At 40.0% G+C, this 51,957-nt stretch overlaps 1 protein-coding gene across 1 annotated transcript; it reads right to left on the reverse strand.

The window, feature by feature from the left end:
- Window positions 1–237: 237 nt before the first annotated feature.
- LOC121422280 (leucine-rich repeat-containing protein 45-like) lies at window positions 238–50,538 on the reverse strand. Its single transcript, XM_041617212.1, has 12 exons — window positions 50,436–50,538; window positions 44,846–45,160; window positions 44,461–44,593; window positions 43,705–43,883; window positions 42,780–42,908; window positions 42,257–42,506; window positions 41,647–41,782; window positions 40,886–41,075; window positions 16,838–17,094; window positions 15,284–15,457; window positions 12,007–12,154; window positions 238–1,588 (listed from the first exon to the last, which is right to left on the reverse strand). Exons 2-12 carry the CDS (start codon window positions 45,117–45,119, stop codon window positions 1,392–1,394), a joined length of 2,067 nt encoding a protein of 688 aa, XP_041473146.1. The 5' UTR covers window positions 45,120–45,160; window positions 50,436–50,538; the 3' UTR covers window positions 238–1,391.
- Between the last annotated feature and the right edge of the window lie 1,419 nt (window positions 50,539–51,957).

Consider the following 51,957-nt stretch of genomic DNA (forward strand, 5'->3'; position numbering starts at 1 on the left):
ATCTAACAGTGCAACATGCAGTGAAGATGCAACGGAACGTATTGCTGAAAATATCTGAAAATCTAATAAGAGAAGTAAACTGTATGCATAGGCGGCAGAAGCTGGGGGGACGGGTAGGGGACAGGTGGGGGGGGGCAACCCCCCCCTAAATTTCTTGATGTTAATTTTCTTTTTTTTTGCTTGTCAAATAAATTTTGGTGGTCCCCCTCTAAATTTTGTGGCTTCTGCCGTCAATGACTGTATGTAGCTTATAACAGCAGCTTTTCAAAATCATCAGGAGACATAGGTCCACTTGGATGTGGTCACCATGGTAACTAATAAAGTATTGTTGATACATAGGCTCTTATTCTTGTACATGTTGTGTTGTCATGGCGCACACGCTTCTCCCAAGTGTCTACTTTGAAACCATCTAGAGTTGATTGTACACATATTGATGAATTGACATTGAAATTGTTCCATCTGTGCATTATCCATCATTGGTATGAAGAGGATGAGTAAATTGGGAATCAATCCCCATCCTCTACAACAATGAACAATTACATTTTGAGTTTGAAATGTCATACAAAATCCAAGGTTATCTTTACAGCTACAATAAATAATACTTAAATAACTTGATAAAAACTTATTCTTACAAATATATTTAACTGCTTTGCCATCCCACTTGTGCCATCTTCTTGTAGCAACTGAAGTGGGTTGGGTGGAATGAATATGCAGCAAAAACACAGCGACCTGGATGGAAGGTTTGCTAACAATACTGTTCAAACATTGGTTTCATACTTTGCGATGAACGAATACCACCAACACTAAAAAGTGCAGTCTCATTTATGCACTTTCTTGATGGATACTGCCAAAAATAACAAGGCAAAAGCGATTCTGTGTCTCGCCCACTTATGAAAGGGAGCTGCCAGAATTGGAGTCATGAAGAGGTACGAATTCTACTTCTCATTCGAAGCGACAAAGAAATTGACAGGCAGATGAATGGGAAATGTAGCGATACACCTGCCCTGGAGAAGATCTCTTGTCCACTGAATGAGCATGGGCACAACAGAAGTGCCAGCTCCCGCGCCCAGGAAACACAACCCCGTCGGAGGGGCGTGTGCAGTTGCCATGACGATTATGGCAACTTTGGTTCAAAAGAGACTTTCGCTTGTGGAGTTATGTGTCATTAGGTTTGTGACAGACGGACGACGGACGACATTTGGATCCCTAAGTCTCGCCTTCACCTCTGGTGGGCAAGATAATAAACAGGGAATATCCGTCAATAGGCAGCTATCCACAGACTGCTAGTACTCAATATCTTCCAACTTAGGAGAAAAAAACATGTAAAAAAATATCTCATATAACATAATCTATGGACCTCACTGACAATCTTCGTTGTAGTCCCATCTATGCTATCTCCTGGGGGTGACTGCCGGTGAGCGGGGTGCATTGAGATAGCTTGAGATAGCAGACTGGAGTGCGCTAGCCCGATGGTTCTCCTCCTCTTGGTAGCGTGCGATGTCCATGTCTCGGACTCTCAGCTGCTCCTGTAAGGAATCTACCTCCTCCTGTTTGCTCCCTAACTCTGATCTATGCCTCCTGCTTTGATCTGTAAAGAAATGAAAAAAAAATACCTTACATTGCTACAGGGTAGGAATTAATTTTTTTTTTTAGGGGCTACTTTTTTTTTTCATTGGGGCTACCACTGAATATCTTTGGGCTATTTTCAAATTCATGGGGCTACTTTTTTATCGCATATCAGCAATTACCTTTTGACATTACAAGACTCACTGTGACGCCTAACAGCTCAGAACATTTTTTTTTTGCTCCCGGTGGTGGGGGAAAGCCCTACAGGCCTTACAATAATCAACAGTGATCCCACAGTCGCCTTCAGCTTCACACACTTCAGATTTGAGCCAATCGAGGCCCCAAGACTTTATAAGCTTATTCAAACATTTAAGAAATCAGATTTAAATGTTTGAGTGTGTTTTGACACCCTCACTCCACATCCCATTTACAACCACACACACATATGGGCTTATTTATTTTTCATCTTTAAGAACCATGAACAATGAACCCCCCCAAAAAAAAATCTAAATAAAATCAATGAATAAAACAAACCTAAAGAAGAGAGGGAGAGATGGAGAAAGAGAGAATTCAGATCAAACATGAAAATACTTACCTGATTTTCTTATTTACGAGATAACTCATACATCTACTTGATTTGCTAGTTCAGCCTTCTGGACTGCCATACCCGAATAGAACTCCCAAGGATTTAAAAAGCGCGCGCGCGCCCTCTCCCGTTCAGGCTTACTACCCATGAACACCGCGCAATTAGCGTCCATCTTCCTCAACTTTTGCAAGCCCATACGTTGAAACATGTTGCTACGCAAGGCGGAGGGTCGGTGGGAGGGTATCAAGTAGATGTATGAGTTATCTCGTAAATAAGAAAATCAGGTAAGTATTTTCATGATTTACTTCAATAACTCCATACATCTACTTGATTTGCTAGACCAGCACGGACTCAACCCGTAGGGAGGCATGTTTTCAAATGTAAGCCCGAAAAATTAAACACCAAAGGAAACACGAAAATTAGGGAGAGGGGGAAAAAGCCGCAGCTGCTTTAAGCGCCGAAGCAGCAAATCTCGCCTCACTGGACGGAATGTCCTTCAAGTAGAACGAAGTGAAGGAGTTAGATGAGCGCCAAAAGGCGGCTCTCGAGATGTCCTCGAGGGGAATGCCCTGGAAAAGGGCCCATGACGAACTAATGCCCCTAGTGTCATGGGCCTTAGGTCTGGTTGTATCCGATAACAAAGCACCCGCGCCCGCTGAGTTGATGGCCTCAACAATCCATCTAGAGATGGTGTCGCGGGATGCCGCTGAGAAGGGTTCACGTGAAATTACGAATAATTGATCTGAACTCCTAGACGATTTGGTGCGATCCAAGTACCACTTCAACGCCCTCACGGGACACCACAATCTATCCTCTGAAATAGATGAAAAACTAGACAGAGGGGCCAGGAAGATTTCAACTGAACCAGACGACATAGTTTGATTCTTTGCGATGAACGAGGGGGTCGGAATTAACCTAACACCCCGTCTCTCCCAGCGAATGTGTCCCGGGGAAACACACAGGGCATGGAGAGAACTTCGCCTTTGGCCCGAAGCGATAGCCATTAAAAACGCTGTTTTGATGGCTAAGTTATGGAGAGAAGCCTCCGCTAGGGGCTCAAAGGGCGGTTTTGCAAGGGCCCTAAGGACTGCAGGCAAACTCCACGACGGGGCTAAAGATTTGACTGGTGGCCGCTTCACAAAAAAGGATTTTAATAAATCCGTAATGACTGACGAGTTAGATACAGAAGAACCATCCGCGAAACCGCGGTGCGTCGCTGCAATCGCGGACCGATAGCCCCTGATAGTTGCGATCGCTTTGCCTTTATCAAAAAGGTCAACCAGAAAATCTGCGATCGACGCAATCGAAGCAGAGCGAGGATCGAGTGAGCGTTGATTGCACCACTCTGAAAAGATGCCAAGTCTGGAGTTGTATAAGCCCAACGTGGAAGCACGCCTGCTTTCCGAGACAAACTTGGCTGCCCGAGCCGACAGACCTAGGGCCCGGGCATCCTCCCCGAGAGCGGCCATGCAGTCAAGTGTAGTGACTCCGGCCGCGGATGCCTGATTCCCGAGAGGGGCTGGGAAACTAGCTGACTTGTCGGAGGTAGAGTGAGAGGATCCCCCACTAATAATTCCAGTAGTTGGGGGAACCACGCCCTTCCCGGCCAGTTGGGTGCTATGAGAAGTACCCACGCCCTGTCCGCCTTCACCTTCCGGAGGACCTGCGGGATCAGGGAGAAAGGCGGGAAGGCATAGCACCTCTGACGTCCCCAGTTCATTGAGAAAGCATCGAGATGTGACGCTTCCATCTCGTTTACTCGAGAGCCGAAGACTGGGAGCTTCCGATTCAGCGCTGTTGCGAACAGGTCGATGTCCAGCGGTCCCCAGCGGTGGAGAATCGACCTGAAGATCTCTGGGTTTAGTGCCCACTCGGAGGGGAGGCACCGCCCCCGAGAGAGGAAGTCGGCTATGAGATTGTCCCTGCCCGGTATGTACGAGGCGATCGGGACAATCTCCGTTGCACGACACCACTTCCAGAGACCCGCAGCCAACGCGTCGAGAGAATTCGACCGTGTGCCCCCTTGTCTGTTTATGTAGGCTGCCACAGACCTGTTGTCCGTGCGGACCAGCACTGTCCGCCCGATTAGCTTGTGCTGAAAGTGGCGAAGAGCGTTGGACACCGCTTGCATTTCCAACACATTGATGTGAGGGAGGGCGCCTGGATAAGCCCAATCTCCGGACACCATCTCCCCCTCGCAGTGGCCTCCCCAACCGGAGAGCGAGGCGTCGGTGGTCAATGAGGCTGACGGGAGGGGAGTCTGTAGTGGCTTTCCCTGAGCCACGAACGCTGGGCGAGTCCAGGGCGCTAAACTGCGACGGATAGCCAGTGGTAAGGGAATCCGAGAATGCAGTGAGTCTACTCCGGGGCTGTAGTAGCGGAGAAGGTGTCTTTGGAAGGGCCTCATATAGAGACGACAATCTTGCATTATGTCTACTAAGCTGGCCATATAGCCTAGTAACTGAAGCCAGACGCGGGCTCTCACGTGACTGCGCCCCCTTAGGGAGCGGGCGAGAGACGTGATCGACCGCACCCTCTCTGGGCTGGGCCGTGCGAGCTGGTTTGGTATATCTATCCTCGCGCCCAAATACGTGGGGACGCGGGAAGGAGTGAGCTCCGATTTCTCCCAGTTGATTATGAACCCGAGGTTCTGAGTCACCCGTAGTAGCAAGGAGAGGTGAGCTTGTAACTTTACCTCTGAGTCTGCGACAAGAAGCCAGTCGTCTAGATAGACGAAGAGTCGCAGGCCTTGGTTTCTCAAATAGGCTGCCACGGTGGTGACTATGCGTGTAAACACTCGGGGCGCCGGTCTTAGCCCGAAAGGGAGGGCCCGGAATCGGTAAGTCACGCCGTCGAATTGAAAACCCAGCAGGTCTCGTGAGGCTGGGTGGATGGGAATGTGGAAGTACGCGTCGCGTAAATCCAGGGACACTGCCAAGTCCGCCGCCTCCAGTGAGGGGAGGATCGTGGCTAACGTTTCCATCCGGAAATGTTCGGTCGGAATGAATGTATTGATTCTCTTCATGTTGAGAATCATTCTTAATTTGCCCGAGCGCTTGGGGATGACGAAGATCGGGGATAGACAAAGATTGGGGTTGTCTGTCACCCTCTCTATTGCGTCCTTCTCCACCAGTGCGGCGATTTCGGCCGCAATGTACTGATGGTGGAGGGTGGAGGAAGGCGGTGAGGCGATGCGAATCGCGCCGTGCGGGAAGGCTTCTGTTTCTATAAAGAAGCCGTCTCGCACGACGGATAAGATATATGCGTCTTCCGTGATTTCCTCCCAAGCCGGGAGGAAATGGCGGAGACGCCCGCCTACCTTGCCCAGCGCTCGGGGCAGCATGTCAAACCGACTGCTTCGGTTTGGGCGGCGCCTTCGAATTGGGTCGCCCCCCTCTTCCCCTGCCCCTGCCTCTGGCTTCTCGCTGGTCTCGAGAGACTTGGAAGTTACGAGGCGGCGGTGCTGGAGCCCGGCGTCTCCGGGCAGCAGCAGAGCGGGGGTGGGCTTGCGCCCTCGGAGCTGGAGGCTTCCTTGTCGTGGGAGCCGCCGGGCGCTTGGGTCTGAGCTCTTTAATAAGCTCTGACGCCTGCTTGCGACCGTCGACCTCCTCCTTGAGGAGGGAGGCCGCTGCGCCCCCGAAGAGGAACTTGTTGCTTTGGGGGATGCCTGGGAGGAAGTTAGCGATTTCCTTGGGCGGGATGCCGAGTTTGCTGAGCGCCTTCTCCCGCCGAGCATTGGTTACGAGGGACGCAGAAAAGGATAATTGCATCCATAAGTCGCCAATCAGAGAAAGTAACGCTTCATCTAAGGCGACCGCGTCACCGTCCGACACTCCCAACTCAGGCGATTGGGCTCTGAGAGCCATTAGGGCCCCGAGGTACGCCGTCAGGCGAAGGGCCGAGCGGGTTTGACGCTCATATGCTACCTCCTGTTTTTCCGACGAGTTGTGCTGGTTGGCGGAAAAACGGGTCCCCAATCTCGCCCCGATACGATCGAGTTCTGGTGAGAATGATTTGGGCAAGAAAAATGCTTCTTGGTCCTCCTGGACAAAGGTAAACTGTCTTCCATAAGACTTCTGCCCTTTGTTCTTAACCAGTGGGGAGCTGGCTAGAGCGGCAGCATTCTCAAAGGCCGACTTGAAGTCCTTAGTTAATCTAATGCCTTTCGACGCCTGAAGCGGCGGGGCAAAAAATAAGGACTCCCCTTCTTCATCGATACCCCCGCTCGGAGGGTAGATGTGGGGCAGATACTTCTCCAGTAGCGCCTGGGCGCTTACTGCGGAGTCGGCCGTGGGAGGGTTATCCTCGCCTTCGAGAGACTCCTCGTAAGGGGAGTCTCGCTCGTTCTGATCGGGGAGGATGTCATGACAAGTTTCCTCCCCTGGAGGGGCTCCTAAAGCCGCGGGGGCCATATGGCCTCTCGGTCGGTTCTCCGGGAGGCAAGGGCGTCCCGTATGCGTCGGGGTAGTGGACTCGAGAGATTCAACCGAATCGCTCGAGGATTCCCCGGGTGTCTGGTGGTTATCTCTCACTTGTCTCGCATGATGCTCGGAGGCACCAGCGGAGTGAGTAGAGGTCGAGGGTGGGGCGAACCCGCACCGCTCGAAGGCAGAATACAGCAGCGTGAATAGCTGTGACATCTGACCACCGACACAAGGGTCTGAAGGAGGAATGCCCCTGGCAGCAGGGCTGGCCGACCTCTCCTTAGACCTCTTCTTCTTCTTCTTTCTTGCGGGCTCCGCCGGCGTGGCCGGAGCAGAAGAAGGCACAAGAGGCGCGGGTGATCTCTTACGATTTGCCGCCCCTGGCAGGGCGGCCGCCAACAACGAAAAATCACCCGAATCTGACGGGGTCAGATTGTGGTCACAGTCTGATGTGTGACGCCTCTCGCGGTCAGGGGCTGGGCGATCTCTCCCGATGCTGTCAACGGAGGACGACTTATACGGCAGAGATCCTGACCTGTGCCGGGGGGAGAGAACCGCACTCTCCCCCCGGACTTCTGGTGACCCGGTAGCCGGTGGGTCGCATAGCCCTTTGGGTGCTGCGGCGGCAGGACCTAGTTTAGGCTTGGAAGCCTTGGCTACCACTTTTTTCTTTGTCCGAGACCGTGGCGCCACAGTCTCGGCCTTCCTACTCTTAGCATCCGACCGCAAGTTCGGAATGCTGAACGACGCACCCTCATACTCACCGCCGCCGGTGGAGGCGGTCGAATTCTGAACACTTGCAAGCGGGGCGATCCCCGTGGGGGACACCGGGTCCTCTGGGGCTGTGTTAGTCCCGCTCATCGGTGCCTCTCTCTACCCTGAAAAAAGAAAAGAACAAGAGTTTTCTTTTTTTTTTTTTTTTTTTTACCAAGATCTCGCTTGTGAGACCGGAGTGGTCTTACTCTCCTCCTATAAGAAGTTTGTTTGGGTAAACAGAACAATTCAAAAGGGGAAGGGTAGGGAGGTAGAAGAACCTAATAATAGTTTAGATATCTACCTGTAAGGTTCTTAGAACACCTGTATAGAATCGGATAAAAGGGATTGAGAACTTTTACGATAATTTCCAAGAGAAAAAACGTAACCTCCTGTGGAAAGGTAAAGAAAACAGAACAGGAGGAAGGGGGGAACGTCTCTAATAACGATTTCAAGAGGAGGAACGACACAGAAAAGAACCTCAAAGAAGAATCGTAGAGCCCGCCTGTCGAAATAAAAACTATAAGACTAGGAGGGGAGAGGGAATTGAAGGAAGAAACAATTCCGGGAGAGGTCAGAAACAAAAAGAATTTCTAACAAGAAGAAGACCCCACCTGCAAAAAAAAATTTTTTTTTTTTTTTTTGGGGGGGGGGGGGGGTTGAGAAGTCAATCAACCCAGACGAAATCGCTTAAGTCTAATTAAAAACTCCCTGTAGTGGAAAAGAGGGGGTTTTAAGTTCCGTCTGTGAATAAAATCTTAATCAAGAGAAATTATTCAGAGAAGAAAGGAACAAGAAAAGAACTTGAGGATCCGGCTGTGAATAAAAAATCAATCAAGAAATTTATTCAGAACAGGAAGGAAAGAATTGAGTTTAAGATCCGTCTGTGAAAAAATTATCAAACAAGAAATTTAATCCAAACAGAAAGGAAAAAGGAATTGAGTTAAGATCCACCTGTGAATAAAATATCGATCAAGAAATTTATTCAGAACAGAAGGAAAAGGGAATTGAAGAATTAATCAATCAATAATCAATTGAAATTCTTAATAATCAATTCCGGAAGAAAGGGAAAAAAACAGAGTCGTAAATCTCAACCTGTAAAGGGAATAACAAGAACACTCACTGCAACAAGTGTAGAGGTTGTCTAGAAAATAATTCAAGAGAACGGCACTAAAAACTACCACACTATGAACATGAAGAACAAGACCGTGGCAGGAGAAGGTTTGCTGCCACGTAGGCAGATTAAACCCGGTGCCTCGCGAACGCGCTAGCGAAGCGGCGCGACGAGGGGGGGGGGGTACGAAGGACCCACCGCCGAGGAACGTGTTTCAGCGTGAAGAACCCAAACGTTAGGAAAACAAAATAAGTGTCACAAAAAAACACGCTAAAAAGTCGCGCCGGGTGTAAATCCTGAACACAATCTAACACACAAATGGGGAGATTGAAATAAAAAGGGAGAATGCACAAAGATAAGCAAAAAGAGTAAACCAAAAATCAAAAAAGATTTGAAATTTGGGAGACTTATCTGAGCACGTCTGATCCGTAGGCTTGCCGAAAGCAAAAGAGGAAGATGGACGCTAATTGCGCGGTGTTCATGGGTAGTAAGCCTGAACGGGAGAGGGCGCGCGCGCGCTTTTTAAATCCTTGGGAGTTCTATTCGGGTATGGCAGTCCAGAAGGCTGAACTAGCAAATCAAGTAGATGTATGGAGTTATTGAAGTAAATTAATAAATTTAGAAAAAAAATAAAGTTTTTTTTCATGGTTAGAATCATGGGTGTGGGTGAGTGTTTGTGTGTGATTGTGACTATGAGGTGCACTTGGATTGCATATAAATTATGTTAAAGAAATGAAATAAATATCTTACTCAGTCTATTCAAATTCCAACACATAGCCACAGGTTATATGTACAGGTATTGTAGGTTCATGTACCTTAAGTTTTTCACAAGTTATTTTGAAAACGCAGATCTCCACAGAAAATGCCTTTCATTCTGGGAGAGTCTAAATTCGGTGAAAATGTATTCATTAATAACTTAAATATTAATCACGATGAAGAAATCATAAAGTGTTTTGACAGTTTTCAAAAATTAACATGAAATCTAAACTCTATCTGAAACAGAAAATCACCATCACTTAGGCCATTACTGATAGAATTCTCACCCAGAGCTCTGGCAGAGAACGTGAGCTCTAACTGGCTAGCTAACAACAGCATGCAAGTACCACACTCAAGCGCACGGCGTCCTATTTTTTTTTAGATTGAGCCTTGTTTGATGATTTATTGTCTGATATTTACCCCTCTTCAAGAAAGAAATTAAAAAGTTATAATTCACAACTATAAGCGAAGTGATTTTGGATTAAAGCTCCGTTTTGACAAGACAGGAATCACCGTCGTTTACTACAATCCCCATTTACCGACGGCAATGTGTCAGTACGAGCCTTCATGTGTAATCTGGTCCGACAATTCGGCGGACGGGTTTTGTCCAGATTTGTTACTTCTTTTAGATTCTAAATGACATTATATTATCTTGGACGAAGGTCCACTATTTTCGTTAGACTCTAATCTTTCTATTGATATCATATACATTTTATAATATTTTGAAAATATACGTTACCGATGAGTTATTCCCCGGGTTATTCCTTATTTTTTGACTTTCTGCCGGAGAGGAAAATATGGCAGCCGTCAACGAGTTGTGCTTTTATCAAGGCTTTCCGATTAAATTTTCGATATCTTGGCCAATCAATGCGAGCGACAAGTTCCGAACGCACACGCACATCAATATGTCCAAGCGCAGCGCAAAGCAGCGGCACAAATCGCGATAGGTAGCGACTGGTAAATACGTCTGTAATGATGATGACGTCATCCAAGATGGCAACTTACCTTGACCAACGAAAGGATCGAAGATGACGATGTTTCGATCATCATTTCAAAAGAATTAGCGGTAACTGAGGTCTAAGGTACGATATTTCTGAATTTTAAGCATTTTTTCGTAAATATGGATGTGATTTCTTTTTCATAATATGAAATTTTATGTACAAAAAAACGATCGGAAAATCGGGTTCCCGCTGTTCGATCTAACGTTACTGCTAAAATACGTTGTCTGTACGTACGGGCCTCCAAGCTTTTCAGTCTATGTATTGGTGAGTGAGCCAACGCAGTTCAGCGGAACAACCAAAATACAGAGACTGAAGCTTTTGGTCTACGTTTTGACAAGCAAAGACAGCGACTGTGTCTGTGAGGATAAAAGACTCGCACATCGTATGTGCTGTGAACGGATTTATTTCCTGAGCAGTTAGAATTACTATATCACAGAATTGTGATACCCCAAATGGGAAATGTGTGCATTAGATATTGCACATGTTGAAGTATGGAAAAACCATGGTATTGAAAAAGGAACGCACTTGGCAATTTGAAACTGTGCTTATCGTAATGGCTTTGCTGCTTATCCATCTCGCACTCCGACTCGACGATGTCGATAAGCAGAGCTGTCACAATCACCAGCTGATCGCTTACACCGCCTAGTACACATAGTGTGTGTGTGTGTTTGAGTTTTGTCAGACGTGTATCAATCAAGTATGATTATTTATGTCTGGGACTGACCTTAAACGTCACCATCCGAAAGACGTGATCAGGGCTCGAACCTCGAACCTCTGCATCAATTTGTAACTTCCCCATAGCTTGGATTACAGGCGCACGCCACAACGCCCAGTACGATGAATGTGGTCTCGTTACCAGCTGTGCAGTCTAATCGTGCACGCGTACATATACATAAGCCATGCGGCAAGAGCGTCAACAATTCTAAAAAGCCTGTGCTAAAGACTATGCGTACTTCGCATCCCATATTGCATTGCACGTTTATTTACAATCGCGAAGCTTCCGGTGTTGCGGAAGGCTCGGATAATGCATCGACCGTTCAACTTGAAGCTGGCAAGGGCGATATAAAAGATGCGCTTGCTCCGCCGCCGGAGAACGTAATTGTGTGAAGTATTTTTAACATTGTCGATGGTATTTTATTGGGGAGATTCTAAAATAAATAGCCGCCCCAAAGCATTGGGTTTTGAGAATTTTTAGGGGCGATTTGGGCTGTCATGGGGGCGAAATTGCCCGTCGCCCCCTTGTAATTCCGACGCTGCATTGCTATTGCATGTTGACATAAGACATATTGGCCCTTATTCCGAAGTCGGGTTTAACTTAAACTCAGGTTTAAAGCTGTGGTTTAAGTATGGAAAGCCAATTGATACATAAAACAATAACAATAGAGATATCATACTTCAGCTAATTTGGCTCTCAAATCATTTATAATTGTCTAGGAAGTATAAAAAGATTATTGTCTTCACCATCAATGAATCAAAAAAGAGCATGGTAAACATAAGAAACATACAACTTAATAAAAACTTTTGATACTTTTGGCTTCCCATAACCCTTTAAACCCGAGTTTACGTTAAACTCAACTTCAGAATACGGGCCAATGCATTTGTGTTGTGGCTTATAATCATACAGCATGACCTGTGAGACTAGATTATGAAATGAAAATGCGGAAAAAATATGAACTCTGTAAAATTTAAATTTTTGATTTGGCAAAATAACATTTAATGCTGAATCCTAAAAATCAAGGAAAGAAAAATTCAAAATATAACGAGCCAGTTGTTGACTTTCCATAGAAATGAAAATATATATTTTACCTATGAGTTTTGCCTCTAGATCAGCTGCTTTCTCTTTGAATTCTTGTAACTGAGCGAGTTTAGACTCCATCCTCTGGACCTGTTTCTGATGTTGAATCTCTGCCTGGTGCACAGCAGATAGCTTCTCATTGTTTTTCCCTGCTAGCTCCTGATTAAGTGAAAACAAAATTTATCTTGTACTTCAGGAAATAGCTATGACTTAATGAAGAAATTCCAATATATGTTGATGAAAACAGTAGACTTGAGTCTGTCACGCAGGTTCAAATCAAAGTTAACTTTCAAACCATGTCACAAATTCGATATAAAAAAATAATAATAATTATTTACAATATTTATAAAGCGCTTTATACAAAAAATTTCAAAGCGCTACGAAAGAAGGGAAAAAACACAAGATATCTCAGTAAATTAAGAACAACAAATGAACTGAAAGTGAATATTTACCATTACGAAAAATAATTTACACAACTTAAATATAATGGGTCGATAATCATGTATGTAAATTTAAATAATCCTAATAACTAAGAACACAATCCGACTTAAAATATCTGAACAAAATATGATAATGCAAATTAACTGATGGGTATAATTTCATACAGAACATAATAGAAGCGAAGTATAGGAAAGTGAAGGAGGGACTTAAACAGTTCTAACGATGATGCCTCACGTACATTAATGGGGATATTATTCCAGAATTTTGAGGCAATAACTGAGCGAGACTTAAAAAAAAAAGATATAACGCATTGAAACATCACAGCGAGAAAAAAACAACTTGATGCTCAGTTTCTAATATGCTAACCATTCCATTGATGAAGGCTGTCATTATAAACCAAATTTGTCAACAATAAGCAAGTCCACTGTTTATGTAAATCAATTCACATTAACAGAAGACTCAATCCATGGCAACAAGCATAGAATAAGCACCCTGTGATAGAGTCAACATTTAATAATGGAACCTTCCTCTGTATGCTTAATTAGGCATGCATGATTAATGCATGAACATCTACATGGTTAACAATTTCAAAATCAACGTCATGAGTTCATGTCTTTGAGTCTGAGAATGCTAACATTAGTATGTTTATTTATACGGCAATTGTCCCATAAGGCCCAAAGCAGAAACAATGCATAAATTTTAGATGGGTATTTAAAGGGTTTTTAATATTAACCTGAGTCATTAAATAATGTTTTAACTTCGACCAACCTTAAACTTTTAAAGCCTGTGTATAGCTTTGGTAAAGGTTCAATAATGTGATTGATAATCGAATATCATCTAATATGACAGTCTTACTGAAGCGTAGAGACCGTTAGATATTTTTCCAACTGCACTTCTCTGAGAAAATTTCAAATATTCAAATCTTGGATATATAGCGCCCTCTCTCGGCGATGCTTGTTTTAAATTCAAAAAATGGGCATTCAAGCACTTAGAATTTAGTGATTAGATATCCAAAAGTTACAAAGAACATATCTTGAAAGTTTCAGCCCATTCCATGATTTGGAATAGGATTTAATTGAAAGACAAAAACGCACAGATATTTTAATTTGATCGGGTGACCCGATCAAGTTAAATTTCCATGTAAAATCGCAAAATTTATCCTGTAAAACACATTTTCATTTCATATCCTCCACATCATAACTGTTATAGGGCATATCCATTCATATTAGCTAGCAATGCATTGGAATAGTGATAGGTGCATTTTGGTGGATTTACCAAAACTATACACAAGCTTTAAAATTATTTGGGGCGAGCTTTCATCTACTCCTGTGGACTTTCTCGAGCCAATTAATTAGTCACACACAATGCAGCCTGCGGTCTGTACCCCCATGTCTCTTGATTACCGTAAGTAACGGTGTATTAACCGCACCTTTTTCTCGGCGGGGTAGAAGCAAAAGTCGGGGGTGCGGTTTATACACGGTGACAGGTCTGAGCCAGCCCGCCGTAACCCCTCCCGTACATGTACGATGTCTGCCAGTTCACAACACATCGAGTGGCCGGGCGTAGCCGCCCAGGCAATGTCGTTTAGAGGGGTATGAGCCGCGGGTAATGGGAAGCGATTATTGCAATATTAATTAAATGTTGTCCATAACAAACGCACCCACCTTCATGACACTAATTTTGACTTTATTCTCGATTCAAAGTAGTGAAGTTCCCTGACTAATTTAAAAGAGACGCCAAGCATACTCGGTAATATTTTGTCACCGCTGAGCGAGAGTTGAGTGAGCTTAGAGATTGCGTTGTAATGTGTTTACAGTGCGACTTAAGCTGGCGCTATTCAAAGTCCCGTTTCGCGCCAGCTTGTTTTTTTTCTTTCCTGTTTGCTTTTCATAAGATACCATGTAAACCACGCACGAGAGAGACGGCACGAAGCCGTAAAAAACAACTGGAAAAAATGCCAATTTCTTTGTTTCTTGAACCTTCCTATAATCCCGTATCCAAAATTCATGCTAAGACATCAAATTTCTGAAAGTGATTGTGAGATTGTAATGCAAGAAATGTGAATGTTTCTTCCTCCTACGCTGGGAAAGACACAGATCATAATTTGATAAGATGTACTGGCATGACTTGTACTGTATCGTAGTTTGCAATGTACTGGCAGTGCTGTGTGTATACACTGTGACTGTGAGGTGAGCGAGTGTGTAAGTTGCCAATATTGGCGGGACCGTTCTTTCTTTCTAACATTTGTAGATGAATTGATCAAGAACAGCATATTTCTGCATACCGGTAATCTCTTTGGATACTTTGAAATCTTAAAAGCTTAGATTTTGTTTCTCCATACCTCAAATATGCATGTAAATGTGAGATGATTTTTTTTTTTTTTTTTTTTTTTTTTTTTTTTTAGTCCAAAGTTGGGGGTGCGGTTAATACACGGATGCGGTTAATACACCGTTACTTACGATACTAGAATCACAGATTATTGACACTAGATATCCAGGGGTGATATTCTGGAACACTGTCATAACTTTTCTCATAAATTTGCTTTTTTTGTCGCGCTAAAGAGAAGAGATGAAATTTATGACAATTTTTGTGACAAAAGTTATGACAACCACCAGAATACCGAATTTGTCATATATCTGATAAAAGATAAAATATGGAGAAATGACAATGTTCAGAATACGGCCCCATATTCTCTATTCAGCATTGTGTGTGATTAATCCATTGGCTTAAAAAAGTCCACAAGAGTGGATGAAAGTTCGCCCCAAATAATTGTTAAGGGTCAAGGTTGAAGTTTGAAACATCATCGAATTTATCTTCCCCGATTGATGAAATATTTCTGTATTTCACCTGAGTCATTTCTTGAAGATGTCTCTTGAGGGATTCAACCTCCAGTGTCAGGTTATTGTTCCTAGCCTGTATTTCAGCTACCATCTGACTCTGGTTGCTTGCATGCTGATGGATGTCATCTTTGGCATTCTGCAGGACTCGGATCTTGTCTTCCAAAAGCTTGCTTCTTTGATGCTGTTAGCAGACGAATTAACAAAACTTGAAACAAGAGCTGTACAGTATTTGGATTGCCTAAAGTTGAAGATAATAATATTGCTCTTTAATCGGTTCACAGACTAGTCTTAACAAGTGGAATGCCTCTGGCCGTCTCACCTGCATCACGCGGTTCAATATAGCAGCAGTGCTGACTTTGAATACTACTCTAACTCACACAAGATGTTCAGTGATACATGGTTACTCTTATGTCCACTTTTTATGAACTAGACCAATAAACTTACAGAGATATGATGGTTATTCAACAAAAAACCCCAACATGGCCAAAGTTCATTGACCTTACATGACCTGTGACCTTGATCATGTGACCTGAAACTCGCACAGGATGTTCCGTGATACTTGATTACTCTTTTCATGAATCAGATCCATAAACTTTCAAAGTTATGATGGTAATTCAACAGATACACCCAGTTCGGCCAAAGTTCATTGACCTTTGACCTTGGTCATGTGACCTGAAACGCGCACAGGATGTTCAGAGATACTTGATTACTATAATATCCAAGTTTAATGAACTAGACCAATAAACTTTCAAAGTTATGATGGTAATCATGAGACCTGAAACTTGCACAAAATGTTCAGTGATGCTTGATTACTATTATGTCCAAGTTTCATGAATCAGATCCATTAACTTTCAAAGTTATGATGGGAATTCAACAGATATCCGCAATTCGGCCAAAGTTCATTGACCCTAAATGACCTTTGACCTTGGTCATGTGACGTGAAACTCGTGCAGGATGTTCAGTGATACTTGATTAACCTTATGTCCAAGTTTCATGAACTAGGTCCATATATTTTCTAAGTTATGATGACATTTCAAAAACTTAACCTCAGGTTAAGATTTAGATGTTGATCCCTCCAACATGGTCTAAGTTCATTGACCCTAAATGACCTTTGACCTTGGTCATGTGACATGAAACTCTAATAGGATGTTCAGTAATACTTGATTAACCTTATGGCCAAGTTTTATTAACTAGGTCCATATACTTTCTAAGTTATGACGTCATTTCAAAAACTTAACCTCAGGTTAAGATTTGATGTTGACGCCGCCGCCGTCGCAAAAGCGGCGCCTATAGTCTCACTCTGCTTCGCAGGTGAGACAAAAACTACACTGGGCTTTAAATTCTGTAAGAGGTAGACAAAGTCGCTATAAACCATCTGTTCCCTTTGTACCGGTGCACACAAGCCAATATAATAACCTTTGACAATCACATCCTCTTGGGTGGGGAGAGATAAACATAGATATGTGCCTTGTATAAGGACCTAAGCAACCAGGTGGGATTTGAACCATCGACCCTTGGTTGAAGAGTCAAGTGACTCAACCACGACAGCACCAACACTTACCTCTTCATCCCTAACTTGTTTCTTGGTAGCAAGGATCTGTTCCTCCAGCGAGAGTCTCTCTGTCAGCTGCTGAGCTTTGATCCTGCTCAACTCCTCCTCTATGCCTCTCCGATGGTCCTCCAGACGATCAATACGATCCTTATACGCCCTCTCGCTCTCCTCGAATCCTTGACGGAGGTGTTGGATCTCAGAGCGATGTCGTCGATCGATGTCCCCCACGTCGTCCCGGTGTTTGATGCGCTCAACCTGCAGCAGTTCTACGATATGAGAGCAACAATACAATCAATTAAATAATGAACTGATAAGAAGTAGGCCTGGGACGAATGTCATTTTTACTATTTGATTATTTCCTGAAAAAACAATTGAATATGATTTCACTTCTCGAAAAATTTCATCCCTTGCCCACACCATGTCCCACCCCCACTTGTGGCACTGCCCCCGATGCTACAATTGCACATGCATTTCAAGAAAATATTTTGCAAAATATTTTTCATTTGAAATGCCTTTCAAAATTACAAATTTTTATCATTTGAACCTCCTCCATGCATAACTGGGTCTATTTTTGGAGACTAGTCGATAAAGTACTGGTGGTGGAATGTTGATTTGATTGTGTGAGGGGGGGGGGGTATAAAAAGGGTTCCACTGTTTTGAAACATGAAAGGAATTCTCAGGCTCCCAGCCCCTATCTTTCTCTCTCTCTCTTTCCCTCTCTCACACACACAGATGGGGAGGGGTCAATTTATTTCTAAAGTCATGACCTTCTTGATAAGGGAAGCAGTTGCTTCTTCTTTGTTTCCCCAAAAGATTCATTGGCAATCTGAAGGTCCAATCAGCTCAAATGAGCTGGTTGTGTGTTTAGTTTCTGTTTCGAGAACGCAATGACTTTTATTGTGTATCGAGGGCAAGGCCTGGTGGGATTAACAGTTTTGGATCTCTTTCAATTGGTCAGTGTTTATCTGTGAATGTGATTCAATCATTGTTCAATTTAGACAAATAACCTCCATAACATCATTTTTAAACCTGTATCAAGTATTCAAAACTATTGTCATCATTGCTATCTTGTCATTTTGTTATTATTACTTGGGTATTCGAGTTATCCCAACATCATGCATAATCGAGATCTGCCGAACATTCAAACAATGCAAATTTTGCTAATACATGTAGGCGATCGGCGGCAAGCCATTCAAACCATTCGATTAATCGATGTTTACTCCCAAGCCAAATACATGTAAGAAGACTGTCACAATAATATTTTACAAAACATGTCACCCAATCATGTACTATTTTCATTTCAACAAACAGAAAAAGTATGCTCTTAATTTCACTCAATACCATTCTAAAGTCTAGAAATCAAAGAAAAATACTTCCATAAAAAAAATTGTAACATCAGGTGAAAAACACTGCTTTTTGAAGAAAAGACCTGTGCACTATGTCCTGATTCTGATATAAATACAATTTTTGCATCGCAATCGCAATGACTACAATAGGTACATATTTTGATCATCTCGGCATGTGAGCGAGATCATAAACTAGCATATAAAGCAAACAAAAATTGAAATTGAACATTAAATGAAGGAGAAAAAGCATTTTTGTGAGTTATTATGAATTTTGCATAAATTAACATAATTTTCTAGTCAAATTCTGTATGAAAATTTTGTGAGCCTCATATATACAGCTCTACCAGATGTATGAAAAAAATCTAAATTGGTCAACAGATACAGAAGAAGCATTTATTTGTGATGATGAATAAATTATCATAAGTAATTTTCTAGTCAACATTAATTTCAATATTCTGTGGACAGGTTTGTTGAACCTCATGCAGCTCTACCACATGGAAGAAAAAAATCAATCAAAAACAAATAGAGATGAAGAGGCATTTTCTGTGATTTATGAATAAATTTTGCATGAATTAGCATAACTAACTTTCTACTCAGAATTTAAAATTATGTGCAGAAGTTTGGTGAACCTCATGAAACTCTACCAGATGGAAGAAAAAAAAATCAAAATTGGTCAAAAAATAAAGCAGCAGCATTTTATGCGACAAACGATGGACGCCACACCATGGCATGGTCGGATGTTAAAAATGTGCTATCCCATAATAAACTCATCTCATGTTACTCATAATTCAGACACAATTATTGGATAAAAACAGAAATCTGAAATGGTTGTTCACTTGTTGTTTATCAGCATGATCATCACAGTCACACTTCACCAGTTCAGAGGTTCCAAACTTTGCAGCAACTGCCATGCCATGGCCAGTGCCACACTACTACACTAGAATTCGTTCCCATTATCATGATTATACATTGCGATGACACAAGAAATATATAATTGAAAATGAACCTTTTCAAGAAAGACAAAACAATTATACAAACCACTAAAACAATTCTGTACAACAACAATATCACATATCAATATTATCATGCATGTTATAATCAAGACAACAATCCAGAAGTAAAGTGCAATTTTCACAAAAAATGTCATATCAATATATCACTTAAAGATACTTTCCAATTTCCATTCCATATTTATCTTTCTCCTCGCCTTAGTTTCACTTGTCAATCCACAAGATCCAGTACTCCACCATCATGACCAGGCAGTCGATCCCTGCCTATCTTCAGGACCACAAGGTAAATGTTATCTTGTTCCATTCTAAATAATCAGTCATCAATATCAAATCCCATTCCCAGATCTGAAGCTAAGTACACATTCATTGATATTTTGGTAGAATCCAACTTATCAACTGACACAATCATAATGATGATATACTTGCCTATTTGTAAGGTTCTTTTCCACAATTAGAGCACAATATATGGATCATCATGACCACAGAAAAACAGGAGTCAAGACTGAGAAAACTGTATACGTTTCTCCCTATGTCAGCCACCAATCAAACTGAAAGCAAGGATCTACCACAACTAAGACCATGGGCCATGCTGGCACTAAAAGAAATGTATGAACCAATTAAATGCCTGCTCACAACATTCTTTTCTTCTAACCCTGCTATCCCATAATATCTTTTCTTTTATCCATCCCATCATGACAAGACCACCATCACAGATGATGTTGACCAGACCACAATTCTCAGGGGGCACAATGGAAGAATGTTAAAGCTCGTGGATAGTGTTGGTAAAGGATACAAAAAATCCGCTTGAATTGATCTTTTCCATTGAATAACAATTGCTGATAACAGTTCAATAAGAAATTGACAGAATTTCTTCTTGGAAATATTAAAATTTCAAATAAACACTGAGAAATGAAGTCATTTTCCTCGCTGAATTTAAACAGCATTTTGCTGAATTTACGAGCACTCACATAGCGCCCACTACCGCCCACGACTGATTCTTCGTCGATCGCTGGCCATTCCACTTATAACAACCCAAAATATCCCTGCGAGCGTAGTCTGCTAATTCAGTGTATACGCTCGTCAATCTTTGTTTATAGCAAGGCATCCGTCGAGTTTCTCCCCCCAGCGAGTTCGGCGAGGAGCAAAGTACAGGCAACGGAAACATTGTAAATAGATTGATTAGCATAGAGAATAAAACAAAAATATGTGGACCTTCTTACCCTTATGCTGTCCGTCCAACCTGTAGTTCACATGTTACCTAAGTTTGTTTTGACGTTCATGTAAACGTATGTTCATGAAAACGTATTGGAGATGTTTCTGTGAAAATTTTGGCTACAATTTTTCTCGTACGATAAGATGCAAGATTGGTTGAACCACGGGATACATCTACTCCATGCACTGCACTACACTGCGATCGACATTGGCCACGTTCGCTGAGCAAAACATTCACATACACATTTTTGCGTGTACGACATAATGGTGTACGATGATTGTGTTCATGTTTTTCACGTCATATTTCAACGCATGCATTGGGAAAGGGAAATGGGGAAAAGGGAGAAAAGAAAGAAAAGGGAGGTAAACAAAAGGAAGAAGAGAAGAAAACAAGAAAATGGACAAGAAAGGGAAAAGAAAGAACATGGAGAGAAGGAAGGTGGGAAGACAGGGAAGGAAAGAGGAAAATGAAGAGATGTAGGCTACTGTGAGAAAGAAAAATCTCGAAATACTAATCAATGATGGGGATTAAAAAAACATATATATATAAGAGATTGGAAAATGGAACGGGAATTTATCCCGTGAAGGGGAAGGAAATGAGGAATAAGGAAACAGGGAATTAGAATGGAACGAGCTAATATGATAGCAGGGACGTATCCAGCTTTCGCCAATATTGGGGGGGGGGGATTTTTCACCCATATTTTCCACGCCGATCGATCGCTATAAGCGGGAGGGGGGGCTTGGGAATCCCCCCCCCCCCAATTTTTTTTCCAAAACCGTGTACAAAAACGTAAAAATTAAAAATTACCATAGGATTACGATTTTTTGCGTGGTAATCCCCCTTTGAAAACCATTCCGTGGCCCCTGTAACAGTCAGCTTTATTCTTATAATACAACATAAATGTTTAATCCTATAATCCCCTATTCAATAGTGCGAGCGTAAAGCGATCGACAGCTAAATTTTTTTGGAAATGTCATATTTTTTTCCTGAAAAAAAAACGTTCTGAGTAGTGTTTTTGATCCTGAGCAAGATTGGTATATCTAACCAATAACTACTGCGAACATGAATCTGAAGCGCTCGCCTGATAGAAGGGGACCTGTTCTGATTGCAGTATAGACATGACGATACATACATGTAGGCCTATTTTCAACAATCGAGTAATGTGAGCCGAAGTGCGAGCCGATCATTTTTGACATTCAAACCAAGAAAATTTGCATTCTATGCATTTTCTGTAATCCTGAACTGGATAGGTATATAACTAAACAATACGAGCGCTAAGCGCGATGGGAAAAAATGAGATTTAGAGCTCAAAACGGGACACTATACTAGCATGACTAGTATTCGTATTTTGTAATTCGTGAAGATGGGTATAATTAGGTATCTTCCTACATCTATAATGCGAGCGCGAAGTGCGAGCAGAATATTTTTGATATTAGATATGAAAACGTCAATATAAGCACTAGTTTCAAACACTGACAATGACAATTGTAAATTGGAGTTAGATCGCACTTAAGATATTCGAGCGCGAAGCGCGAGCTGATATTCTAAGGACATTTTGTCATCATATGAAAATGGTAAATATCTTCCTATTAGTCTCCCTAATCGCGAAATGAAACTTGTCGACATTCTGAAAAAAGGACAATATAATTGTTAGAAATTTATGAAATTGTTATCTTATCTCATAAGCCCGGTGAGAGCGAGAAATTTGTTGATATCAAGTTCGGAAAACTGGATATTCTAAGCATTTGTGTATTAATGAATAGAAAGCACAATTCACGAACCAAATATTTTGATGAATTGTCATAAAAAGGGATTTTGAATAGTTTGTTTTAGAGTTAAATTTCTCACCAATCAAAATGCGAGCGTTCGGCGCTAGCTGATAGGTTTTGACAATTAGACCTGAATAGGAATATTTTGAGAATTTATGGAATATATGAGAACTATATTAGAGAATGGGTACTTGACAAATAATGCTAGCTAGCGCGTAGCGTACATGAGCTGCATCGATAATGATACCATAAAACGGATTACGGCTGCAATTAAAAAAATGTAAATCAAACAAAATAACAACAGCTCGATCGATGTCCGAGCTGAAATAGGTTTTGTATATCATATGTATATATATATATATATATGTATGCATATATAACGATGTTACATAAAGTTCCGCGTGTTGGACATAGATGATATTAATGAGGCAAAGTGGTAATGCATATTTAGTTCCAACAGTTTATTTTGTAGTCCAAAATTTCGACGTGAAACATACGTCTTCTCAAGTTAGGGATCCATACAAGAATGCTCACAATGACAAGAACTGAAATTATAACATTCATGATTGTAGTAGTGCATGTAATCGCGCACAAAACAGCATCACCATCATAATCATAATAAGAAAAGTATATATATATAAATATATACATATATATATATATATATATAAATATGCATACCATATCGGCCTATTGAGGAAGATTTGTATCTCGACATCAAACATGCAAGTGCGAGCAAAAAACTTATATAGTCATATTTTGCTCAGCCACTATTTGGGGACCAGGGTACTTCGCCCCCTGGATCGGCCTATGTGATAACGATGAAGCTGAATTTAAAATAAAGAGAAGGGATAAGGAGAAGTGGAATTAGGCCCATAAAAACACCTCCGGATTAAGATCGAGGATCATAAAAAAAGGACTGGAGGAAAAAAATTGATAACGTATGTGTCATGAAGTCTGGAATAGCTTGCTAATTTGTTATTGCTTAATTTCGGCGATGTATCGGATGTACCTGCACCCCAGCATTATATCCTAGTCGATGCTAAATCCTAGCCAAAGAATTTGGGGGCATACCCCCCCCCCCCATTTTCGCTTTCACCGCCATGTATGTATGGGTGTCCAGTGTCAGTTTTCATGGGATTGGATAACTGACACAATTAAGTTTGGTCCCTGACTCCCTGATGGGAGTATTTAATATTTTTTTGTTTACATTTAGGCCTATAAATTATTACTTTTTTTGGGGGGGGGGGGTCAGTTCCATAACCAGTCTAAAATGTGTACGGGGGCACGATTGCACAAAAGGATAGAATTATTACTATTGAAAAGCTACGAGCAAGCAATCTTTTTTTACCCTTTGAATTCAATAAATAAATGTAACTTTGTGTTATATTTTGACGTGATACTTTATAAACATGTCATGTTTCACCCTTCTCTATTACTATTCTTTTCTCTTCAATGGGGGGAGGGGGGTCAAATGCACCATGATGGGGGTAGACCAAGACCAAGTGCTATAAGGACTATATCAGCAATGCTAGCGCGAGTTTCGATGGTACCAGAATCATGATCATAATAATAATATGTACTCCCTCCTTATCATGATCATACTTGTCATTATAATTCATAAAAAATTATGACGGTCGAATTAAGGGAAGTTAATGTATTCCCTATCCCCCTGAATCGACACTCACCACCCCCCCCCCTCCCCGAACTCCGAGCAATTTCTGGAGGGTATAGTGAAGGAGCCAGACTCGTATTATTTTGGAGAGAAATGGGGAGAGGGGAGTGTGCATGCGCGTAAATGGATCTCAATTTATTTCAAAGGGGGAAGAGGTCATCGATATCAATCGATGGTATAGTGGGTTATTCATGTTTCGTTCTCGGTGTTTTTTGTACAGTATAGTGTAATTTTAGGGTATATCTTAATTTTGGGGATGTATATGGAAATTCATAAATATGGTATTATGAAAAATGATAGAGAAATGTTACTTCAGCTACCTTCAAGCACTATAGGAAAATTGTGAAGCCAATATTGAACGCAATTTGTGAACGCAAAGTTCGAGCTGATATTTTTGTAATATGAATTTAGAACCTTTCTTGTAATCATGAAGAGTATGTGTATTCCTAACTAAAAAAAGACAATATTCGAATCGTGAGCAGAATAATTTGTACTTATTGACTAGACTTGAAAATGAATATTTTAGGGCAGTTGATATCCTCTTGAACATGTTGAACAGATTGTTATGTCACTCAAGTCAATGTGAGTGCGAAGCGTGAGCAAATTTTTTGTTTATATTATGAACTATTTCTTTGTTTATTATCTATCCCTTCCCAAGTTTTATTATACTTTCTTCCTTCTTTTATCATTTTCTTTCCTAACTCATCTTTTCATTCCCTCTTTTTCTTTAGCTTCCCTTTTCGCCGCCAAAAGAGGGGGGGGGGGGGGCTAAGTGGCCGCTTCGCCCCCGCCCCGTGGATTTGTAAGCCTTGCCTATACATAATGATCCTGTCTTCATGACAGAATATTTAAACTTTAAACTTCCACATAGGCGGATCTAGGGGGCAAAGGGACCGTCCCCCTTTTTGGCAGAGCAAAAACAAAAAGAAAAAAGGGGGAAGAAACAAAAACGGAAAAGAAGGGGGAAAAGAAATAAGTGAAATAAAGAGGAGGAAGACGAATGAACAAAATAAAATGAGGGGATGACTTGGAAAATAAACAAATCGTTCATGTCACTTTATAAAATCTTCGCTCACTGTTCGTGCTCGCATAGCCTGCTAGGTGATTTACATATCATGCACAATATGGAGTTTGAAGTATCAAATTTTTAAAGTCAATATACAGAACATACTTCAGCTCAGTAATCGAACTTTCATTTCAAAAGTTGCACATTGATTTATAGCTCATCCGGCCCGAAGGGCAAGATGAGCTTACGCGTCGGCGTGGCGTCCGTCCGTATGTCCACAATATCAAAATGCTATACTTCTTCGCCATTTCAAGTCCGATTTCAGTAGTTTGCTTTATATGATAGCACTAGGTGGGGCATTCAAAACTTCTACACAGAATTTTGAAATTCGTTAAATATGCTGATTTATGCATATTTTTTAAAATTCACATCAATATGCTTCTTCTTTATTTGTTGACAGATTTTGATTTTTTTCTTCCATCTGGTAGTAAGAGCTGCATGAGGTTCACCAAACTTGTACACAAAATTTTGAAATTTTGTCTGGAAAATTATTTATTATAATTTATGCAAAATTTATTCAGAAATCACAGAAAATGCCTCTTCTTTCTTTATTTGTTGACATATTTTGATATTTTTTCTTCCATTCGGTAGAACTTCATGAGGTCCACCAAACTTCTACACAGAATTTTCAAAATTTTCAGTAGAACATTATGCTAATTTATGCGAAATGTATTCATAAATAACTTAAAATTCCTCTTCTTCCGTATTTGTTGACAGATTTTGTTTTTTTTCTTCTATCTGGTAGAGCTGCATGAGGTTCACCAAACTTGTACACAAAATTTTGAAATTTCGTCTGGAAAATTATTATTTTTAATTTATGCAAAATTTCTTCAGAAATCACAAAAATCTTTTTCTTCTTCATTTGTGGATCAATTTCAATTTTGTTTGCTTTATATGATAGCATCGCGATGGTGATACAAAATTTAAACATAGAATTTTGAAACTCATTGAATCTGCTATTTATCCATATATTTTAAAAACTCACAGAAATTACTTATTTGTTGATTTTGGTGATTTTTGTTCCATCTGAGAGCTACATTAGGTTCATCAAGGTTTTTAATTCATATGAAATTTATTCATAGATCACAAAAATGTTCCTATGTCATTTCTTCATCAATTTCAATTCTATATCCTCAATTTATGTCACCAATAATTATAATTCACTACAGTGTCAACTGGGCTGAAATTAAAATTGTGTTAAATTGTGTTGTGAGATGCCGGATGAGCTCCACATCATTGATGTGCTAGTTAGAAAGTGTTCTGTAAAAATGTCACTTTTATGGTCTGAATATTAGTATCTTCTACTCGCGCTGTGTAAAATTTGATTGGTTTATAAGTAGGCCTATATACCTATATTATTTTCTAAGCCTACCTATACGCCTACCTATTACGCTCGCGCTTCGCTCTCGTATCGTTGTTCAGTGATATACCTATCCTGTTCACGTTTACAAAAAAACTTAGAATTTCCCTCCTTTAGGTAAAAAAAAAAATTGTGCTCGCGCTATGTGATTGTTGAAACGCATTCATTGCTAACTGCAAGAAGTCCTTGACAAGGTCCCTTTTCGATCAGATCAAAACGTATATTACAAATTTCTACTCACTCTCCGCAGTAATTATTTAGTTGCATACACAATTTGTTCAGGACCACAAACATTGCCTAGAATGATCAAATTTTAGGACAAAACAAATAAAATTTGAAAAACAAAATTAGCTGGCGCTTCGCGCTCGATTCGTCGAACTATTTAGATAAAGCTTATGAGATTATCATATATTCATGCCGATTTTTAAGAATAAATGTACAGAGGTGCACTGTTAGGACTATACCCCTTCAAATAGTACACAAATCAAGCTTCGAGCTGCCGATCGGGGAAAATATGGCTGAAACAAAATCCGCCTCCTCACCCCCCATCAGCGGAGGCTGGTACCGTGTCTGTATCCGATATATTATTTGTAAAGATGCCTCTACAAAGGAGCTATGTTGTATTGTATTGTATTGTATTTATTTTCCGTCAATTAAAAATTACAACAAAATATACAGTTACAAAGAAACGATCATTAAAAAGACGGAGGGATTGCCCTACTCAGCGTTGATAACATATCAACGCTGTTTTACAGAGGGGTCCCTTACATAGATATTCATGTAAATATAACACAGGAAAAGAAAAACTAATCGATTTACGATAAAGACGTTTACAAAATGTGAAAAGGTATGTTCTTGAAAATGTTGTTCTTTACTAAATTGTATTTCTGCTCATACTCATTAGAAAGGTGCAAAGTTGAAACTGAGCATGTAACCATTGCCATTATTTTGACCAGGGTATAGGTGCATGAAAAAATTTTGTTTCTTAGCAATCATGGTACAAGAACGATTTATCAGTATAGTTTATCTAATGTTCAGTCAATATCAAATTGGAATGAATGTGTCAGGCAAGCTCGCCAACTATAGTAAAAAGGTTCTTATAAAATTTTACGTTGTGAAGAAAGTTTGAAATGGTCACTCGTTTCGTGTTAGATGTCAAGTAAGATTTGTTTATTTATTGGAACGGGTAAAATGAACATTGAGCATTGTCACATCACCCCCAGTAATAATAAAGATCATCCGCCCATGGCCAGGTCCATGATTATTTCAATGCACTATGAATTATGTTGCAATAATTTTGGCCGATAACGCAACATATTCATTTATAGCTTTTCTCTCATAAATACAGTCCGATCGTGGAGGTAGAAAGACTACCTCGATGGTCCGATTGACAATATCCGGATATTTATCCATCTAATACCCCTTTCATAAACCCAATTAAAATGAATTAGGCGGCTAATAGCAGCATAATTTGGTCGTAAAATTGGAGGACAAGAGTTATCCGCATTACTCTGATGCTGCTTTTATCCGCATAATAGCAGCATCGGGACAAGATTTTGAGTTTATGAACGCATTTCCAAATAATGCGGATAATTGCCATGGTGCGGTCACAAGGTCACCCTTTTCCAACACAACCGCATCGGAGGGGGCGTGTCCAGTTGTCATGGCGATTATCCGCCTTTTTCAGGACGGGCGCTCATAAAAGTAATGCGGCTTATTTTCGGAGTTTATGAACGCAATTTTTATTGAATTATCCGTATTACTCTTAGGCGGCTAATTGGAGGATAGGTTTATGAAATAATGAGGGATGTACCTGTATGTGCATGACTTGTTGTCAAGTTAGAAACGAAAAGTTGCAATAAGTTTTGAGGCCATCATTGTCAGAACAAATTCCCAACGACGCGATCTTAGCTCCCCTCCCTTTTCTTCAGAATTTCTTTCTTTATCTACTAATTTCTCTCTCATTTTCCTTCTCGTTCTCAGTTTCTTCTTCTTGTGCTTATGACTTGAAAATCAGTGCTTATCATTCAATCATTGTCCCTGCTATTATTTGCATCGCGCACATGGTTCTTCACGCGTCCACCCCAGAAAGTGTTCATTTGAATCAATTAATAGAAAAAAATCTAGCAAGCATAATTTTGAAAATTTCACCAAAACCCGGATGTAAAATGAATAAAATTAAATTGTTTGAATTATTGTCTTAGAGATTTGAAAATAAGAACCAACTTGACTGCAACCATCAAAATGTAATCCACAACGGTTATATATTCAGGAACAAATAACACTTTTCGTCACCTTTTCAATGAGGAGGAAATTAGATAGTCATATTTCATATACTAGAATACAAAAAGAAGTGTGTGCCGTCACGTGTCATTATTCATATACAGACCAGGATGTGCATATAAATTACTGTTCTGTGAAATTATAATAAAAACAATTTCATCCGAAGTTTTGATGAAATGTTCCGAGTGCTTGCATGGATTTTTCTTGTTATTCAAATAAACTTTTTGTTGCGATGGACTTCGTTCAATCGATCGCCATGCTTCTTCATGTGGATAGAGGACGGTTAGTAGCAAGTCAAGTGACCGTTTGCCATATTTTTCCACATAAAAAAAACACGTTATAAAAATCATTTATTCAGTCTAAAGTATAAAAAGGTAAAATCTGTGCACATCGATCACTGAATATATGCATAGAGATCTGAGAAGTGGGACAGATATTCATAACAGTAACATTCGATGATCCATAATATGGAGTCATGCAGTGCCCCCCCCCCCATTGCCAGTTATAAAGAGAAAGGGAAAAATTGAAATATGGAGAGAAGTATGACGATATCGACGTTACACCCGACCCACATTTCATTTTATGGCAGGCCTATATAGTGGTTTACCATGTGAAATGGCCTACATCCAATTATGGAAAATATACTTTCAAACTGAGTGTCATATTTACATAACTTTATCCAATAATTATTACAAACTTATTACTATATCCATAGGATTGCCGGTTTTCCAAAATTTGAAACTGACATGCTGAGTTTTAGTTAGAGCTCGATTATCTCTAACTCATTGAGTGCTTCGTGCACGTTACGTATCCTACTATAACATGCCACACTCGTGCTCACACGCCTACTTTTGATTGCTTTGTGCTTGCATTGTTTCCTACCCTCGCCTGCTTCGTGCATGACTGCGCACATTCGGAATAACAATCATTGTTACGCCGTTTTGCATTGTATTGTGCATCGCATGCACGCCGTAATTAGCACTATTGTGTGCAGTGTGAACTCTGCTTTCTGACAGATAAACTTACTCACGCGGTTTACATTCGACTTTTTCGAGTATTTCTACATTTTTTACAAGATATGGCTCCGCCTCTGAGAGAGAAGAGACCTAGGTTTTTGATCCATACAAAACACTCCACAAAATGGAACTACTTGATACAACTCATATTTTAGCGGTAAAGATAATAACCAATCCACATAATGAGGACATCATTATAAGCAGTAGGAAATTTCCTACAACTTTACTACATAATATTTTGTGGATAAACTAATCGTTATAGAGTTACAAGCAATTGTAATCATGACTATTGGAAGGAGTGAATACGACTCGCGATCCCAAAATCAATGTGGCACAGGGGGGTTTTGTGGCTGGCACAGGGGATTAGCATCGGATTAGCACTGTGACATTGGCTTAGTATTGTGCGTGGCATGTTAAGAGCTAGGCATGCAGCTAGGAGATAAAAGAGCATGCATGGACTTTATACATACACGACGTACCAGGGATATCCTGCACATATACAAACCAGTGGACTGTACTGTTCATGACCTTTTTCTACTGGTGTCCATGCAAGCGCATGGTGCAGGCAAACCTCCTTACGTAACCTGCAGTGATTCTTCAACACAAAAACACACATCCCGGTCTCTCTCTCACACACACGTATCATATAAGTGAATGAAATTCCAGGCCAGCCAACGTGCATACTGAAGCTAGTCTATAAATTCAAACACTGGTCACCCAAAGACGGTTTATATATAATTTTAGTGACAAATCGGTGCATTTCCAAAACATAAACAGGATGCATAATCTTGGAAATTCCTCTGTAAGGGTTTCTTTCTGTTGGTTTCATGTCCCTTTTTTCTCTTGATTCATCAGAATCACAGAATAAAACTTTTTTTTTCAATCGACTTGAAACAACATATGAGCAGAGACTAACACGCGGGAAGTCAGAACAGAGAAGAACCGAAGAGATTTTTTTTCTTCCAATTCTGTGCTAGTTGTATTCATTGTGAATGTAGTTTTATAAGTTGTTCCCGTGTTATATTGGCAGTCAGAGAGCTTATATTTATGTGCAACAGCGTATCACATCGTGGTTCCACTTCTTTTTTTTTAAATGGGGACAATCGGGAGCAAGCTGCAAGGAAGATAGGAAAACAGACTGGTGTTCGTGTTTTGCATGTGAGTAACGTATACAAATCGATATGCGATCGAGGCTTTTTAGATCTAAATTAAAGTCTGGCCTGCCGTGCCTGTGTGATGCAAGAAAAATTGATCAAATTATGTTATCAACGAGCTTTGTAAATTACTGAGTAACTCAATTGCGGTAGCGGACTACATTATCGTTCTCGCGTAGGCCGTAGCACCATCTGAAGAGATAAGTGCGTAGCACACGTACGCACGCTGCACGCACGGCAGCAGCGATGATCTTTGCGTTAAAAGTCGGGTTTCCCGACAGAGTTTAATTCACACATAAAAGAGCATAATTTATCATGAAAAACACCATTTCATTTCATATCATCTACATCATGTCTGTTTTAGGGCATACACATTCATATAACATACAAATCAATTAGAATGGTGACAGGCCGATTTCGAGGAATTTACCAAAACTATCCACCCTCTTTAATGGCACCATGGACCCTGATGGCACTTAGGAGGTGGTTTCAAACCGCCTTGATCACAAGAATCCCCGTTAAATTACGAGAACTTTTTTAGGCTGAAAAATACCCATTAATTATTCCTGCATTCAAACCGCCCTGAAACATACCCTTCGGGATAAGTTCCTGAAGTTACGAGCATGCGCAGTATGGTCTGATAAGCAGGCAAGGCGCGAGATTCAAAATCACTAGCCCAGCAGCCACCCACGGCACAGCACCCAACAACAAGCTGGGCTAAAAGTTCCCGTAATTTGCTTTCACATCGCCAAAATACCTGCGACCTTGGAAAAATCCCAGCGAAAGATCTCGTAATTTCACCAAGTACCTACTATTTAGCGAGTATTTTCTTTCGGGGAAATTACGTGTAGTTTGCTTTCACATTACCAAAATACCTGGTATTTTCTGATCGGGGTAAATTTCCCGATCAGAGAATACCTGGAACTGACGAACTTCGAGGCGGTCTGAAACCACCTAGGGAGGGATCCCTTTATATAGCTATTCTCCTGACCACTCCTGACTAAGACCCCGTTCTCATTACACTTTCTAAACCTAGCTTACAAGAAACCAGTTCAGGAAACTAGTTTGGAAGATCACTTTGCTTGCGTTCCCATTTGATCACCTAAATGTGGTTTTCAAAATTACTTCATATAAAGCGATCTTGTTGCTATAAGAACGCTCTCAGCGGGGTGACAACGCATCATCGAAGAACGATTGTCTCCTCACGTATGCTAAAACCAGTTTCACGAGGCAAAGTGATCTTGAACTACATCGCGAGGTGGTTTTATGAAGGAAGGTCACTTCCAAGATCGCTTCGACCGTTTTAGGAAGGTAGTGAGAACAGTGTCTTAGTCTTCAGGCACAGACCCTAATTAAAACTTTACTCAACAACTTGGTCATAAAACCAACCTACCTCCATGATAAAACACACCTAGCACAACACAACTTGTTATAATGGTGATAATTGCATTTTTGTATTAAAAAATGCAACATAACACATAGTTCAATTCAGCCCCGGGCCATGAAGGCTTGAAATTCAGACCAATTCAGTGTGTTTTGACAAACCAAGGACTTGTGCCTGTAGATATATGCTAGACTAAAGTCAATCCCCCTCCCGGGAGGGGGGGCAGTCAAATATATTGCTGTACACAAGCGTGAACAAAGAAACGCCTTTAAGGGGGTGTTTTTTTTTCAGTTTTGGACGTGGTCCGCGCGTGGACTCATTAAGGGTATCAAAAACACTGATTTTCAAGAAAAAGGGTGATTTTTAAAGACCGGTCAATGGTCCATCGCGGGGTCAAACATATTTAGGGCATGTATTTTTTCCCCCAAAGCTTTTTTAAGACTAGCCAAATGTGTTTAGGGTATGTTTTTTTCCCAAGCTTTATCCCCGAGGTCATATTTTGGATATCTTGTTTAGGGGCCAAAATGTGCAAATAAATCCAGCAGATAACTTGTTTAGGGGGTTATTTTGCACACAGAGAAAAACTCGTTTAAGGGGTGTTTGGAAATTTCTTTGTCATGCGTGTGTACAGCAATAAATTTGACTGCCCCCCCACCCTGCACAGACCCCCTTGTTTTAAAAAATAAAAGTAAAAAAAAGTGGGAGTTAATAATGACATCAAGTTGATTTTCATAACACTAAAAATATATTTTTTAATTTATGATTTTGTGAAAATTCACCTGAGGATATATTAAGAGAAAAACAATTTTTGGGGGGGTGGGGGGACTTTGCAACATCACATGCAATACAAGTGCCATTTTCTAAAAAAAATTAATAATGATTTTACTGTACATTCTCATTCTAAGACTTTTGAACTGAAGATTATTGCGTCGCCAAATCACAGTCCTTCGTTGCTCTCTTTAGCAATAAATTTGACTGCCCCCCCCCCCCCCTGCACAGACCCCCTTGTTTTAAAAAATACATGTAAAAGTTAAAAAAAAGTGGGAGTTAATAATGACATCAAATTGATTTTCATTACACTAAAAATATATTTTTTAATTTAGGATTTTGTGAAAATTCACCTGAGGATATATTAAGAGAAAAACAAATTTTTTTGGGGTGGGGGTGGGGGAACTTTGCAACATCACATGCAATACAAGTGCCATTTTCTAAAAAAATTAATAATGATTTTACTGTACATTCTTATTCTAAGGCTTTTGAACTGAAGATTATTGCTTCGCCAAATCACAGTCCTTCGTTGCTCTCTTTAACACTCAGCAAATCGAAGACACAGACGACAAACTTTGATTTAACTTTAATAACATGTTCTTCAGGAGTCCATTTGGTTACGAAGACAATGAAAGAAAAGAAAGAAGAAGAGGGGGTGGCAAATGCTCTGGGACGTGGATAAAATTTATGAAAGTGCAAGTGCAAAGAAGAAAGGGAAAAAAGGGGTTTTATACTGCATCCACACTCAGTCAAGCTACCTAGCTCACACCTCTGTTCCAGAAGATTCTTAATATTCGCTATTATTTTTCCATCCCATAATAATCTTTTGGTCACCTGATCTAACTCCACTGTCACTGTTTTTTGATGGACAGGGCAAAAACCTTTTCCATTGGTAAAAATATTTCAATTCAAATCTCAAACTTCTCATTTTAAATTCCAAGATCATTCTTACCTCCTAATTGGTCAATTGGGAGGACAGGGCTTACTCCATTCAGCGTGGGTACACTGGACTCTCTCTATCCCCTATTATCAAGAATCTACTGACAGCTTAATCTCTACGGAGTCAATTAACTAGTGACAGACCGACACCTGCCTTTATTCAAAATATCAACAAATACATAACTAAAAATTGACAAAAATAAATTCTCTGTCCAGGACAGTTCAATATTCTCGACCTCAATCTCTCCATTTCCTCTGCTATTCATTCTCCAAAACCATTTAAAACTGTGAAAAAATATTTGTTTGTCATTCCTATATCCCTTAGGACTCCTTTACTCTCAAATTGCCCTTTTTCTGGAACTCAAGTGCATTTTGGTATGTTCATGCTCTAATACCCTTTTTACACAGGCTAAAATTTCCTTAACCCCGTACTATAGGTGGGGTAAATTGCCATTTAGCCCCACCTATAGTACGGGGCTAAGCTTAGCCCACTTTCTTTTTACACAGCATTTTTGCAAAGTGGGCTAACCCCACCTTTAGTACGGGATTATTTGGCCCTGCAAAAAAGCAGGGCTATCCCAGCAATTGCGGTGCTAAGAGCGATAGTATGGGGTTAAGATCGCTAGTGTAAAACGAAAGTGGGCTAAGCTTAACCCCGTACTATAGGTGGGGCTAAATGGCAATTTAGCCCCACCTATAGTACAGGGTTAAGGAAATTTTAGCGTGTGTAAAAAGTGTACGAGTGAAGTACTTGTACTACGAATGATCGACAAAAAACACTAGTCCGGGGTTAGCGAGTTTCGTGTGTGAAAAGCAAGCATTCCTTATCCGGGGTTAGCAATAACAATTTGGCATGTGTGAAAAGGAAAAAAAATAGTATGGGGTTAAGGATAGTACGGGGTTAGCGATAGTCCGGGGCTAAGAAAATCCTGTGTAAAAAGGGTATACATTAATCTTCACTGTGCTACAGACATCTCTATCCATTCATCTATCCATTTAAGACCCCCCCCTTAGCCCCACCAATTTTCCCGGGGTTCAGGAAAATAAGTGCAGTGTGAAAAGCATATATGAGACCAATTTTTTCTGTCTCCGTTTGGTAGTCTCTCTACACAGGTTTCACTGTATTAAAATAACCTGTCTATATAGACCATTCACTCTTTAAAGAGAAATGCCAGTAGTTGCAGTAAACACTGATTTCATGAGAAAGTCTGTAAAACCAGGCTTAATTGTCAGTATATCATCGAGGATCCCGGGGGGCCACTTAAATTGACGAGTGGATACCATGCGTGACCAAAAAAACATGTAAAAAGGATCTTTTTCACGACAGGGCACGTTACGTACGTAACGTGGAAAGGGTGTCAAAAACACAAAAATAATGAAAAAAGGGTATCTAATTCGCTAGGAAGATTACTTGTTTAGGGTCGAATTTGCGGGGATGATAAAACAAAATTAAAATATTTTATAAAGGATGTCCTTTTTGCCCCAACACTTCGTGTTTAGAGTCCGATTTGCGCGAGGTGTAGAAGGTGGGGTCGTACTAAACCAAATAAGGTAAAGCCGACGACTGAAGGACCCGTAACAATAAAACATTCCTGTACTTGTTTAGGGGTTCATTTCAGGGAATATTTGCCAAGAGTATCGTTTTGTTTCCAATACTTGTTAAGGGTAGGGTTTCACACGCCAATACTTGTTAAGGGGTGCATTTTCAGAATATGGAAATTACGTGTTTAGGGTGCTTTTCGAGACCCCATGGTCGCGCATGGTATCCACTCGTGAATAGAAGTGGCCCCCCGGGTCAATGATCTAGATCTGGTACAGTTACATAAACTGAACTTTGTGAAATCTTGAAATCTACGCTGAAAAATGTTCACACTGAAGATCACCAACACAGATAAAGACCCGACAGAAGTGACCGAATCTGCACTTATTTTGCTTATTTCTAAGTAATTACACAATTTCTTCCAGAATCCTTTGGCACACATATTCATGCAAACAGACACTTGGGTGGTCATTCTATTAGATTCTGTAAAAAGTCACTTTGAGATGTTACCAGAAGTGGAATTTATCTTTAATGACTACCTTTTGGGCTCCCTTGGGTGGTTTTTGTACACAGGTTCCACTGTATTCCAAGAACCTTTCTATCAAAACTATCTGCTCAATACAGACTGCTTTTCTTCTGTCCCTTGGTTTGTCTTTATATAGGTTTCCCACTACTACTACTACATGAAACTGTCCATAAAGACTACATGTACCTTCTCTCAAATACCATGGATGCTCTTTATATACAGGTTTTGCAGTATTACAAGAACCTGTCCATAAAGACCATCTGTTCATAGAACCACTTTTCTTTAACACCTCTCTTGTATGGTATACAAGTTTCACTAAATTAAAATAACCCATACATACGTAAATAAAACCACTTTTGTCTCCATTGGGTGGTCTACAGGCTTGACTGTATTACAGGAAACATGTGGGCGTTTCATACAGTTGTTCGTAACTTACGAATGACTGCTGATCCTTTCTTAGGAACTACATCAACATCAATGAAAATTTGCTATATCATTTAACACAAGAAAGGATCACTAGATGTTTGTAAAGTCACTTGTAACTTACAAACAGTATTATCAAACTATAAAGCACTAACCTTTCCATAAGGACCACTTGCTCTTAAAGACAGGGGCGTAGCTATGTGGGAGGGGGGCATACATGTTGCCCCCAAAGATTTGGTGTGCCCAAGTGCCCCCCCCCCCTCTAAAAAAAACAAAATTCTGCTGGAATAGAACAAAATTTGGTAGGGCCTAAGTTACAGTGAATTTTCAAGACAGAACCATGCATGTTCTTAGAAGTAAAAAAATAAATAAACAAAATAATTGAAAATACATTTATATGTATAAGACTACCTGCATAATTATACATGTATAGCAGTTGCCAGAGCGATGCAGCTACATTACACTGCAAGGGACTGCAAGGCCTTAATTATTGTTAAAAAAAAGGACTAGTCTAGGCCTACTAGTATATTACTGGCAGGCACATTGCACGCATACATTCAACATAAAGTTTACCACACATACCATACACACTGTAATGATTGCTACATGTATCTACCATAGATTGCAACGGACGGAATTCACGAAAAGGGCCTTTTAAAACGAAAAATCACAAAAAACATATTTTTTTCAAAATACACAGAACAGCAACATAAATTACTAAAAAATCTCATCAAAATATGAATATTAAATGGCTACAATCATAACAATTTACACATCGTGACTGCATTTGACTTCATCACACTCAACCGGACCCCTCGCCCGTACCTGTATCCGGCCGAGCTCCGGGCAGGTTTGGGCTTATCAAAAACATTCACATGCACACATCGTTTGAACAACTCGGTCGTGTATTGCTGCCCTCTATGTTTGAAGATGTAACAGCGCACAATATTGAGATCTCGAAATCCAAAATTGCGGATAGGTGAAAATCGTTGACTGCTGAAAACGATGTCCAAAAAACCCAAATTATCGATGAAATTTCATTTAACCGTAAAATAATGCTAAAAATATGAAAGGTGAGGATGTATTCATGTTAAATGTGTTTGTCAAAATGTTTTGTGTACCAGCATAGATCCGATTAGAACGGATTATTTTGCGTTGTTCTGTTGGTACAGTGGCAGATACAAATTTTGACCAGCACGAGTGTTGTGATATTGCTATTCAATGGATAAACGGAATTGTCACTTTTTAATGTACACAAAGTCTATGGGGAACAGAATTTCCATTTTCTGGCATGCTGAAACGGAATTTACTATATTCTGAAACGGAAAAGGCAGTTTTTTATACAGAAAAATCACTGTCCCTACACATTAATGAGATTACACATTCATGTTGTTTACTCATTAATCAGTAATGAATCTTCCAATACTTGATTTATAATTATATTTTTGCTGACCTCCTGAATATGATTTTCTTTTGTTTTACCATTTGATTTCATTTTGCATTCTTCTGTCTATCTATGCAATATGTGATTCAATGCGATTTATAATTTCACTTACATTTAGAACTGCTTTATGTAATTAGATCCATCATAATGAAAATCTTTGTGTAATTGAATCTATTATGTATTGAATGATTGTTTTTTTTTTTAATTATGTACTCTTTGTAAAATATCTTTATCTATCTTATTATATGTATATTTCAGCCACTGGCTGCAAAGCGTGTATATATTGCCAATAAACCATTACTATACTATACTATACTATATACTATACTATAATATACTATGTAAGTAAAGTAGCCTCATTACTTTTAACCCCATCTAAAAAACTAGTCTTGAATTAAAGTCAGGTCTTGAAAATGTTGGAGATTGAGAACCAGAACATGATCATCTTCCAGCTGATGTATTGTCAGATGATCATGATCATGCTGGTGATATTGATATGCAAAGTGACAGTAGCATGAGCGATGATGATATTCAAACCATTGCTGGTTCACTAGATTCTGTTGATAAAGGCACACCACAGTTTGCTGAGGGAATCAAAGTGCCTGGTCCATGGGACATAGAAAGACTCTCGCTGATGGACCTCAGCCAAAACTAAACAGTTATCCTCTAACCCAGCGTGGTAAGAAACAGAGATCTTTTTGCTCTGAATGGTTTGTTGAATATCCTTGGTTGGAATATTCACAAAGTACTGACAGCATGTATTGCTTTGTATGCCATCATTTTTCATCATCAGGGAAAGTTGAAAGATCATTTACCACCAATGGATACGCCAAATGGAAAAGAGCAGACGGAAAATCAGGACGATTCACAAAGCACATTCATGCAGACTATCAAAAAGATGCTAATGTGGCATGGACTGAATTCGGACAGATGCAAACTAAGGGGACCTCTGATGCACAAATGATGAACAGCACATCAGACCACAGTTCGAAAATAGACACTTCATTAAAACACTTGACCAAGTCATTTTGGTGACTTGCACTCAAAAAATTGCATAATGGGGACATGAAGAACATTCCAAGGCTGTTAATCCAGGCAATGTTGTAAAACTCTTGGAGCTAGTTGCATCCCATGATCAAATCGTCAAAGAGCGCTTGGCTAACGGACCAGACAATGTGAAATACACCAGTCCGGAGATTCAAAACGAAATGATACAAATCTTCACTGATATCATTAGGAAAGAAATCATCCCAAGAGGTCAAGGAAGCAGGAAAATTTGCAATACTGGTTGGTGAGACGAGGGACGTATCTAAACAAGAGCAAATTCCCCTGGTTATAAGGTACTTTTATGAGGAAAAAATTCAGGAGTTTTTTTAGAGTTCAGAGCTAAGTTTTGAGTTGGATGCTGAATCACTGACGAATTATATATTGAACATTCTTAAGATCCACGGAGTGGACTGTAAGCAATTCCTAGTTGGTCAATGCTATGATGGAGCATCAGTCATGAATGGGAAGATTAGTGGTGTCTCGGCTCGAGTCTGAAAAGTAGCCAAATACGCATACTGTGTACACTGCCATGCATATTGCCTGAGCCTAGCACTTGTATATGTCACCAAAGGAATACCAGTTGCTGCTCAGTTCTTCTCTTGGCTAGAAAAAAGTCTATGAGTTTGTGAGCGGATCGTATGTTCATTCCAAGTAGATAGACATTCAGAAGGACATGTATTCTGGTGAATTTACTTGTGAACTGAAAAGGCTACCAGATACATGCTGGGCCTGCAGTGTGGAAGCATGCTGCTTAATAAGAGACAGGTTCCCAGCATTGACATGTCTTCTAGAAGAGATTTGTAACGAAACGCATGCTGACCGGTCGATTGATACCAGACGACTGTTGGCACAGCTCAATGACGAATTTCTCATGAAACTTGTCATCATGGCAAATATACTGATCATAACAAATCAACTCTCTACAATCCTTCAGTCTAGCAATGTTGATCTGGCAAAGGCAGCAGACCTGACAAGAGCAGTTGTAGCAGAGCTCTAGGACATGCTTTCCCATCCTCAGTCATTCAACTGCCTGTGGGATGAGGTCCAAACATCAGTGAGAGATCAAGGGTTTGACATGGATGAAATAGATCCATCTCAAAGGAAACCATAACATTAACTCCCAAAGAGATAAAAAGAAGCTTCCCTCCTTGATCCTCTCCCCGGAAACTCTGGAGTCCAAGATAAATTTGAAGATCCGTTGAAAGACAAAATAAAAACAAAATTTTTCAATCAATTTTTTCATAGAATGCTTTCAGAACTCAACAGATGATTCAACTTGGAAACGTGTCAATTTGATTAAGTCAATTCAAGCGCTCAGCCCAAGAAATGAGCATTTCCTGGATTTCGGATATATGGATGGATTTGCCAAAATGTGCCATGTGAATTTATAAGATCTCAAGCATGAAGTCCATCCAATTAAGCGGCTTCTGGAACGTCGCTCACAAGATGGCAGAGAACTTCCTCAAACGCTTCCGGATTTTGTTGACCTGATCCAACCCTTCGGCGAAGCATTTCCAGAGATCAACCGATTAGCGAGAATTGCGCTTGTTCTCCCATAACTGCTGCTTGTGAACGAAGCTTTTTGGCTCTCAAGTTGATAAAGACCCTTCTCGGGAAGTCCATGGGCAATGCCTGATTGAGCAATCTAGGGATTCTTTTTATCGAGGGATAATATGTCCCGAAGCTAAAACTAGACCTTTTCATGGACAAATTTGCCAAGAAAACTGAAATAGAATTATTCTGCAGTGAGAAGGTATGTTCATTTCTTCATGTACCTTTTTAATAGATGTTTTTCTTATTTTCACCTTTTTTTTACTATTAATTGCATCATCATTTACATTTCTTGCTTAAGTGATATTCCTCTGACAATGAGAGGACAGATTTTTAAACAGGAAAATCACAACAATCACTATGCCTATATGTTTTTCACATACACACACAGAAAAAATTGTTGCCCCCATTAAAATGCAAAGACCCCCCAGTGCTCCCCCCCTCCGAAAAAAAAAATCCTAGCTACGCCAGTGCTTAAAGACCACACTTTTCTTGCCTTCCCTGAGTGGTCTCTATATACAGGTTTCCCTGTATCTTGCCTACCTTCTGTCCTTGTAGCTTGCATCTTCACCTCTGCCTGTGCTGCCATGAGTTCCTCCTTCAGCTCATAGATCTGTTCTTGCTGATGCTGACATTTCCTCTCCATCTCTTCATTCTTGGCCTCATACTCCCTGTATCTCTCCTTCACCGATGACAGTTCCGTGATCAGCTTCGTCTCGCAGGCCACTTTCTCCTGTTGGATAAGATACATAGTACAGACTGAGTTACATCAGATATTAAACATCATTTAAAAAAAACACAAACATATATGTGGTATGAGCTTTACATACATGTATAGATTTCACTTAAAATCAATTAATCATATGGTAGCCAAATGATAAAAAGTATTCTAAGAGCAGAGAATCTTGCTTTAACATGGAAAATTGAGAGAAAGACAATTTTGCTAAAAGGATAATTCGGATATAGACAATTAGCAAATTGTTGCATGATAAAAGAGAAGAGTGAAAAAAAATGGGAGTGGTAGAAAAAGCTAGGAACCGAGGTTTATGGAACAGCAGGGTGGGTGTTTCATCAAGCCATTTGTAAGTTACGAGTGACCTTATGTGACTGGTGACCATTTTCATGTATATAAGATGTGTCTAATTTACACACTTTGGCTCTGGAATGTTTTTAAAGTTAGCGAAATGGAATCAGAGTGAAAGTATATGATCTCTGGTGTGATGTAATAATACAAGTCATCTCTTTTCTCAAGTCTTCAAGGAAAAAGTCAAGGCCAAGTACATGTGTTTGATCTGTGGACAAACCTCTCTCAATGCCTGCATTTCTCTCTGGTGTGATGTCATAATAGATGTCATTTCTTGTCTTGTGTCTTCAAGGACAGTGTCAAGGTCATGTGACTTCTGATTCACCAAGGACAATTCAGCCTCTGTCTTCGATAATCTAAACAAACAAAATGAGAGGAAAACCTGGAATAATATTATGCTTTTGTATATTACTCAAAACAAGATCAATACATATTAATGCCATCCATTATGGCACAATATATAAACCTGTTTAAAACATTATTTACTTTTTATTCAACCATTCTATCAAAATAAAGTTTTAAGTGATTATCATTCACAACATTATGTCTTATGTTAGTTGTTTGAACATAAATGTATACTCTTGAAGGTATATTTTGCTATACATACCCACATCTCTTTACAACCTGGATTGACTTTGGTGCATGCTTTTTTAATAAGGTTGAATGGTGAATAGTTTGCTATCAATTCCAATGCAACCATCTATTAATAATAAGTATTAAACATAAGGCCATTGATGATTCAGTCAAAGTACGCAATGTTCTGCAAACAAAAAGTACAACTAAACACATGAACAGACAATGAGCAATATTTAGATCTCTGTTGAACTTACTTAGCTGCTACTGCATTGAAGGCTGACTTCCTCTCCGCCAATGCCTCTTCCAGGAGACGTATCTTCTTGCTTGTCTCGCGCTTGTTTCTCCCGCTTTGATCATTCTGCTGATCGATCCTCCTTAGAAGATCCCTGGCCTGTTGATGTTTCTCATTCTTGAGTTGTTTGATTTCTCTTGTCATGATATCCTGTCTGGTCTGGTGAGTGGCTGATAAGCTTGCTCTTTCTTTGTTCCTCTCCAGCAAAAGTCCTGTTAATTTGAATTTCATAAATACTAATTATAACAGGAACAGTGTAAATGTAGTCTTATATTTTTCTGTTAAAACGAAGTGTGATTTCTGGTATTAGAAATCTGATTTCGATAGGAAATGGTTGGATGCATTTGGTTGAATTATATTGCTCACTCAAACCCTATGACAGTTTTGACAGTTTCTGTCTAAACCATGATGCAAAGTCTAATATTTCCTCTGAACCAAGAACATTCTCTTTACATTCATAGATGTTTGTAATGAAATTTACTTACCAATGGCCTTTATGATATCCTGTGGTATATCATTGCCAGCGAGATCCATCTGAGTTATTGTCTGGTTGTGCTGTAGGCCAGCCAGAAGGGATCTACCTCCCACAATACCAACATTATTCCATCTCAGATCTGTTTAGAAACAACAACAAAATACTGGAAAATGAACAAAAATTCTGACTTCATACCAGTGCTTCATACTCCTCTTTCACTTCCTCAGGCTCTCTCAAAAGCCACATTGTTTTTTTTTTTCCTAAGAGTATCCCTCAGGCATATTTGTTTCCATGTGAATTCAATAATAAGTGTTCTATTCTTATTCATTACAAAGTGCCTTGGGCATTTAATCTCCATGGAGACAGGAATACAAAATTAGTATAACAATTGCTCTTTTTAAAGTGGAAAGGTGTTTCATTAAACATTAGCTTAAGGACATGGTAAAGTGCTAATATCTAACGTATTTTCTTACTAGCAGACTATCTGACAATGCCGACTCTGTAGCATGATCAGATCAATGTACAAAATTTTATTCTACAATCTCTATGCCCAAATATTTATTCATTTCCTCATATTCTATACATAGGACTTTTTTTAGAAGTCTTCACACAATCTCTCAGAGAGAAAAACTGATCAACATTAATGAAGAATAGTAAGAAAATTTACCAACAGATGTCCATCTACTCAATAAATGATGCCCTTCAAATTCCACTTAAAAATGCTTGTCATAAAATAATCTGGGAGATAGCAATAAACTAAAATGCATTTATTGGTTGACAATTATTTCCACATCTCTTGCATGTCATATCAGTCTTTTCCCATTAAATGATCCTAAGATTTCATAACAAGGCAAGAACAATACTTTGTTATGTATAAAACAAGCATATTCTTATCAAACAACATGAGTGTCAGCCACCGCGACCCTAAGACTAACCTATATTCTGCAGAGAGCTGTTTCTGGTGATAGCTGTTGCGAGCTGGCTGGCTCCGTCGTGACCAATCTGATTGTTCCTCAGATCAAGGACTTCTAGACTATCGTTTGCCGAGACCCCTTCCGCTAGGTTGGCAAACCTTGAACCATCTACACCTACAGCATTCCACTCCAGACAGATCCTGAAAAGAAAAGAACGAGACAAGAGGATATCAGAATCGCAGACAGAGCTGCTCCCTGAGGAACAACCCAATCTGAGTGATAGCAAGTGAGTGATCACTCAATAAACTTAATGAGGCACCTAATAAAGAAAATCTGAAAAGAGATCAAAAGGCTATTTGAGTAGTTGGTACAAGGTACTTAAGTCATCAAAATAAAAAAAAACAATTAAAATTTACTGGCGAACCCAATTGCAACCCTAACCCTACATCTCAGACGAAACAATGCCTGGAGCCATTGTTGCAGTAGTAAATGTTGTGTCACAATTTTTTTTTTAATACACATCATGCCCTGAAAAAAATGCTGTATGCATCAAATATCACAACTATAATTATAGACAACTGGTCCGGTATGGAATTTTGTTTGCTTTGAATTCCATTGTGTGAGTTTCACTGCCTGACACCTCGAAAATGCTATCCTCTGAAGACGTATACATGATTCCAGTGTATTCCTCCCTACATTTTTCAAAACCAAATCTGTCCAAATGATCTCTAAAGTGACCATTCTGTTCTTTCACTCAGAACCAGATGACTTACTTACCGCTTGATACTATGGTTCTGCCTGAACAGTTTCCCCAAGGCCTCAGCACCAGCACCTCTCATGTTGTTTCCTTTCAGGTCCAAGACTCTGATAGATGTATTGGAACATAGCCCATGGAGGAGGTGTTTGCCACCTACAAAAAAACACAATGCATCATTCATATCAGATTCTATTTTTCTGAAGCCTTGCTGTTTTAATTGACCAGTTTAGAGTTACCTCATGGGCAAGTTTGTACAATAGACATTTCCTTTCTTCCATGAGGATAGGCAGATTTCAAAGCAAGATATTATGTAAGCTTGCCTGACATAGCAGGATGCACAAACTGCATAGACCAGATGACTAAAATAGCACATCAGTGAATGCTTTATTCGATCCTAAATCTCACCTTCATCTCCAATCATGCAATCTGACAGCCTAAGCTCCTGAAAGATGTGATTCGTTGACAGGGCCCTTCCTAGCACCGAGCACGTCTGAGCAGTCAGTGATGTCGTAGATAGGTCTAGAGTGGTCAGGGAAGACCTGGACCTGGTACTGGACCTGGACCCACTTCTGTAAAGTGAGGACTTGGCTTCTGGATCTAGCTGGTCGAGGACACTCTGCTGTGGAGCAATCCCATTCTCCCTACAGACCTGAAGATAGACCATCTTAAAGGAATCCATGTTGTCTATTGATCTGGTGTCAATCTCCAACCTGCAACTGACTAAAATGTGACAAAAAGGACATCTATTATTTTTTTATTTTAATATAATGATAATATAGGGTATTTATATTGCGCACATATCCACCTTGTTAGGTGCTCAAGGCGCTCCTATATTACCCGGCTAAGCTAGGCGTTCATAGTGCACACAGCTTCTTGAGGAATAACTTCCTACTGGTACCCATTTACCTCACCTGGGTTGAGTGCAGCATATTGTGGATCAGTTTCTTGAAGGAAATTACGCCATGGCTGGGATTCGAACCCATGACCCTCTGTTTCAAAGTCCGGAGACTAATCCACTGGGCCTCAACGCTCCACATAATTAGCAATTGTTGAAGAATAGAATTTATAGATGTCCTCTCATAAGCTAACCTGAAATCCGTAATTCCTGACCAACACTACACTTGCCTTCAGGATTAGTGCTTCTATCTTCTAACCAAATAAACAATGAAATGTAAATCTGAGACACTAGTTTAATTTTGAGAAATATTTGACCGAAAGGTCCAATTTTTATAAATGGAAAAAAAAATCTAAAGCTGTGCAGGTCCTAAAGCTACACACCACTCATCGCGCATGCAATTTCAATGGGTAAATGCGTGCTCTTTTTGTGGAAATGCAACTGTAGTGTGGCAAACAATTCCTATTCAATTTTTCTAAGTACATAGGCTGAAATAAATTACTAAATGCATAGAAAACCTACAAAAGTTTGGAATTTTAGAGCTATATTCACTTTAATTTCAGTATCCTACAGTAATATGAACATATTTTAGAAATTGCATGATAAACTGAGTGCATAGCTTTATGGCAGCTCCTTCATCGGCAGTGAAATCAAGTGTGTTCGAAAAAACTGCAGGATTCTCATAAATGAGTTTCGTGATATTTTGTTCTTGGTCAATGATCTGTAGAATATTCATCACAAATTAGGGTGAGACATGACAAAATGTTCCTATATTACCTATACAAGGCATTTTAGGAGTTAATAAAAGTCATATTTCGCTCACTATCTTCAATCCGAGACCAACGAGGTAAACATTTTCCATGATGCCCTCCCCTGGCTTTGCCCATAGGAATCCTGTACAAAACAGAGGGCATTATTGGCCATATTTCTGCTAATGCGCTTGTGCAGTAGGAGCTGATTTTGATTGCTAATTTCAGTATTTGAAAAATCTGGCTGGAACCAGTTTTTGAACCAGCGCATTGTAGATTTCTATGCATTAAGTGTATGTGCGCGCCATGCATAACGCGTGACTGCAAGGTAACAATTTACGTCACAGTTGCTTATTAAGGGTTACTTTGCTAATGCAAGGTTGAGAAAATTATAAGTTTTGAGTTGAAAATAAATGAAGTTCTAATTCAAACTCAATTATCAAACTGAAGAGGGAAATAAGTGAGACAGACGCAAAATGAAGAGAACTTAAACCGAAGAAGTCTGGTAGTGCACTGTTTAATATCTGGGCTACTTTGCCTCAGCTAAAATCAAATCATTCTATAATTTACATGAATATTTAGATTAGAAATAACAACCAATCAAACTAAAGATAATGGAAGGATCGAACTAAAATGTAAAAACCCAATTCAAATGATTTAAAACCAATAAGGAATGAGATGAGATGACAAAGATGTCTGGTGATTATGTAATAATGGAAGAAGAAACTAAGGAGTCAGGTGAGGGATGGAATGAGTGGAACACCTGAAGAGAGAATAGAGAAGGAATGAAGATGACAAAAGAGAAACAGAGGAAAGGCATTCAGAGTAGAATGAATGAATGAATGACAACTGAATATCATTAAACTCAAATAACCTAAGTTCAGACTGCAAGGGTAGTGCTGAAAAGAAATGCAAATGAACTCAAGTTTAGACAGAACAGAAATAACAGCTGAAGAATAAAGGAAATAAACAAAACAGCAAAATGACAAAATAACCACCCTACACTAAGTACATGAATAACCTGAAATTAGAAGTAGTGATAAGCAAACAGGCATATAAATTGTTCCAAATAGTAGCTTGAATTACTAAATGTACAGCCTTAGGTAATAATATTGATTGGCTCTTCTTTCGGGAAACATCAAATATGTCACCCTTAAGAGAACCATATTGCCCTCGTCTAAAGACTCGGGCCAATATTATTCTGTTGCAGGCGACATATTTGATGTTCCCCTCAAGGCCAGTCAATATCATATAAATATTAACATTGTCATATTTTTCATTGTTTGTAAACAAAGTGCATATTTTTTTACATGTACATCTAGGTCACCCCCCACAAAGCGCTGCTTGCTGTATGAAGTGAACATTGTGGTGGTTCCCAATTTCACGATGCCTCATTTAATTTTGGCGAGATCAGCAATGGGGACCCCCCCATCCCCCTTCCGCCTTAATCAGCACTGATACAATTTCACACTCGCCAAGTTCGACTCAAATTTCCCAACAAGGAACTATTCGCACATGTCATACTCATCAGTCTCTCAATCACTGATACAGTTTGAGCCTATCAAGGTCTCTGACCTCTGTTTTTCCACATTCCGAGTGATAGAGAATAGCATCAAATTTGCCATAAATTTAAGCGACCAAAATTGTGCAAACAGATGAGCTGCTGCAGGCAGATTTTTTGGTCGCTACCTTCAGTCCATATCAACATTAGATTTACAGCAGTAATTACAGCACACCACGGCGAATCCCAGCGAATGATGTCTGACTGAGGATTCGAACGACGACGTCATCGAGATCCTTTCATGAGAGATCCTTTCATAAGAGCCTTTCATGAGTATGAACCTTGAATTTTGACAGTTCTGTGAGAGATTTCTGCCAGAGTTTTATAGCCAAGCTTCCTTTCGCGCAGCCAGTAAAGAATTTACCACGTGAGTTGTGTGGCTGGCTAGCTACATATGTACACTGTATCTGCTCTAGTAGCAATTACGTGCGATTCATTCCGTGTGTATTCTGTGTGTGAATGACAGAATTTAGCGGGGGGGGGGGGGGAATGGTTTGCAGTGAATTTGATCATTTCTGGAAAAGTTATTGGCCCAACAATGGTTTTTATTACTGGTCATGTCGGACCCTTAAAATCTTGCTATTTTTGGAAAAATTACTGGCCCGACAATGATATTTTTTACTGGTCATGTCGGACCAGTAAATCTTCCTATTTCTGAAAATCTACCGGCCCGACAGTGATTTTTACCGGTCTGGGACCGTCGGACCGCCGCTAGTGTCGAGCCCTGTATTAGGGGACTTGCAATGCAAAATCCCCCCGTCAGGGCTCTTCAATTTTTGTCTTTAATGAATAAAAATTTGAAAGTTAACACAACCAAAATGCAAATTAATATTCCCTCTTAGCATTAATTGCCAAAAAACGGAGAAAAATCAAGTTAAAAGGAACAAAAACAGTGTCTTAGTCTTACCTCGGCTTCACTTTTTCATTTCACTTCCCCATTTTATCTGATCTTAAGAACATAAACATATGGCCATTGAGTCCCTGTACAGATCGCGCTAGAACTTCGGTCTCTGTATTTGGTGAGTGAAGCCCGGTGGGGTCACTCAGCCGCAGAGGGGGACACGTATGACCGTTACCACAAATGCAAGTGACCCCCTATTGCAGTCAATTTCAAGGACATTTTGTGAAATTTACCCCCCTATTTTCACGCAAAACAAGGACAAAATTGCGGTAAAATGGCACCTTGAAACACCCCTAATTATAAGATTGTAAGGACACTTTTGCCCATTTCGCAAATTTACCCCTATTTACGTATTTCAAGGACAGGGCATTTAACACCCTTTCCTCATTAGAGGAAATTGCAACACAGGCGTCAGAGTGCTCAGTCCTTAACTCTTAACATGCCACGCACACTACTAAGCCAATGCCACAGTGCTAATCCGATGCTAATCCCCTGTGCCAGCCACAAAACCCCCCTGTGCCACATTGATTTTGGGATCGCGAGTCGTATTCACTCCTTCCAATAGTTATGATTACAATTGCTTGTAACTCTGTAACGATTAGTTTATCCACAAAATATTGTGTAGTAAAGTTGTAGGAAATTTCATACCCCTTATAATGATGTCCTCATTATGTGGATTGGTTATTATCTTTACCGCTAAAATATGAGTTGTATCATGTAGTTCCATTTTGTGGAGTGTTTTGTATGGATCAAAAACCTAGGTCTCTTCTCTCTCAGAGGCGGAGCCATATTTTGTAAAAAATGTAGAAATACTCGAAAAAGTCGAATGTAAACCGCGTGAGTAAGTTTATCTGTCAGAAAGCAGAGTTCACACTTCACACAATAGTGCTAATTACGGCGTGCATGCGATGCTCAATACAATGCAAAACGGCGTAACAATGATTGTTATTCCGAATGTGCGCAGTCATGCACGAAGCAGGCGAGGGTAGGAAACAATGCAAGCACAAAGCAATCAATAGTAGGCATGCGAGCACGAGTGTGGCATGTTATAGTAGGATACGTAGCGTGCACGAAGCACTCAATGAGTTAAAGATGACTAAGAGCCAAGTCATAATAATCCAAAAGAACTTTATTTTTCTTGAAAAATAAGAAAAGTAGAATTCTTTGTAAAAATAAATGTAGATTTGTCCATATAAAGATACAGAGCATGATGCGCGCACCCTCTGCGGCTGGTGACTCGGCGACGGATTTTACTTCCCGTAATCGTTCTCCCCTTTTTCCTGACCCCTATTTCCATCAGATCGAGGACAGTGAGCACCCCTATTTTCACTACTTCGAGGAGAGTTCTGTCCGCGGACGTTCAGTGAAATTGACCCCTTTTCCCGCGATTTTGGTAACGGTCATGCGGTCCCCAAGTCATATTGAGTGACCCCACCGGGGAGTGACGCCAACGCAGTTCAGCTGAACAACCAACATAACAGGACCGAAGCTTTTGATAAATCTTGCTCATTTGCTCATTAACAAAGGGGATGGCCGACTGACTGACATGGGAAGAAAGGTGACATATTTCATGATAGTTAATAAGGACAAAACTGTATTCATGAACTAAATCAATGGACACGCACGCAAGCATTAGACGGATCCAACAGGGAAAGCGGAGCCGCGAGCCGAAGAGCTCCGACTCCGAGCTCTGCCACTGCCACTGGCACTGCCACAGGCAAACGATGTCGGCGGCCGGTGGTGACGCCGCGTCGCTAGCTTCAGCGACGCGACTTGCGACAAACACAATCGGGATTGAGACAAGAAGAATTTTGAGATAACAATATATGAAGAAATAATATCTAGCACTGGCCTCTAAGATTGATCTAAATTACTTGTTATTCCCTTACCCGTACTAGGTGAATATCATCTGCGAGTGTGATATATTTATAAAGATGAAGAAAATCCGGAGGGAGTTCGGGACATTTGCTTGCAGTGCAATCTTGATATTCAATTCTTATTTATCTACAAAACTATGGTGTCTGTGACTATAGCGTAGCAAAAAGAAAAATTAATGTATACGCTCATATCTGCAGGCGTGAAAAAGGTGAAAACTTTACTGGAAATTTTTTGACAGACATAATTATTTTCTAGGTTCTGTGGGTTCTCGACAACCAGAGTTCTCACATGAGTCACATTAGAATACATTTCTATTTCTTATAAATCTGTTTTGGTCTCATAAAATACTTACCATTTTACGAGTAATTATTTTGTTTCATATTTCTTGTAAAAAAAATAGGAAACTCGCAAGCTAGTGAAATTGTAATTTAATTCTGATCACACAAAAAAATCTAAGAGCAAAATCATGAATCACGAGCAATCCAAAATTTCTTGACTAGATTGCTTAATCTGAGTGGATAAGCAAAAAAAAGTCTTCAATCGTACCAGAAAAAAATGTGACAAGCAAAAAAAAAAAAGAAAAGAAACGGTCTTCAAGCTCGTCGGGGGGGGGGGCAAAATAGGTATTCAAGCTCGTCAGGGGGGCAGGGATACGTCCTTCGCATTGTTTGTGACTCGTCGGGGGGGGTCTGCCCCCCCGTAGGTACGCTAGTGGATACCCCAACAACAACATCAACATAAATTACCAAAAATTGGCAAGTAGAAAACAGGGAGGGGGATTAGGGGAAAACAGAGTGAGAAGGGCGGGGCATACTTGGATTATGATTGTACGGGGGTGTGGGGCTGAGGTCATAAAACTCTTACCCATTTCTAAGGGTCGTTTGATCGTAGGGAACAGACACCCTGTCTTATAGGACTCTTTTTTTTTCTCCGAAAAATACAGACCCATACCTAGGATTTTAGAAAATGTAACAACGCTCCATGACAAACTCGGTTGATTTGCTTTCTTAATTGCATTCGAGTTTCTTTTTAAAAAAAATCGTATGCCTTAAAGATATCATGATTAAAACTGCGCCCTTGAACAGTCACATTCAATTATTCACTGATTCTTCTGCTATTATCAAACATTTTTAACCAGCTAATTCTCTCTCTCTCTTTCTGCAGTTAAATTAAGTTTACCCCCTCCCCTAGGCTAATATCCGAAACATTTTAATACTTGTCGTGATGACCATATATAAGCATTAAAAATCTTTGTTGAAAGACTTCTTGGAGTTACATTTCGATCCATCCTTTTTTATGCATATTAATTTGTCATGAAAAATTCATTTCGTCTTGTATCAAACATCATAATTTTTACCGAAATGAAGATGATGAAAAATAATTCCATTTTACCATATAATAGACAAAGTTCGAATAACGAGATTGGCACCTTAATTAATTTGCCGTAGAGGAAATGACATTATGCATTTTGTGTTATAGACAAATAAGCCAATATACTTATAAGGTTATACTATTTGTATATTCTCCTCCACA

This window comes from Lytechinus variegatus, chromosome 10, assembly GCF_018143015.1.
Source record: "Lytechinus variegatus isolate NC3 chromosome 10, Lvar_3.0, whole genome shotgun sequence".
Taxonomy (NCBI): Eukaryota; Metazoa; Echinodermata; class Echinoidea; order Temnopleuroida; family Toxopneustidae; genus Lytechinus; species Lytechinus variegatus.

Coding starts and splice junctions, on each gene's coding strand:
- LOC121422280 (XM_041617212.1), bottom strand. CDS start 45,119: ATGGATTCCTTTAAGATGGTCTATCTTCAGGTCTGTAGGGAGAATGGG. Junction 15,458..16,837: donor AACAAGTTAGGGATGAAGAG/GTAAGTGTTGGT, acceptor GTCTGCTAACAG/CATCAAAGAAGCAAGCTTTT. Junction 1,589..12,006: donor TCTAGAGGCAAAACTCATAG/GTAAAATATATA, acceptor ATTTCTTTACAG/ATCAAAGCAGGAGGCATAGA.